The sequence below is a fragment of the Rhinoderma darwinii genome, chromosome 3 (assembly GCF_050947455.1).
Source record: "Rhinoderma darwinii isolate aRhiDar2 chromosome 3, aRhiDar2.hap1, whole genome shotgun sequence".
In the NCBI taxonomy this organism is placed as follows: domain Eukaryota; kingdom Metazoa; phylum Chordata; class Amphibia; order Anura; family Rhinodermatidae; genus Rhinoderma; species Rhinoderma darwinii.
Genome location: NC_134689.1, coordinates 155,233,939 through 155,306,027, shown reverse-complemented (window position 1 = coordinate 155,306,027; position 72,089 = coordinate 155,233,939). Strand labels below are relative to the sequence as shown.

Below are 72,089 nucleotides of genomic sequence, written 5' to 3'. Positions count from 1 at the left end.
TGAAGATCCTCATTATATTCATATCAAGCTGTGATGATGTACATTATTTATACAGTTAAAATGATGGGTTCCGATGCATTTGTGTTGTGATGTGTTGAATGCTTATTTAAAAAAAATATTCTATGAAGTCTGTATTTACATCTGTAATTGATATTCCTTCTAGTGGCTGATATTACGTCTACATGATGAACTATAAATATATACTATGGGTAAAATATGCCCCTATGCAATATGCGTGTATGTACTTCTGTACTTTATATGTGCCGTCCTGGTCTCCTCCCTCCGTTGCAATGTGGTGATGCGGGCACTCACTTCTTGGTGATGTCCGCCGCCCTGTAGCTTCGGGCTGATGAGATCATGGTAGCACTGTATTAACACACTCTGGTTGAGAGTATGATAAACCTGGCAACTCTGCCCTTTTCTAATATGGCTACATTTACTCGTGTGTCGCGTGTGCGCCGCTCTAGTCCCCACCCCTTGGCGCCGTTTGATGACGTATTTGCCTCTCTGCTGTTCCGGGGTGAAGGGATCATGGCGGCGCTGCACGTGCACATGAGAACTACTAATAAGGTACTCTAGGCTAATGTGATTTGTGTTTCACCTGTTTGTGGTATGAATGTGCCCTCTGATTGGAGTATGTGATAGCTTTCCCTGCTATATATACTCATGACTCCTCACTGACCATTACCCCTTGAAAAAGCTGACGGCGAAACGTACGTCGGGGTGTCTGGTTGTGGTTTGTGGTTGATCTATTGAGGGGCAGACATGCAAAATACGGGTTGGTATCTGATATGAATTTGATCTTGGTTCTTGGATTTTGGATCATTCCTTGACTTTTTCACCTGTACTCTTTATCCAGTGACTACATATTTATGTATCGATACTTTTTTAGATGTTTTTTGTACAGTGTTGTTAATACCTAGATATTATACTGCCCTATCACATGTATATGTAATGTGATGCCTTTTTTTGATTCCTCATACCACTTCCCAATTTTTTTAAGTGTTGTTTTACATCGTGTATAATGGTCTATGTAAGTATTTTCTAAATAATATATTCCAAAAAAATCAGTGTTTGTAGTGTACGTTTAGATTAACGAATATGAATTAATACCTATATAAACGGTTAAAAATATTTTATTAGTATAAATCTTAAAAATAGGGCTCTAATGGCCAACAATCTGAGTATAGGCGTTGGCAAAACAGATCATGGATTCCTAATAAAGTGTCTGAAATTAATCAGTAAATTTGGTAAACTCTTATATCAATGCGATACTAGACAGGTGTAGTAAATCACACTACTGGTCTATTTTCTATAGCGTTACAAAATCACCAAGCCTCATTGAGATGTCCTATATGCACTGGTAACGATCATGCAAAACTTTAGACATTCAAAGAGGACCCTAACAATTATAATAATGGTCTGTTAAACCACAGGTAAGCAAACGTCCCAACGCGTTTCTGTGCCCCTGTGAATACAGGGGAGCGTCCTCAGGGGTTTATATTGCTTGAATTATTCAATATTGCTCGTCAGCACATATTATACTGTTAGTTTTGTATTCTCCAGCGTGCACTGAGACACTGACAACTGGTCTAGCGCGCGCCGGAGAAACTCCAGAGCCTTATAGGGCTAGCCCAACCCACATCATCGACGTAATTTGGAACCTAAACCAATCAATGTATCAAACGTCACACTGATGCCCATCAACTGGAATGGCCCCCTGGTAACATTGCGTCCAATGAGAAAGATGCATTACGCATCGACAGTCGCTAGGGGAGCTTAAGGTGGCCTGGACATACATCGCTGAAGGAACAAGGTAAGAGAAATATGTGTGCTAAAGGAAGCAATGAAGTAGCAAGTAAACATAGAGGCTATAGGGAATAGGTTGATGATATGGGATGCAGCAGACCAGTATCACCCCCAATGATGGAATAAAAAAGCACAAGGAAATGCATACCAAGACAGGAATGGATCGTTCAATTAGCATTCCAAAGAGACCAATATGATACCACCAGTGCAGGGCCACAGATACGTACCGGTGTATACAACATGGTATTACAATACTATGTAAACACAGAGGCGTAGCTAGGTTCTCCAGCACCTGGGGCAAAGATTCCGTTTGGAGCCCCCCCCAACCTCTTTCCCGACATCTCCTTCCCCCTCGCCGTGTTTGTTTTCTCTACCAATCGACGTGTCATTTCTTTTCCACATTTCTTTTTATGTAACGCGAGCATAAAAAACATTTGTACATTTTACAAGCAATATAGTTCTATACACAACACCAGAACCAAGCTCAGTACATATATACAGCACCAGCACAAATACAGCTCAATTTAGTGCAACCCCTGCTGTATAGGTGTGTACGGTGTAAAACTACAGCTCCCAGCATGGCCCGAACAATGGTAAGGATATGCTGGGAGATGCTGTTTCACAAAAAATAAATCATATCATAATCGCACCACCCATCATCTCACTGCAGATCACACAGTGACTACAGTGATGATTAGAGGCAGAATAAACATTTACATTATGTGACTCACCGGTGACGTCTCAGATTCTAGTTCTTTTTCTCCATCCGGTCCAGACCTCTATGATGAATTCTCCTGGTCACAGCCCATTTCTGCAGTTTGCCGCTCACATGTCTTCAGCTTCTCACTTTTCCAACATTTCTGCACCTATAAATAAATATAAAGTTATCATTATACCCCACACTACGCCCCTAAATATAATAGCGCCATACACTGCACCTCTAATTATAATAGCACCATACACCAAGTCCCACACACACACTGTGCCCCATGTAGATAGTGCCTGCCATGGAGCCCCCTGTAGATAGTGCCTGCCATAGAGCCCCCTGTAGATAGTGCCCCTATATAGCCCACCCCTGTATATAGTGTCCCACAAATTACTCCCCCTATAGTGATCTACAGATAGCCCACCTCTGTATATAGCCCCATGTAGATATAGCCCAGCCCTGTATATAGTGCTCCATGTATAGCCCAACCCTGTATATAGCCCCCTGTAGATATAGCCCACCCCTGTATATAGTGCTCTACAGATAGCCCACCCTGTATATAGCCCCCTGTAGATATAGCCCACCCCTGTATATAGCCCCCCTGTAGATATAGCCTACCCCTGTATATAGTGCTCCACAGATAGCCCAACCCTGTATGTAGCCCCCCTGTAGATATAGCCCACCCCTGTATATAGCGCTCCACATATAGTCCACCCCTGTATATAGTGCTCCACATATAGTCCACCCCTGTATATAGTGTTTCACAGATAGCCCACCCCTGTATATAGCCCCCTGTACATATAGTCCACCCCTGTATAAAGTGCTCCACTAGATAGTCCACCCCTGTATATAGTGCTCCACAGATAGCCCACCCCTGTATATACTATATACAGGGGTGGGCTATCTGTGGAGCACCATATACAGGGGTGGACTATATGTACAGGGGGGCTATATACAGGGGTGGGCTTTCTGTGGAGCACTATAGGGGGAGCTATTTGTGGGATACTATATACAGAGGTGGGCTATATCTACAGGGGGACTATATACAGGGGTGGGCTATATCTACAGGGGGACTATATCTACAGGGGGACTATATCTATAGGGGGGCTATATCTACAGTGGGGCTATATCTACAGGGGGACTATATCTACAGGGGGACTATATCTACAGCGGGACTATATCTACAGGGGTGGGCTATATACAGGGGGACTATATCTACAGGGGGACTATATCTACAGCGGGACTATATCTACAGGCGGACTATATCTACAGGGGGACTATATATACAGGGGGACTATATCTACAGGGGTGGGCTATATCAATAGGGGTGGGCTATATCTACAGGGGTGGGCTATATCTACAGGGGTGGGCTATATCTACAGGGGGACTATATACAGGGGTGGGCTATATCTACAGGGGGGCTATATACAGGGGTGGGCTATATCTACAGGGGGCTATATACTATATGGTGCTCCATAGATAGCCTACCCCAGTATATAGCCCCCCTGTAGATAGACACCCCCCCCCCGTGTAGATAAACCCCGCCCGTAGATAAAGCCCCCCGTAGATAAAGCCCCCCCGTGTAGATAAAGTCCCCCCTTAGATAAAGCCCCTCCATGTAGATAAAGTCCCCCCCCGTAGATAAAGTCCCTCTTGTAGATACAGCTACACACTTTTATTACAATTTGAAAAAAAATAATTTTTTAACTCACCTTAATCCCGCTCCCACACCGTCCGGCAGCCATGGAGACCTGCTCTCTTCTGCGCAGGTCTCCTGGGGGTTGAATGCAGCATCTATGGAAGGCGCTGATTGGCTAGGCAGGATGACTTTCCCTGTCACTCAGCGCCTTTCATCGACGGAAGCTTCACTGGTACAAAAGGTACCAGTTGCTTCACTCGTGGAAAGGCACTGAATGGCCGGGCACGGAACGTGCCCGGTCATTCATTGCCTCTAATTGTACCTGTGTCCTATAGACACAGGTACAATTATAGTGCAGGAGGAGGTGGCGCTGGCGCCCAACCTCTAAGCTGCGCCCGGGGCACATGCCCCGCCTGCCCCCCCCTAGCTACGCCCCTGTGTAAACAACAAATGGGTCAATAATGAACCAATGAGAAGGGATGAAAAACGTGTAAAAAAAAACTCTGTGTGAACAGGGCCTTAGGTTGTGCAATTAATAGAGGATTTGCACGCTTTGTTATCTGTGTTTTTTCCATTGTATTTAGTGCTAATCTATTGCTCCCCTTCTGTGTGCCCACTGTACTAATATTATGAAACCAGACATATCACTGACTACTAGTTGCAGAAAAGTAGCTATACTAATGACCACTCGTTATAGGAACTTGAACATAATACTGACCTCTATTTATACAACAAAGTCCTTACAACTTATAGTACCTTTTTAGTTTTAATTTAGATGTACTTACTTTGATTTCATTTGACTTCATAGTGAAATGCTGACTGTCTCAACTTCCAATTGCCCTTTGGCTTTCATGTTCGCTCCTGCAACAGCAAGTTTATTAATTAATCAAATTTTACGTCAGTGTTTGTCACTTGTGCTATTAGATTATTGTGGTGTTTGCTTTGTTTTACCACCCTTTGGACATATCACCCTGCTGTACATTATATACTGGAGAACATGTTAGAAAGAAATTCTATTTGTGCTACAACAAATCCATTTAACCTCTTCCCGCTCCTGGACGAACTCTATTAGGTCATGGTAGCTGTATCGTTCGCGCTCCATGACCTAATAGTACTTCATGGGTGTAACGGCCATTTCAGCCGTCTTCCCGACACATGCAGGAGCTGTGACAGCTGCTGTCTTGTACAGCAGTTGCCGCAGCTCCTATAGCAGGGACCGATCGCGGTGTCCCCACTGATTAACTCCTTAAAAGCTGCGTTCAGTAGTGATCGCGGCTTTTTAGGGGTTAAGCTACAATAGCCGGCCTGCTACACGATAGCGGCCGGCAATGGTGACTATGGCAACCGGACACCTAACAATGGCGTCCGGCTATGCCATCCACGGAAGCCTAGTGGGTCCTGACAAAGTCAGGACCCACTATGCTTGCTGTCAGTGAGTAGCTGACAGCTCCAATACACTGCACTACGCATGTAGTGCAGTGTATTAGAATTGTGATCAGGGCCTCCTGCCCTCAAGTCCCCTAGTGGGACAAAGTAATAAAGTAAAAAAAAAGATGTGTAAATATAAGAAAATAAAAGTTTTAAGAGTGATAAAAGTAAAAATCCCCCTTTTCCCCTTATTAGTCCTTTATTATTAATAAAAATATATAAACAAACAAACAAATAAACTATACATAATTGGTATCGCCACGTCCGTAACGGCCTGAACTATAAAATTATTTCATTATTTAACCTGCGCGGTGAACGCCGTAAAAGAAAATAATAATAAACCGTACCAGAATCACAATTGTTTGGTCACTTCACCTCCCAAAAAATTGAATAAAAAGAGATCAAAAAGTTGCATGTACCTAAAAATGGTGCTGATCAAAACTACAGTTCGTTACTCAAAAAATAAATCCTCGCACGGCTTTCTTGATTGAAAAATAAAAAAATTCTGGCTCTTAGAATATGGTAACACAAAAAGTAAATGATTTTTTACAAAACGTATTTTATTGTGCAAACGCCATAAGACATTAAAAAAACTATAAACATATGGTATCGCCGTAATCGTATCGCCCCGCAGAATAAAGTGAATATGTCATTTATAGCGCACAGTGAACGCTGTAAAAAAAAAGAATGAAAAAACAATAGTAGAATTGCTGTTTTTTAGTCACCACGCCACTTAAAAATAGAATAAAAACTGATCAAAAAGCTGCATGCACCCCATGAAAACTACAATGAATTCCTCAAGGGGTCTAGTTTCCAAATAGGGTCACTTTTTGGGGGTTTCCACTGTTTTCGCACCACAAGACCTCTTCAAACCGGACATGGTGCCTAATAAAAAGGAGGCCTCAAAATCCACTAGGTACTCCTTTGCTTCGGAGGCCGGTGCTTCAGTCCATTACCGCACTAGGGCCACATGGATCATTTTTATACCAGCGTCCCACTCTTCAACTGCCTCGCTTCCAGAAGTCCTGCGGCATGCGGCACTGCCGGAAAAAATCTGAGAGGCCTCCCTAAGTCTCTGCTTGGGCAAACACGCAGAAAGGGTGAGAGCAGGGCACATTCTACACATATTGTGTATCAAGTACAAGACAAACACGCCCAGTTAAAAACACAATACACGCTCAGTTGGACATACGAAAAAAAACACACCCAGTTGTCTATTTCAAAGCTCATTTGCATATATATATATATATATATATAAAATAGCTCATAACTTGGCCAAAAATGAAAGTTTAAAAAAAAAAAAACGTTACTGTTATCTACATTGCAGCGCCGATCACATGCAATAGGCGATAGGGATTTGAGAATCTGGTGACAGAGCCTCTTTAAAGACAAAACCAGAAATGGATACAAGTATCCACTTCTATAAGTCTTTCTTTACTACTTTTCCTTTCTTTTTGACCAACTCCTGCATTTGGCTAAAAAAACAAACAAAAAAAAACTGCTTTAAAAACTGCATATAAACAGCAAGTATAAATCTAGCTTCACAGCAAGACACACGGATATTGCTTTAATTTATATTTATATAAAACATTTTACAAAACCATCTGATGAATACAGAACCATATTTAAATAGTAACTTGTGGAACAGATATTTATTAAGGGGCCTTTATGTATAAAGCTCTAATCTTAGCCTGTCAGTTATATCTGATTGAAACATTAAAATTCTGACTTTGAAATGAATATGTTTCCACCTAACGAATACTTGTGTAGAGAAATCATACTGTATACACATCTGCAGTACCAATGTATGTTGTGTAAATGTAGCACATAAATATTTTATTTTAAAACGATTGCATAATAACTTCTGATGTTAGTCACAAACAATATGTTCTGTTTGTTTCAAACGTGGAACTGATTTATGTAAGACATGAAAATACGTCTAAGTAGAACTCATTGTCTTAACAGTTGTCAAAATACGTATTTGTGCATTAAACAAGTCTTTTTTGTTATTATAATTATTTTTTTCCCCCCACAAATGATAATATTATGAAAAAATAGTAATATCCATGGATATCAAGACCAGGGTTATTTGTAATGAATGCTTCCTATATTAGAGAATTATTCATCCCAAATTTATACAGTGCCAAAATACACAGCTCTATACATGTCCTTGACTTTTTTTTCATATATTTTTTCTAGAAAAGGACCATGCTAACTGCAAACACTTCATTATATATTATCAAAATGAAACAAGCCTAAACCTAGACAATGGGGGGAATTTACCAACCTTTCTATACCAGTTTTCTGGGGTAGAAAAGTTGCAAAAGGACCCAAAAATCGCGTTTTGAAGTGGAAAAATGTGACTTTTGTGAATTTAACGTCTGGCTGGCGTAGATTTCATTCTGCTATAATTTTACACAGCAGTGAGTAGCCAATAACAATCTGACTCAATAGACCCTATCAAAAGGCTTTTCTGCATCTATAGATAGGAGGCAGGCAGGGAATTTATATTTTTGTGCATATGATATAAGAAGTAATTTTATTTGTAATATCGCAAGCCTCATGGCCCCTAACATATCCTACTTGATCATCATGAATGAGTGAGAAAAGATAGGGGAGAGTTACGATGCTATGATTTTGGTGAAAATCTTTATGTATACATTAATCAAAGATATGGGGTTAAAGTTAGGACATGAAGTGAGGTCTTTTCCGGGTTTGGGAGAGTAACGAAATATGCGCCTCCAAAGTGTGGGAAGCAAAAGGGCATGTGGGTGAAATAGTATTAACCGGTTCCCGACCGCCGGCTGTATATTTACGGCCGGCGTTCAGGGTCCTTAAAACCCGCCCCATATACTATTTACGGCACGGGTTTTAGCTTGCTGCCCGAGCGATCGATCAGCTGAATGTCGGGTCTCCGGCAGTCAGTGACTACCGGGGACCCTGAGGAGAAGATAGAACCAGCTTTCACTGCTTCTATTTTCTCTGATCTCTTCTAAACAGCGCTCATTGAGTATATGAATAGGGGCAGCGGCAGCTGGTCACATGATCACCGGGATGCCGTTAGTGGCAGACTGCTGCTGGGTCTAACTAGATCCAGCACAGCTCTATTAGTGACAATAGTCACTATAAGAGGGCTGATTTCCCCTGTAACTGGGACTGCCGTGCAGCCACAGTTACAGTGGAAAAACATGGTGTAAAAAAAGAAAGAAAAAAAAAATTAAGTCCCCAAAGTCATTTCTGACCTTTCAGAAACAGACCATAATAATAAAAAAATAAAAGCAAAATAAAGTGCAAAAAAAAATATAATAATACACATAAAATATCCACCACAAAAAAACGGCGCCCCCCCGCCAATCATTGTTGTAACGCTAGCCCTGAGCCAATTACCCTAAAATAAACATGTAATATAATAGAATTTACGGTAGACAATGACTATCACAAATAAAAGGTCTATTGTAGGGTAAAACTATGCTATTACCATTAAAAAATTGCTAAAATGTAAAAAAGCTTATTTTTTTACTATTATTTTCAAACTTTAAAGAGACTCTGTCACCACATTATAAGTGCCCTATCTCCTATATAAGGAGATGGGCGCTGTAATGTAGGTGACAGTAATGCTTTTTATTTAAAAAAACGATCTTTTTTCACAACGTTAGGAGCGATTTTAGTTTATGCTAATGAGCTTTTTTAATGCCCAAGTGGGCGTACTTTTACTTTCGACCAAGTGGGCGTTGTACAGAGGAGTGCATGACGCTGACCAATCGGCATCATGCACTCCTCTCCATTCATTCACACTGCGCTAGCGATATAGTTATATCACTATGTGCAGCCTCATACACAAGCCCTAACATTACTACAGTGTCCTGATAATGAATACACATGACCATCCAGCCTGGACGTCATGTGTACTCAGAATCCTGACACTTCTGAATCCTTTCTGTGAGATTTACAGCAACGGATACGAAATCTCGTACGCCCACTTGGGCATTAAGAAAGCTCATTAGCATAAACTAAAATCGCTCCTAACATTGTGAAAAAAGATCGGTTTTTTAAATAAAAAGCATTACTGTCACCTACATTACAGCGCCCATCTCCTTATATAGGAGATAGGGCACTTATAATGTGGTGACAGAGTCTCTTTAAGCCTAAAAATTCTAAAATAGCAAAAAGGATGTGTATTCAAATGATAAAAAAAGAAACCTATATTGTCTACGGAAAAAACATTGCAAAAATAACGTCGCTAGCCCAACAAATAAAAAACTTATAGTAGTTTAACTAACGCGTGCTAAAATGGGCTAAGTGGTGTCTGGTTCTGAAGGATCAAAATAGCCCGGTCCTGAACCAGTTAAATACTTTTGTCAGAAATGCAGTCATCTTCTCCCGATAGCTCATACAATTTGAATCCAGGTTTTAACCAAGCGCATAATCTTTAATTGATCATGCTATCTTTACATCCTTAGAAGTCTGTTCCAAAGTCGAGTATTCCACGGGACTGTTTCAGACATATAGTTATAATTTTTTTTCATCTAGGATATCATGCTTCTTTTATATAAGAAGAGTAGTATTGTTGGAAAGGGGTATTCCTAACTTAGACATTTATAGCATATCCACAGTATATGCCATGAATTTCTGGGACCAGCACCTACATCAAGAACGGGGGTCACCCAACCCCCATTTTGCCTCGATATAAGTGTGGGTGCTAGAGTTGGGACCCGCATTTATCAGACATTTATGGCATATACTGTGGATATAATGGGACAACCACATTTAAAAGCAAATCCATAGAAAAAGCTACATGTCCGATCTCGATATCTCGTGAAAGATTGGTCTATGAGGGATCGAAGGAGATCTCTTACATTCATTAGCTCAGCAAAAGTATGGAGTGACCGTGATCGTTTATACCTACATTCTAATTCCCATAATTGATCTGGAAATGGCAGCGCATCTTTCCATCTTCAGCCTGAAACCATGCTGTATGAGTATACCACGAAGGACACGTTTAGGCACTTCCCACTGTGGTAGAAGTGGAGTTAAATCTTTTTCATGTGTAGTCAAAAAGTTTGGAACAGATACCTTAATAGCAGTCAGACAAACTGTATCCTTGAGTAAATTCTAATTTATTTTTAAGCGTTGGAAACAAATGACAGAGTTAGGAAAAGTCAGCATCACATATACAGTAGCATGGTCCAACCACAGCATAGAACCGACAGAAGAGGAGGGCTGCTCAGTAAGGAAATGGTTGTTAAATAAGAAAGGATCTAATCTGCTCTATATGTTATGAAGCAGTGAGTAATAGGTATAATCACTTACCCTAGAATGTAAAACCCTCCACATATCTATCAGATGCATTGTGCAGTGTAAGGTTGGGGGTATTGGGGGTATTGTTCTCATCTGTGATTTAGATATGGAGCTCCTGCCTGAAGAGGCATCCAACTGTCGATAAAAAGCATAGTTGAAGTCGTCCCCAATGATGAGAAAGCTTTCAGCGAACTCCTCCAACTTCTGTAAAAAATCTAATCTAATCCTGATTAGGAAGGTAGAAAATTGCAAGAGTGAATATTTTGTCATGCATGAGAAGTTTAACAAAAAGAATTGTCCCTCCATGTCAGACTGCACCGCGAGAAATGTATGGGCTAAAGATTTATGGATACTGACACTGATGACCTTGGATTTAGATTGGGAGTTAGTGCTATGATACCATGAAGTATAATATTGATTTCTGAGAAGAGGAATATGTTCAACTTTAAAGTGCGTTTCTAGCAAGAAGAGGAGATAGACCCGTTCTTTATACATGTGATATAAAATTTGATAAAGTTTTCTTAGAAACATTCATAACCCTAACAATAAGGGAACACATCTTCAATTGAGCCATGTCACAAGAGGGCAAGAACGGAGGGAGAGAAAATAACAAAAAGAAAAGGGGGGGGGGTGTAGAGTAAGAAAAGAAAACAGAAGAATGAAAGTGAGTGTAATAGATGTAAGGAAGGTGCAGAATAAAGCACCTACTCCCTTATTACTAATCAGAGAGAGAAAAGAAGAATAAATGGAGATACACTGGATACTATCTAGTAAAGCCCTAAGTAGGAAAGTGTTTTGAGAGGCTGATGTGGACATTGTGCCCAAGAACTACTGCAGGATGTGTCCAATAGCAATGAAAGAAGGCAGCATATGGGAACAACCTGGTAAAAAATTAATACCAACATGCCTAAACTACGGTATGTGTTGGTGGAGCCCAATTCCTTAAAGGCTAACCAATCCGTATAAAATGTTGTTCCTCAACTGAATGGTTTGCTGTCTCCCTGGTGCCAGGGTTCGGCATGTGGTGGAAGGGGTGGATAAATTACTGGGAGGGGCTGGTGATGATCCAGCTGTCGTGGTCCATGTGGGTACCAACGACAGAATAAATGGTAGGTGGAGGAGCCTTAAGAATAATTCTAAAGAACTAGGCTACAAGCTGAAGGGAAGGACCTCCAAGGTTGTATTTTCAGGAATACTTCCTGTGCCATGCGCATCACAGGAAAGATAGCGGGAGCTCAGGGAGTTAAATGTATGACTTAGGTCTTGGTGTAGAGGAGAAGGCTTTGGGTTCCTAGAGCACTGGGCTGACTTTTCATTGTTGTACAAACTGTATTCTGCAGATGATTTGCACCTAAATGGAAGGGGGTCCGCTCTGCTGGGGGAGAGAATTCTAGCTGAGGTGGCGGAGTATTTAAACTAGGGGTGAGGAGGGAGTTCAATGTAGAAAATAAAGGGGTAGTCAGGTTAGAGAGGGGTCAGACTATATTGTTGGGAGGAGAAACAGACTGTGGGGAGAGGACTAGACAACAGGATAAGGAGATCCTTTTGTTACAAAACAGCAATGAAAATAAAAATAAAAATAGCCAAATAATGTCAAATCACATTTCTGTTACTGAAAGTGAAAAACTGAAAGGCAAGTTAAAGTGTATGTTCACAAATGCCAGAAGTCTAGCAAGCAAAATGGGGGAGCTGGAGGCCCTGATACTGGAAGAAAATATAGATATAGTTGGTGTTGCTGAAACATGGCTGGACTCTTCACATGACTGGGCTGTAAATCTACAGGGTTTTAAACTGTTTCGGAAAGACAGGACAAATAGGAACGGCGGTGGTGTATGTCTGTATGTGAGAAGTGATATGAAGGCGAGTGTGAAAGAGACATTAGAGGGTGAAGATTGTGAGGAGGTTGAAACCTTGTGGGTGGAACTAGAAAGGGAGGTAAACACTGAAAAAATTACTTTTGGTGTAATCTATAGACCCCCCAATATAACTGAGGAGATGGCAGGTCAGCTATATAAACAGATGGGGCGAGCTGCGCAGGCTGGTACTGTAGTAATAATGGGAGATTTTAATTACCGGGATATTAATTGGTGTCGTGGTTCGGCTTCAACTGCAAAGGGGAGACATTTCCTCAACCTGTTGCAGGAAAATTTTATGGGCCAGTTTGTGGAAGACCCGACTAGAGGTGAAGCTCTGTTGGATCTGGTCATTTCTAATAAAGCAGAGCTTGTTGGGAATGTCAATGTTTGTGAAAACCTTGGTACCAGTGATCACAATATAATTACATTTTACCTATACTGTAAAAAATAAAGACAGGCTGGGAGGGCAAAAACACTTAATTTTAAGAAGGCCAATTTCCCCAAGATGAGGGCTGCAATTCAGGACATAGACTGGGAAGAACTAATGTCAAATAATTGTACAAATGATAAATGGGAGATTTTCAAATCTACTTTGGGTAATTATAGTGCAAAATTTATTCCTATAGGTAACAAGTATAAAACGACTAAAATTAAACCCCACATGACTTACACCTTCTGTAAAAAGGGAAATACATGACAAAAAAAGGGCATTTGAAAAATACAAATCTGAGGGTACAGCTGTAGCCTTTTCAAATTATAAAGAGTGTAATAAAATCTGTAAAAATTTAATAAAATTAGCAAAAATACAAAATGAAAGGCAGGTGGCCAAGGATAGTAAAACAAATCTCAAAAATATCTTCAAGTATATAAATGCAAAAAAGCCAAGGTCTGAACATGTAGGACCCTTAGATAGTGGTAATGGGGAGTTGGTCACAGAGGATCAAGAGAAGGCAGAGTTACTAAATGGGTACTTTAGCTCTGTATATACAACAGAAGAAAGAGCAGCTGATATAGCCAGTGCCAGTCCTGTTAATATATCAGTTGATATACTGAATTGGATGAATGTAGATATGGTCTAAGCTAAATTAAATAAAATAAATGTACACAAGGCCCTGGGACCAGATGGGTTACACCCTAGAGTTCAGTCCCCCTCTTCATAATATTCAGAAATTCTCTAGTGACTGGTATAGTGCCAAGGGACTGGCGCAGGGCAAATGTGGTGCCTATTTTCAAAAAGGGCTGTAGGTCTTACCCTGGGAATTATAGACCAGTAAGCTTAACATCCATCGGGGGAAATGTTTGAAGGGCTATTGAAGGACTATATACAGGATTAGGTGACAAAAAATAGTTTTATAAGTGACAGCCAGCACAGTTTTACCAAGGACAGAAGTTGTCAAACTTACCTGATTTGTTTTTATGAAGAGGTGAGCAGAAGCCTAGACAGAGGGGCCGCTGTGGATATAGTGTTTTTGGACTGTGCAAAGGCATTTGACACTGTCCCTCATAGACGTCTAATGGGTAAATTAAGGACTATAGGTTTAGATAGTATAGTTTGTAATTGGATTGAGAATTGGCTCAAGGACCATATCCAGAACGTTGTGGTCAATGATTCCAACACCTGAATGGTCCCCGGTCATAAGTGGTGTACCCCAGGTTCAGTGCTGGGACCACTATTATTCAACTTATTTATTAATGATATAGAGGATGGGATTAATGGCACTATTTCTATTTTTCAGATGACACCAAGCTATGTAATATAGTCTATGGAAGCTGTTCGTGAATTGCAAGCAGATTTAAACAAACTAAGTACTTGGGCGTCCAGTTGGCAAATGAGGTTTAATGTACATAAATGTAAAGTTATGCACCTGGGTACCAACAACCTGCATGCATCATATGTCCTAGGGGAGCTACACTGGGGGATTCACTTGTTGAGAAGGATCTGGGTGTATTTGTAAATCGTAAACTAAATAACAGCTTGCAATGTCAATCAGCTGCTTTAAAGGCCAGCAAGATATTGTTGTATATTAAAAGAGGCATGGACTCGCGGGACAGGGATGTAATATTAGCACTTTACAAAGCATTAGTGAGGCCTCATCTAGAATATGCAGTTCAGTTCTGGGCTCCAGTTCATAGAAAGGATGCCCTGGAGTTGGGAAAAATACAAAGAAGAGCAACGAAGCAAATAAGGGGCATGGAGAATCTAAGTTATGAGGAAATATTAAAAGAATTAAACCTATTTAGCCTTGAAAAAAGATGACTAAGGTGGACATGATTAACTTATATAAATATATTAATGGCACATACAAAAAATATGGTGAAATCCTGTCCCATGTAAAACCCCCTCAAAAAACAAGGGGGAACTCCCTCCATCTGGAGAAAAAAAAGGTTCAACCTGCAGAGGCGACAAGCCTTCTTTACTGTGAGAACTGTGAATCTATGGAATAGTCTACCGCAGGAACAGTAGATGGCTTTAAAAAAGGCTAAGATAATTTCCTAGAACAAAAAAATATTACCTATGTGTAGAAATTTTTACCTTTCCTTTTCCCATCCCTTAGTTGAACTTGATGGACATGTGTCTTTTTTCAACCGTGCTAACTATGTAACTATGTAACTATGTATCTTGTACACTGACAATTGGACCAATGGAGAACGCCAAGTGCAAATAAGCGAATTAAGGTAATCGGTAGTCTCTGTGGTAGTGCAATAAAAATCCTTATATGATCTTTAAACAATAAGAACATATGCCCACAAAGTCAGTCCATAAAATCAGGGTATTCATCTAAAAGATAATTAAATCTCAGGTGTCTGTAGACAAGGGAACAATATAGATTGTCAGGTTTGTAGAATTTAGTATAACGCCCTTGAGCCGAACAAGTTGTATGATAAATGTTTTGATGCATCGTGCATCCCTAATATACAGGGGGGCTATATGTAGGGCACTATCTACAGCAGTGGCTATATGTGGGCACTATCTGCAGGGCTGGCTATATGTGGGACACTACAGGCGGCTGTATGTGGGGCACTATCTACAGGGGCTCTATAGGGGCACTATCTACAGGGGCTCTATGGGGGCACTATCTACAGGGGATCTATGTAGGGCACTATCTACAGGGGGCACTATCTACAGGGGGCACGGTATGTGTGGGACACAGTGTATGATGCTATTATAATTAGAGGTGCAGTGTATGGCGCTATTATAATCAGGGACACAGTGTATGGTGCTACTATAATCAGGGACAGTGTATTGTGCTATTATATTTAGGGGTACAGTGTCTGGCACCATGAGAACTTTATCTTTGTTTATAGGTTTATAGGTCTCCTGAGGAGGACTGCGACGGAACGCGCGGCGAGGTGGTCATACACGCTAGCAACTCCGTTACTTCTGTATTCACTGTGTCATGTAAGTAAGACTGCTTGCTGTCTGCATGTGTATTACCATTCTGATGTTGATATTATTATTTGGCTACTGCTACTTATGCATCATATTTATACCAACTTAATATAATATTTTCAATTGCATTTACCATACATCTTTTATTGTAAGAGTATGGATACATTCCTTAATGATACACGATTGTAAACATGTTCTGTCAATATTTAACATTTATTCATTGCGAGAAATAGGCAGTCATCATTGGATACATTGAAGCGTTGTATGCATATTTTGTTGATCGCATCTTTTTTTAACTCATTGTATGTTTTTCACTGTCTCTTTTTTTGTTAAATAAAGTATATTATATTTTTTTATCCATGGTTGTCATGCTCCTATATTGTTTCGATTTGGTTCTATTGATAGCTTTTCTGGGAGTTCCAGGCCGTTTTTCTATAAAAATTTACTTTATATAGCAATACTGACTTTGTTTATAGGTGCAGAAATGTTTTAAAAGTGAGAAGTTGAAGACATCTGAGTTGCAAACTGCAGAAAAGGGCTGTGGCCAGGAGAAGTCGTCACGGAGGTCTAGATCGGATGGAGAAGAAAAGAGAAAAAGAACAACTAGAATCTGAGATTGTCACCTGTGAGTCACTTAATGTAAATGTTTATTCTTCCTCTAATCAGCACTGTAGTCACTGTATGATCTGCAGCGAGATGATGGTGGTGTGATTTTTTTTTTGGTGAAATAGCATCTCCCAGCATAGCCTAACCATTGTGTGGGCCATGCTGGGAGCTGTATACAATTTATTACACACTTATATGGCAGGGGTGGCACTAAATTGAGCTGTATTTGTGCTGGTGTTGTATTTATGTGCTGAGCTTTGTTCTGGTGCTGTTTATATGTATTGAGCTTGGCTCTGGTAAGGTGTGTATATATATATATATTGAGCTTTGTTCTGGTGCTGTATATATGTACTGATCTTGTATATATGTACTGGGCTTGGTTCTGATGCCGTATATGCTCTGAGCTTTGTTCTGGTGCTGTATATATGTAATGAGCTTGGTTCTGGTGCTATATATATATATATATATATATATATATATATATAAAATGAGCTTGGTTCTGGTGTTGTATATATGCAATGAGCTTGGTTCTGGTGTTGTATATAGAACTATATTGCTTGTAAAATGTACAAATGGCTTTATGCTCGAGTTACATAAAACAAAAATGTGGGAAAAAATGACACCTCATTGATTGGTAGAGAAAAAAAACTTGGCGAGAGGGAAGGAGATGTCTGGAAAGAGGTTCGGGGGGGGGGGGGGGGGGAGGCGCCAAACGCAATCTTTGCCCCGAGTGTTGGAGAACCTAGCTATGCCTCTGACTGCATGCGATTGCTTCCAAGAAAATTATAGGACATAATGTCCTTGTTTGGTATTTGTTCTATTCAAATATTTAATTTAGCTGCAGTTTATGCTAGTTTGTTCCGTTTCAATTAAGTTGGGTTAATTATCTTGTATGTATTGTTTTAGTGATGATACCATAAAAAGTGATTGCCATAGGAAATATAAAGAAATGTCCAAACACTCATTTATTTAAGTATTTTTGGAATAACAGGGCTCTAGGTCTTAAATATATGAAAGTAAATTATACAAATAATTATTACAATTTTGTATTTAATTTAATATTCTAGAACATTCTATAAACTATTAGCAAAAAATGTAGATTTCACTATCATTTGCTGACATTGTGCACATATACTCTTGCTAAACACCAAATTTTAGTAATTAAATATATAATTACTTTTCAGAGGGGAAGCATTTATCAAAATCTGAACATCTTTTGCATCACAAAAACAATATAATTGTGATATTTATTATAGTCTTGCTTAGTGATGCATAAATTTTGCACTGAAATAGTCTTATGCTATTGATTAGTCTTGTTTTTTTTTTCATTACGTTCGCATTCATGCGATGGAAAAAATCCAAGGGATCCAAAAAATTCAAGAGAACTGCTCGTTACATATTTTGACACGCTACATATTTTTGACACAGATGTTCAGTTCATGTGCCGCCGATCTGCATGCGGATTAACCCTATTCAATACGGATATTCCACACGTCAAAAACAGCTGTCTTTGCACACGGAATGCGGGTAAAAAAAAGTAACATTTTACTTATTGACACAGATTTTAAAATCCGCACAGAAAATTTCCACCGAAATTAGTGTGAAAACATTGTGTGAACATACCCTTAAAAATTACTCTCTGATTATGTAAGCACCATAGCTTTTGTTATAACAGATCCCACTGACTTATTACAGGTATGTGAGGTTTCCAATTGCAAGAACAGTGCTGAACCAGCCGCAGCGGTCACATGCCATTCATACTGGCATCACTGGATGGCATGTCATTGCTGTTGCAATGCAAACAGAGACCAGTGGAGGATCATAGTGGATGGGCATTTAAAAGGGAAGTATGGGCTTTGTTATTTACAGCTTGACAACCTCTTGGGGTAGCATTTAGTTGTGACAGACACATTGATTTTAGCGGTGTGTCACTTATGTGTGAAGATGTACTCATTTGTAGTACTTACAGGTTTTTCATTGCAGCTCGATGCCAGAGCTGTGAGGCAGATGTATCATGAATCCTATGTATTCATGGGATACAGGCTACACTCACTGACAGGTCCCCTTTAATATTCTACAGTATTTCCTTTATTAAATGAGCACAATGTGTGGATCATATAGGTTAGTATATTTTTTTTAAATCTATATTAATATTTAATGGACAACTAAAATAAAACAAAAGTCTCTCTCGCTTTTAATTTTTATGGCCTAGTTCAGCAAAAAAACCTGTAGGGTTAAAATGCTCACTATACCCTTCTATAAATTCTTTGAGGGGTGTAGTTTGCCAAATTAAAAAAAAAACTGCAAAATCTGGGCCATTAATATTGAGTTGTTTTTCTCTGCTAAAACCTTCTGTGTTACAGAAAAAAATGGAATAAAATAAATTTTCTGCAAAAAAAATGAAATGTGAAATGCTTAAAGGGTTAAGAAACTTTCTAAATGCTATTTTGAATACTGTCAGGGGTGTCGTTTTTAAAATTGCGTGCTTTAAAGGGGTTTCTAATATATATATATAGACCTCTTGAATCCACTTCAGAATTTAACTGGTTCATAAAAAAAGTCTTTTGAAATTTTATTGAAAATGGGAGAAATTTATGCGTCTTGTAACGTCCTAGAAAAATAAAAGGATGTTCAAAAAAAGATGCCAACATAAAGTAGATATATCGGAAATGGTAAATAGCCACTATTTTGTGTGGAATTACCATCTGTCTTACAAGCGTATACATTTAAATTTGTAAAACTGCAAATTTTTCTACATTTTCTGTAAATTTTGCAATTTTTCACAAATAAACACTGAATGTATCAAATTTTACCACTAACATAAAGTGCAATGTGTCTAGAGAAAACATTCTCAGAATCATTTCTATTAATAAATGCATTCCAAAGTTATTTTCACATAAAGTAACAAATGTCAGATTTGAAAAATGGCCCTTAGGCCTTAAAGAGGCTCTGTCACCAGATTTTGCAACCCCTATCTGCTATTGCAGCAGATAGGCGCTGCAATGTAGATTACAGTAACGTTTTTATTTTTAAAAAACGAGCATTTTTGGCCAAGTTATGACCATTTTCGTATTTATGCAAATGAGGCTTGCAAAAGTACAACTGGGCGTGTTGAAAAGTAAAAGTACAACTGGGCGTGTATTATGTGCGTACATCGGGGCGTGTTTACTACTATTACTAGCTGGGCGTTGTGTATAGAAGTGTCATCCACTTCTCTTCACAACGCCCAGCTTCTGGAAGTGCAGATCTGTGACGTCACTCACAGGTCCTGGATCGTGTCGGCACCAGAGGCTACAGTTGATTCTGCAGCAGCATCAGCATTTGCAGGTAAGTAGCTACATCGACTTACCTGCAAACGCCGATGCTGCTGCAGAATCATCTGTAGCCTCTGGTGCCGACACGATGCAGGACCTGTGAGTGACGTCACAGTGCTGCACTGCCAGAAGCTGGGCGTTGTGAAGAGAAGTGGATGACACTTCTATACACAACGCCCAGCTAGTAAAAGTAGTAAACACGCCCCGATGTACGCACATAATACACGCCCAGTTGTACTTTTACTTTTCAACACGCCCAGTTGTACTTTTGCAAGCCTCATTTGCATAAATACGAAAATGGTCATAACTTGGCCAAAAATGCTCGTTTTTTAAAAATAAAAACGTTACTGTCATCTACATTGCAGCGCCTATCTGCTGCAATAGCAGATAGGGGCTGCAAAATCTGGTGACAGAGCCTCTTTAAGGCCCAAACTAGGCTGTCATTAAGGGGTTAACAAAAGCTACAATATAGTGCACAAATAATACCACAAGAACAGAAGACAAAAAACGTACTTGTATAATGCAAACTTTATAAAACTTTACAGTGTCCAAATAATGTCCAAATAATGCAATAAAATTAATAAATAATAAACCACAATCGTTCCCAAAGAACAGTGCTACATTATGTTCAAATAACAGTGCCATACAGGCCACACATTAGCAAGTTTTCAAAACTATGCTACAGTACTGCAGCAGGGACCTCAGTACCTAGAGTACCTACTATGAATTAACCCGTGGAGATGGTAGAGGCCCTATGGCATTTATCCCTCCTATAATCCAGGTCCGGCTGTCTATAATACAAAACAAATACCGGCTTGACTCTACGTGGTAAATTGTTAATATTTTTCGGGTGGCAATAGGGTCATCTGAGATATATTGAACAGTCAATTGGCTTCAATATTGGATTAGTTTAGTGTGAAGAGGTTGTTGGGGGTAATACTAGATGAACAGTTTCTGAAAAGCTTTTTGCTGGTCTTCATAGTTTGCTGACTGTTTTTATTTTCTGCTTGGGGTAGAAAACCATGAAATATAACAACTGCTATTTTTGTAAAACATTTGACTTTCAACAGAGATCTAAGTGATAAATACTTATATTACACTGGTAACACATTAGAGCAGCTTGTTACTAAAACTGTAAATTGTTTAAGCAAAAAAGTTTCTAAATTGAAAATGTGCAAAATGTAGAGAGTAACAGCTTGTTTCTCTTATATACAATTTCGACCTGTAGTACCCCATAATATCAAATTTAATAGATAAGAAAAATAATGTATAATAAACAGGTAAGTAAATTATGCCATATGGCAGTAGGTGTTCCCTACCCAGACTTTATGAGAGGGGACAACGTAAAAAGTCCTCCGTCATATTAGGGTACCTGGTGTATTTAAGTCCAGCATGTTGAAGTCAGTTTCTGGTTCTGTTCAGGTGATTTAAATTTTTCTACAGGGTTGTTAAAGCTTACCAGAACAAAAAAAATTCAAAAAGGATTGCTGGAGAACTTCATTGCTAGCGAAGTTTGGTATTAAAAGAGAACAGAAAACTATGTCAGTTTATAGGCCAAAGGAAACCCCCACTTGTATGAAATGCCCTGCTCCCTCAAGACCTTTGTTAGGGATATGAAACATAGAAACAAACATCACACAGGAAAGGTCAGGCAACTTTTGAAGCGTATGAGCAGGGGAGCAGGTTCAGGCTGGCTTCATAGCAGCACACCTTTCCATATTAATATGAAAGATCTCTGTGGATGATACTAAGAAGTCTTCTGAAATTAGACATTCAAAAAGTGCTCTCTAAGATTGTATCAGAAGCAGCAGTACAGTCCAATAGGCCAGAGAGGAGAGGCAATAAGGTTGTACCAAAGCTTGGATATGGAATGTCTCTGAGAGGACTCTCAACTTGACATTGAGTATTGGGCTCTTATTATCCGTGTGTTCCATTAAACAGATAAACTGGAAGGCCCGAAAGACCTTGTGGTCTATGGAGTGGACATTTGGGTCATCGGTTCTATTGCCTTCTGGGCCCTTGTAGACGGTTTACCAATTCCATTAAGTGGTTTAGATCTCCCTTAACTTATGAATTTACTGCTTAGCACATGGCCTGAATATGATGTGTTTGGGACTCTATTTCTTTTTATATGGGCATCTAAGTTCTCTTAAAATGGTAGGAGATTAAGGAGTTTATCAATTAGTCCATTTTCTAGGGACTGTACGAATTGTAAAACATCAGTGTTTTTGAGTTTATCATAGAGCAAGCAGAGGCAAATATTAAACAGGTTATTGACTGAGATTACCCGAGTCTAGTGTCCACTGTCACTAGAGAAATCTCTCACTGTAAATTCCCAATTGGGGAATTATGATCACTCCAGACCTCATGGTGTATGGGCTCAATAGCAGCTGCTACTCCCTCTCTGTATTAGAGCCATATTGGGAGGATGATGTAAGGGCAACAGAAAAGAATGGATACCTGTATGTTGTGGAAAGAAGACAGGAGTGTGTTTAGTTTAATAAACATTTTCAATAGTGGAACTGCTGAGAGACATGCTGAGAGGATGTCTCGCCACAACCCCTCCAATAATTTTTTATGTTTAAAAGCACAAACATCTTATTATACAATATATTCATTGAACTTCTTGCTCGTGGTCTAGATATTTGAAACCATAAAAAGACACAGAGGCAAGAAAATAATGGATATAAGAACTTCACAAGAACAAAATAATTTTGGTTCATGACATGTTTATTTCTTTTTAGTTCGCTGGGGAATAAATGGCGGTAAATTTCTAAAGTCACAGCTGTAACTAAATAGATACTATAACAATCAGCAAAGCTAATGAATAATCAATGATTTAGTCTAGTGTCTCTGTCAATGCAAAAGAAGTATAACATAAAACAACTATCTTTTATGCTGAAAATTCTGCAACAAGACAGCTTATTGTTTTATGGTTAGCTGTGTTCAATTAAATCCTACATCGGAGAGAGGAGGCTGGCTAAAGCAGAACCCAAGCAAATGAAATCTTTACACTCTTTGATGACCTTTAATGCAAAGTAAATTAATTATTTACAAAGGCAGAAGGCGGAGAAGAGAGCATTGTCATGCAGACGGTTAAATAAGAGACAGTTTAACTGCTCAGCTCTGTGATCATGATAGAGCTGTATCCTCAGCAGGATTAATGCAAATCACTAAAGAATAAATATATCACCTTTCAGGGCTGGAATACTGACTGCTCTAAAATGTAAGAATCTTTTTATTTTAATTATTATTTTGTATACAATCTGTAGTTCTTTCTAAACATTTGCCCTAAAAAATATCATGACTGCCAGCACATTTAAAGGCTATGTACACCTTTTCAAAACATTAAAAAACAAACACAAAAAAACCAAAAACAGTGTATCAGTGTGATTGGTGCAAATTTCGAATTACTTTTTATTAAAAAATAATTGTTACTTTTATCAGATACTGTATACAGAGCATATTGTATCCTGTATACAGAGCAGCTGTATCTTGCGCTGAGACCTGAATCTGTCAGGTCAGCGGGACTGACGGGTTCAGTGACAGTGGGTCCTGTGTGTCTCTGACACACAGGATCCACTTGTTATCGTTCACATCTAAGTTATTAATAACAGCTCGATTCTGCGTGTCCTCTTATTAAACTATATATTTGTATAAACAACCTTTTCAAAATAATAATAATAACATTAAATTTAAACATAACAATTCCCCAGACAATGAGATGTCAAGCCCAATATCCGTCAAGTGGACACCATCAGGGAGTAATAGTCTGTGGTTACCACCTTCCAGCTGCCTGTACCGTAACACAATGCCACCATGTGCCCTCACAATACGGGAGACCGTGGTAAGTAAACGTCACAAATATTCCACAGCCACACTGTTCCTAGCCCCATACCAGACAGCCCTAGGAATTAATTCCAACCACCCCAGAACTGCATTGCAGAAAAAAAAACTTAAAACCAGTCAATATCAGATTTTAGCAAAGCAATAAGCAAGTGTACACGGCACAGGTAATTTCCGCCTGCATGAATGATGGGAATTTGCAAATCCAGTAAAAATGACAATGGTCTTAGTTGAAGAACCAGCAAGCATCAATGGGATGACCGGTGGAGTGAGTAAAGGAACTAGAGGGGGCAATTGGAAAGGACCTAGACTGCAACATCATCATCCAAAGCCTCACATCGGTGTCCCACCCTATTTCCTGCTGCAGGACCAACCTTCTCCTAAACTCATCATCATCACTCATCATCACCACCATGCAGTTACATATAGTTACATATATAGTTTGTACGGTTGAAAAAAGACACATGTCCATCAAGTTCAACCAAGGGATGGGAAAAAGGAAGGTAAAAATTTCTACACATAGGAACTAATATTTTTTTGTTCTAGGAAATTATCTAAGCCTTTTTTAAAGCCATCTACTGTCCCTGCTGTGACCAGCTCCTGCGGTAGGCTATTCCATAGATTCACAGTTCTCACAGTAAAGAAGGCTTGTCGCCTTTTTCCAGATGGAGGGAGTGCCCCCTTATTTTTTGAGGGGGTTTAACATGGAACAGGATTTCACCATATTTTTTGTATGTGCCATTATTATATTTATATAGGTTAATCATGCCCCCCCCCCTCCTTTGTCTTTTTCAAGGCTAAATAGGTTTAGTTCTTTTAATTTTTCCTCATAACTTAGATTCTCCATGCCACTTATTAGCTTCGTTGATCTTCTTTGTATTTTTTCTAACTCCAGGGCATCCCTTCTATGAACTGGAGCCCTGAACTGAACTGCATATTCTAGATGAGGCCTCACTAATGCTTTGTAAAGTGGTAATATTACATCCCTGTCCCGCGAGTCCATGCCTCTTTAAATACACGACAATATCTTGCTGGCCCTTGAAGCAGCTGATTGACATTGCATGCTGTTATTTAGTTTATGATTTTCAAGTACACCCAGATCCTTCTCAACAAGTGACTCCCCCAGTGTAGCTCCCCCTAGGACATATGATGCATGCAGGTTGTTCATACCCAGGTGCATAACTTTACATTTATCTACATTAAACCTCATTTGCCAAGTGGATGCCCAAACACTCAGTTTGTTTAAATCCGCTTGCAATTCACGAACATCTTCCATAGACTGAACATTACTAAATAACTTGGTGTCATCTGCAAAAATAGAAATAGTGCCATTAATCCTATTCTCTATATCATTAATAAATAAGTTGAATAATAGTGGACCAAGCACAGAGTCCTGGGTTACACCACTTATAACCGGGGACCATTCAGAGTAGGAATCCTTGACCACGACTCTCTGGATACGGTCCTTGAGCCAATTCTCAATCCAATTACAAACAATACTTTCGAAACCTAAAGTCCTTAATTTACCCATTAGACGTCTATAAGACGTCTAGTAAAACTGTGCTGGCTGTCACTTCTAATACTATTTTTTGTCACATAATTCTGTATATAGTCCCTCAATAGCCCCTCAAACATTTTCCCCACAATGGATGTTAAGCTTACTGGTCTATAATTACCTGGGGAAGACCTAGAGCCCTTTTTGAAAATAGGCACCACATTTGCCCTGCGCCAGTCCCTTGACACTATACCAGTCACTAGAGAACCTCTAAATTTTATGAAGAGGGGGACAGAAATTACTGAACAAAGCTCTTTAAGAACTCTAGGGTGTAACCCATCTGGTACCGGGGCCTTGTGTACATTTATTTTGTTTAATTTAGCTTGGACCATCTCTACATTCATCCAATTCAGTATATCAACTGATATATTAACAGCACTGGCAGCGGCTACATCCAGTGGCGGATTATCATATGGGCGATTCGGGCGGCCGCCCGGGGCCCGAGGCTCCCAGGGGGCCCATGGCAGCCCGAACCGCACATCTTCCAAACCTATTCAGCGCGCTAGCGCTGCTAACTTCCGAAGATGAGGAGGGGAGGAGCAGGGAATTGGCCGGGAAAGGGGTAGGACACGCCTCCCTGACAAGTGCGCCATTGAGTAACAGAACAGCGACGGACGGCTGTTCTGTTACTCCAAAGCTGCAAGAGAAGAGAAGAGCCGGGCGGTCACCGGCGCTGAGGTTAGTTATCCTCCTACCCAACTGGTTCCCGACCGCTGGCTGTATTTTTACGGCCAGCGGTCAGGGATGGGTCCTTAAAACCCGAGCCATAGACTTTCTACGGCTCGGGTTTTAACTTGCTGCCTGCGCGATCGGGCAGCTGAATGTCGGGTCTCCGGCTGTCAGTGACTGCCGGGGACCCTGAGGAGAGGATAGAAGCAGCTTTCACTGCTTCTGTCTTCTCCGATGTCTTCTTACACAGCGTTCAATGAACGCTGTGTATAGGAATAGAGACAGCAGCAGCGGCGCTGTCTCTATTCCTCCCGGTGATCATGTGACTGGTCACATGATCACCGGGTGCCGTTAGTGACAGACTGTTGCTGGGTCTAACTAGACCCAGCACAGCCCTATTAGTGACAATAGTCACTATGAGAGGGCTGATTTCCCCTGTAACTGGGGCTGCTGTGCAGCCCCAGTTACAGTGGAAAAACCTGGTGTAAAATAAAGAAAAAATATATATAAAGTTCCCCAAAGGTCTTCTTTGACCTTTGGGGGACAGACCATAGTAATAAAAAAATAGTAAAGTAAAGTGCAAAAAAAAAAGAAATAATAAATACACATAAAATACCCACCCCAAAATAAAAACGTCCCCCCCCCCCCGCCAAACATTGTTGTAACGCTAGCGCTGACCCAATTACCCTAATATAGACATGTAATATATTAAAATTTACGGTAAACAATGACGATTACAAATAAAAGGTCTATTTTAGGGTAAAACTGTTATTACCCAAAAAAATAGCTGAAACGTAAAAAAGCTTATTTTTTTACTATTATTTTCAAACTTTATGAATAAAAATTCTAAAATAGCAATTGTCTACGGAAAAAACGTCGTAAAAATCACGTCGTTTTTTTTTTTTTTTATATAAAAATGTGTGTTTGGTGCAACTTTGTAATTACGTTTTATTAAAAAATATTTTCACTTTTTGAGATACAGCTGCTTTGTATCCTGTATCCGTCAGGTCAGCAGGACTGACGGGATCAGTGAAACGGGCCCTGCGCTAAATTCTAATCTTAGATGTGATAGATTTGAGGTGGATCCTGCGTGTCACTGATCCTGTCAGTCCTGCTGACCTGACGGATACAGGATACAAAGCAGCTGTATCTCAAAAAGTGAAAATATTTTTTAATGAAATCAATCAATCACACACATACTTATATATATATATATATATATATATATATATATATATATATATATAATTATAATATAAAGTTTTTAAATGTGTACATAACCTTGTGCCACTATATACAAGGGGGAGCGCTGTGTGCCACTATATACAAGGGGGAGCGCTGTGTGCCACTATATACAAGGGGGAGCGCTGTGTGCCACTATATACAAGGGGGAGCGCTGTGTGCCACTATATACAAGGGGGAGCGCTGTGTGCCACTATATACAAGAGGGGGGCTGTGTAGTGCTATCCACAGTGGTATGTGTGTGGCGCACTTTATAGGGGGGGCTTTTTGGTGCTATTTACAAGGGGGAGGGCTGTGTGGCGCTCTCTACAGGGGGGCTGTTTGGCACTATCTATAGGGGGCTGTGTGTAACGCTCTCTATGGGGGGGGATGTGTGATATATAGAGGGGGCTGTGTATGGCGATATCTATGGGGGTGTGTAATATCTACAGGGGCTGTGTGTGGCACTATGTACAGGGGGCTGTGTGTATGTGGTGTTTTACAGTGTGTGGTATTATTATATTCAGGCGCAGTGTTTGGTGCTATTATATTTAGGGGTACAGTATGTGGCACCATGATAACTTTATTTTCGTTTATAGGTGTGGAAATGTTGGAAAAGTGAGGAGACGTCTGAGTGGCAAATTCTGCAGAAATGAGTCATGGCCGGGAGAAGTCGTCATGAGCGCTGGACCGGATGGAGAAGAAAAGAGGAAAAAAACTACTAGAATCTGAGACGTCGTCACCTGTGAGTCACTAGATTTATAGAGAATCTGTCACCTCTCCTGACATTTTTATTATAGGAATCCTTGTATTTCACAAAAAGTCTTTCTGCAGTCCAGGACTGATAGACAATTCCCCTTGTCAGGAGGTTGTGTCCCTGCACAGTGTGATACTGTCAGTATGTAGGGACACCGCGCTGTGACAAGGGAAATCGTAACACTGTTAATGCTTGCCCAAAAAGGTAGTGTTAAAAATAGTTACGGCGCGGCAGGGCGGCGGTGAGGAAGGGGGGCCCAAGTTTGGGTAACAGCCCAGGGCCCATGGTCTACTTAATCCGCCACTGGCTACATCAGATGCTCTTCTGTTGTATATACAGAGCTGAAGAACTCATTTAGTAACTCTGCCTTCCCTTGATCCCCTGTGACCAACTCCCTATTACCGCTATCTAGGGGTCCTACATGTTCAGACCTTGGCTTTTTTGCATTTATATACATGAAGAATTTTTGGGGATTGGTTTTACTATCCTTGGCCACATGCCTTTCATTTTATATTTTTGATGATTTTATTACCTTTTTACAAATTTTATTAAGCTCTTTATAATTTACAAAGGCTACAGCTGTACCCTCAGATTTGTATTTTTCAAATGCCCTTTTTTTTGTCATGTATTTCCCTTTTAACAGAAGGTGTAAGCCATGTGGGGTTTAATTTTAGTCGTTTATACTTGTTACCTATAGGAATACATTTTGCACTATAATTACCCAAAGTAGATTTGAAAATCTCCCATTTATCATTTGTACAATTATTTGACATTAGTTCTTCCCAGTCTATATCCTGAATTTCAGTACTCAACCTGGGGAAATTGGCCTTCTTAAAATTATTTTTTTTTGCCCTCCCAGCCTGTGTTTGTTTTTTACAGTATATGTAAAATATAACTATATTATGATTACTGTTACCAAGGTTTTCACGAACATTGACATTCCCAACAAGCTCTGCATTATTAGAAATGACCAGATCCAACAGAGCTTCACCTCTAGTCGGGTCTTCCACAAACTGGCCCATAAAATCTTCCTGCACCAGGTTGAGGATTTGTCTCCTCTTTGCAGTTGAAGCCGAACCATGACACCAATTAATATCCCGGTAATTAAAATCTCCCATTATAACTACTGTACTCGCCTGTGCAGCCTGCTCCATCTGTTTATATAGCTGAACTTCCATCTCCTCAGTTATATTGGGGGGACTATAGATTACACCAAAAGTAATATTTTCAGTGTTTACCTCCCTTTGTAATTCCACCCCCAAGGTTTCAACCTCCTCACAATCTTCACCCTCTAATGTCTCTTTCACACTCACCTTCATATCACTTCTCATATACAGACATACACCACCACCTCTCCTATTCGCCGTCTTTCCGAAACAGTGTAACACCCTGTAGATTTACAGCCCAGTCGTGTGACACGACTTACAGCGTGATCTCGCGAGATTACGCTTTGCTCTGCTGTAAGTACCACAGAAACGATAGCGAAGTGTCGGGATTGTGAATAGACATCATGTTCTGACTGGAAGGAATGTCTATTCACTGTCTAAACACTTCAGTAACGTTAATGTGCCAGTATAAGACAGCACATACTGACCTAGCAGGATCCCTTTGCGCTGACTAAATGAATGGAGAAAAGTGTATGACGCTGATTTTTCAGCGTCGTACACTCCTCTGTACAACGCCCACTTGGTCTAAAGTAAAAACACGCCCAGTTGGGCATTAAGAAAATAATTTGCATAAAGCTAAAATCGCTAATAACGTGGTAAAAATAGATAGCTTTTCTAAATAAGAAGCACTGCTCTCACCTACATTATAGCGTCGATCTCTTTATGTAGGAGATAGGGCACTTATAATGTGATGACAGAGTCTTTTTAAACTGAATTATGTCGGCAGAAAATGCGCCAAATATATTGAGAGGTGTACACCTCTTAATATATTTGGCACACCTTTTGTTGTCATGCAACAGAAATGCAAATCTATGCCTGCTATGAGCAGGGATAGATTTGCACCATAGCTGACGCCAGTTTATGACGTAAAAATTATAATAAATCTGATGTTCCCGCCCCTTTGGATAAACCTCGACATGTGCGAGAAAGGAAAAAAGGTGCACGTTTAAGTGCAACTATGGCATGCACCACAATTTGCGTGTTCTTTTGTGGTCAGAAAACTGGCAAAAACCTTTTGCTACATTCCCCCCAATGCGTGTGTGCTGTAGTTAGGACAAAATGTGGAGTCATGCTAAACTTATATTTCAAACGACAGAATTTACTTAAAGAGGATCTGTCACCAGATTGCACAATACAAACTCCATACAATTTTTAATAGATCTTTTAGCATTTTATGAGACCAAGTGTATTCATAAGATAAACTCAATTTCTGCCCACCTACTTCTGACAAGTTCCTATCAGTGTCTCTATTCCCCCGCAAAATGCTAAAATGTCACGCAATCTCAGTACAAGCTGAAGTCCCCCTAGCTCTGCAGGAAAAGAAAGCGGCAGATGGAGTTAGAAGCTGTAATTCCATTTTAAAACTGCTGCTGGAAGACAGGTTCATTTACTGCAGAACCAGGGAAACTGCAGCAGGTACTGAGCATGTGCGAGATTTCAACATGTTGCAGGGGAAGAGGGACACTGATATTGAGTTTATCAGTTTTGGGTGGGAGGAGATTAAGATTACATCATGCATATACTTGGTCTCATGCAAATACTTGGACTCATAAAAAACAAATTTTAATACCAGGCAGGAACATTTTGAGAAAGGATTATACAGCCATTCTTACACAGATATTCAAAATATCAGTCTCATCAGGTCTAAGAGATCTATTAAATAATGTATGCAGTTTGTATTGGGAAATTTGATGTCAAATCTGTAGCTAGCAGTAGTTAATTCATAGATTAAAAAGTAACAAATCCTTCAAAGTAATATTGCCTAACTTGCAGTGGTCAGAAATTATTAAAGGAGGGATATGCCAAAAGTAAGCGGTGACATCTTTAACTTCCTTTATAATAATGCTGTCTGTCTTGAGTAATCTTTATGGATTATTTTGAAATTAAACTTGCTTCTGAAAATGGTAATTTAAAATATGCATGATCTTATGTAAATCCATTATAAAAGTATGCTCCGAAACTTCTAATTAACTCATTCCTTAAAACTTGTTTTGGTAAAAATCCAGTACAGCTAAGTAGTTATTAAAATACATAAAAACTGCAGCCACTGCAGTACTTAGCATTTCTCTGTCACATTAATTTCCTAGATTCATAGGAGAACTGATAAGAGGTGCCAATGGCCAAACTATTACCTTAACTTCTAAATTTTCTAGACATGAAACTATAATATAGATTTTATTAACTGTAATTAACTGTCTAAAATGCTGCAAACCTAGTTAACATTTTCTATATGTACCATTGAAAGAGGATTGTCACCTCTTCTGACATGTCTGGTTAGTAGATACTTGTATTCCCCATGAAATTACAATTCTGAATCATTTTTTCATAGAACTATGTGTTGTGCTGTTCCTCTGTTATTCCTCCTAGAAGTGCATGAACAAATTGACAACTGGGTGCTACCATTCCACACACCAAGGAGTGTGTGGAATTGTACTTCTATGGTGTTGGAGGTGTAACACCCTACCAAGGCTGCACCTGGGTATCCCACATAGGTGGACTTTGACTGTGACAAGCACCCCCTACAAAAGATGTACACTTAAAGTGTAGCAGTAGTTTTAAAAAAAAAAATCCCCATAAACCAATAGTTTAAACAAATATAAAAAACCTTTGTAATATATTATATTAGAGAAAAATGCCTTTTTTTCCCCACTTTTCAGGCTCTTCCCCCCCCCCTTTCTTGCTTCCTTATTGTTCACTCACTCTTAATTTACTGCTGAAATCTGCATTCATTGAGGTAGAAAGGAAGGCATCTCACTGAAGGATTAGTTTACAGGCTGCCCATAGAAGTCTATGGAGAGGAGAGTGGGGGAGCAGGTAGCAAGCTCAGTACATAAATACAGCACCCAAACCAAGCTCAGTGCATAATTGCAGCACCAGAACAAAGCTCAGTACATATATACAGCACCAGAACAAAGCTCAGTACATATATACAGCACCAGAACCAAGCTCAGTACATAAATGCAGCACCAGAACAAAGCCCTGTACATAAATACAACACCAGAACAAAGATCATTACATAAATACAGCACCAGAGTCAAGCTCAGTACAAATATACAGTATCAGAACAAAGCTAAGTATATATATATATATATATATATATATATATATACATATGTCTTTATGTATGTATGTACAGTATATATGTTCCACTGTGTGCGTTTCTATATATGTGGTTAATTTTTAATGTGTGGAGGGCAGCAATAGAGAGCCCCGCACAAGGTGCCATCCAACCTAAGGCAGCCCTGCCAGCATTACTCACTGCAAGGGCAGACACTGTGGATTTTGCTAGGCGGTACGCACCAGTTACCTTGCTCTGAACCGGCTGTTGTGAGTGATTCGGGCTCTGACGATTGAGAGGCCCTGTGCCTACTGTGAGTGATTACTGATCACTTCCAGAAAGAAAGAGCTCCTGTACTGTGGCAGGTGGAGATTGTGCATCCTTGTTAGAGAAAGAGAGTGGCCAGAGAAAGGCCACTTAGACCCTGCGTAACTTTCATGTCAGGAGATATTCTAAGTTCAATAGAGACTGGAACCGCCAAGTCCTGTGCTTCATTTGTCCAAAGAATGCTGTTCCAGAACTGGGCTGGCATCTTTAGATGTTGTATGGCAAAGTCTAATCTGGCCTTTCTATTTTTGAGGCTGATTAATGGTTTGCACCTTGTGGTGAACCCTCTGTATTTGCTCTCATGAAGTCTTCTCTTTATGGTAGACTTATATATTGATAGACCTACTTCCACGAGCGTGTTCCTCACTTGGGTAGATTTTGTAAAGGGGTTTATCTTCACCATGGAAAGGATTCTGCAATTCTCCACCACTGTTGTCTTCCGTAGATGTGCAGGCCTTTTGGAGTTCACAAGATCACCAGTGTGCTCTTTTTTTTCAAGAATTTACCAAACTGTTGATTTGGCCACGCCTAACATTTGTGCTATCTCTCTGATGGATTTCTTAATTTTTTGCAGCCTAACGATGGTCTGTTTCACTTGCATTGCAAGCTCCTTTGACCTCATGTTGTGGGTTCACAGCAACAGCTTCCAAATGCAAATGCCTCACCTGGAATCAACTCCAGACCTTTTACCTGCTTAATTGATGATGGATTAACAAGGGAATAGCCCATGTAGCGCATTAAATAGCTTTTGAGATAATTGTTCAATTGCCTTTGGTCCCATGAAAAAGAGGCAGCTACATATTAAAGAGCTGTAATTCCTAAACCCTTCCTCAAATCAGGATGTGAATACCCTCAAATTAAAGCTGAGAGTCTGCACTTTAAAAGGGTTTTCCGAGATATAATTACTATGTGTTAATGTTTGTAATTTATTCATGTAAATACATTTGTAGTATGCTTACATTTTCCAAATTGTCCCAGTTTCCAGATGATGCCGTGGGGTACTTGACGGGTGACGTCACTCTCTGGCCGCTGTGTTGATCTTCAATTCTCTTCCGGGTATACGACACGTCACTTGTGACGTGCCGTGTATGGGCTGTTCTGTTGCACAGCCCGTAACATCTGGAAACAGGGCCCATTTGGAAAATGTAAGTATATTACAAATGTATTTACATTTATAAATTACAAACATTAACACATAGTCATTTAATTTCGGAAAACCCCTTTAAACCCTTCCCGACATTTGACGTATCCATACGCCAAAGTCGGGTAGGGGAAGTATGGAGCGGGCTCACGCAGTGAGCTCGCTTCATACGATGACGGTGTCGGCTGTATGTTACAGCCAATACTTCAGAGTAACTAGCGGCATCGCGCTCGAGCGCGATCCCGCTAGTTTAACTTGTTAAATGCTGCGGTCAATACTGACCGCAGCATTTAAATCGTCAGAAAGAGGGGGGCGACCCCTCTAAGAGCTCATCGCGCCCCCCGCAACGTAATCGAGGGAGGGGCGATGGTTGCTATGGCTGCCTGGGGGCTTAGTGAACGCCCCCATGTCCTCCATCTTTGTACACCTATTAAGCCTTGCCTCCGGCAGGGCTTAGTAGGTGCCTGTCAGAATCACGATATACTGCAATACATTAGTATTGCAGTATATCGTACAAGCGATCTAATGATCGCTGGTTGAAATCCCCTAGGGGGACTAATAAAAAAAGTAAAAATGAGTTAAATTAAGTTTTTTTTGGTGTAAAAAAAAAATAAAAACTGAAAAGTTCAAAAAACCCCCCTTTTCCCATTTTCCCCCTAGAGCATAGTAAATAAATAAATAAATACACATAATTGGTATCGCCACGTCCGCAAAAGTCTGAACTATTACAATATATAATTATTTAACCCGCACGGTGAACGCCGTAAAAAAAAAATTGTAAACGCCAGAATGTCTATTTTTTGGTCACCTCATCTCCCACAAAAAATGAAATAAAAAGTGCTCAAACCGTCGCATGTACACCAAAATGGTATTATTAAAAACTACAGCTTATGCCGCAAAATATAAGCCCTCATACCACTTAATTGACGGAAAAATAAAAAAGTTGTGGCTCTCGGAATTTGGCGACGCAGAATAAATTTTCTTTTTTACACTTAGGTTTTTACATGTAAAAGTAGTAAAATTTCGAAAAACTACATATATTTGGTATCGCCGTAATCATATTGACCCACAGAATAAAGTTAACATGTTGTTTTAACTGCACAGTGAATTCCGTAAAAACGGCGCTCAAAAAGCCATGAAGGAATCGCTGTTTTTTTAATTTTCTACCCCACAAATAATTTTTTCCCTTTCCTAGTACATTATACGGCAAAATAAATGGTGCTACGAAAAACTACAACTCGTCCCGCAAAAATCAAGCCCTCATAGTACTATATCGACGGAAAAATAATGACGTTATGGCTTCTGGAATGTGGGGAGGAAAAAACGAAAATGAAAATCTGAAAGTTGTTTACGACGGGAAGGGGTTAAGCCCGTATTGATTATATAACCATATATTCAATATGTCTTGGTGAACAGCTAAAATGCCAAAACTTGTGTCACTGTCCAAATAATTTGGGACCTAACTGTAGCAGCTGATAAGCAATTGCACTCTCCCTGCAGGAAACAACCTTCTCCAGTAGTAGCAGGGAAATTAAGCACTGTTCACATCTGCGTCAGAGCGCCTGTCGTTTTGATTTGATGAGGAAAATAAATCTACATGCTGCATACCTTTTTATGTCAGAACAACGGACACCATGTTGGAACCCAAAATTTATGTTTACAGTATATATGGCAGTGTTATTCATGTGTATAGCATATGCAGCAGCATTATTTAGGCGTACAGTCTTTAGAGGCATTATTCATGTGTCCAGTATACAGCGACATTTATTCATGTGTATAGTATCCAGTATATAGCAGCATTATTCATGCGTACAATATTTAGTGGCGTTATTCATGTGTCTAATATATATGGCGTCATTATTCATGTGTATAGTATCCAGCAAAGAGCCACATTATTCATGTGTACAGTATATAGTGCCATTATTTATTTTTACAGTATATATGGCAGCATTATTCATGTGTGTAGTATATATGATAGTATTGTTAGTGTACATAGTATATGTCCCATTATTCATGTGTACAGTACATGGAGACATTCGTGTGTACATATATATGATGACAATGTTTGTGTATGGTATAGATGATGCCATTATTCATGTGTACACTATGACTGTATTGTTAGTGTGTACAGTATTTAGCACCATTTCAAAAGATATGATGAATTTGGGTAGTAAGGATTACTAAAATATTAATTTCATCCCCCTTATTAAACCTATGTCTCATTTTTGTTACTGCCCAAAATTAATTTCACAAATACATTAGGGACACATTATACAATCCTCAACATTGAAATTGCAGGAAAAGTTTTGGAATTGTGGAAATCACAGGATCAATAGACATGTTAATGATAAGCAAATGATAAAAAAATGGAAACAAAATATTCTAAACATCTTGATTTATTCAGTATCGATTATAAACGATACATGCATTTACACGCCATGGCATACTATCAATGAGGTTATAAATAGTTGTCTGAGGAATGTTATCCCACACTGAATGCACTTGGGCACGCAAATCATCAAGATTGGCTGCTGGCAGCTCCCTTTGCGATTGCCGACCATTGATGTCCCAGATGTGCTCGATGGGAGACAAGTCCGAAGATGCTGCAGGCCATGGTAGCACGTTTAGGCCATGCAGGCTGCTCACAGTAGCCAGAGTAACATGCCTGGCGTTGTCCTGTTGAAAAATGGATTCTGAGACACTTTGGAGTAATGGCCATACCACTGGTTCCACGACCAAATCAATGTAATGCTGAACTCTTAGTGTACCTGAAATGAAGACGAGAGGGGTCCGGCTACCGTACGTTATGCCACCTCACACCATAATCCTGGGAGTTGGACTGGTGTGACCTTACCTTGTGAAGGCCTCTTTATGGTGTTGCCCACGTGGTCTCCGGACTAATCTCCAGCTCTCATTGCATCCGAGACAACAGCAGGACTCATCGCTGAAGAGGATAGACCTCCATTCCTGCCTCCATTTCCATCTTGCTGTGCACCATGATAGCCTTTGAGAGCTGTGGCTTGTCATCAATGGAATACCGCTGCCTTTAGGGAATCGCTCGTATAGCAATTCTATAAACTTGCACTCTGGGGAATTGCTCAAATAGTGATCCCATTACAGCATAAAGATAAAGGAATTGGTCTTGACGTAAGTAGAATTAACCCCTTAGTGACCAACAATACGCCTTTTAACGTTCGTCACTAAGGGGCCTGAGGCTAGGCTGACGCCTTTTCACGTGAGCCTAGTCTAAGTCCTGCACGGGTCTCCCGAGCAGGCTGGAGCCGGGGCTCAGCTGTCTGATGACAGCTGAACTCCTGCTCCAACACCCGCGATCGAAGTTTACTTCGATCGCGGCCGTTTAACCCGTTACATGCCGCCGTCAATAGCGACCGCGGCATTTAACTTTGTTTACAGAGGGAGTGAGCTCCCTCTGTCACCCATCGGCGGCCCGCGAATGTAATCGCGGGTCTCCGATGGGTTGTCATGGCAGCCGGGGGCTTGATAAAAGCCCCCAGGTCTGCCCTGGACATATGCCTGTTAGGACGCGCCGGAGGCACGTCCTAACAGATTGCCTGTCAGATTTACACTGACAGGCAATAATGCTCTGGTATACAAAGTATACCAAACCATTATACAGCGATCTGAAGATCGCACAGTAAAGTCCCCTAATGGGACTAATAAAATAAGTCATCAATGTGAAATAAAGATTATTAATAAAAAGTACAGTAAAAAAATAAATAAAACCATTTTTTTCCATAAAAAGTGGTTTTATTAAGTAAAAGTGTAAAAAACAAATAAAAGTACACATATATGGTATCGCCGCGACCGTAATGACTCCATTAATAAAGTTAATATTTTAATTAAACCGCAAGGTGAACACCGTAAAAAAAACCGCAAAAAACAATGGCGAAATTGCAATTTTTTTCCATTGCCCCCCAAAAAAGTCATAATAAAAATGAATCAATAAGTGCCATGCACCCCAAAACAGTACCAATCAAAACTACGTCTCGTCCAGCAGAAAACAAGCCCAAAAAATCACTACATTGATGGAAAAATAAAAAAGTTACGGCTCTTGGAAAGCAACGATGCAAAAACAAATAATTTTAGTTCAAAAGTGTTTTTATTGTGCAAAAGTCGTAAAACATAAAAAAAACTCTACATATGTGGTATCGACGTAATCATATCGACCCATAGAATAAAGGTAACATGTTATTTACGCCGCACAGTGAACGGCGTCAATTTAAAAACGCATAGAACAATGGTGGAATTTCAGTTTTTTTTATAATCCCCCCAAAAAAAGTTAATAAAAGTTAATAAAAAAATTATATGTACCCTAAAATGGTGCTATTAAAAAGTACAACTAATCCCGCAAAAAAACATGTCCTCATACAGCTATGTAGACGAAAAAATAAAAAAGTTATAGCTCTTTGAATGCGACTATAGAAAAACGAATAAAATAGCTTGGTCATTAGGGACTAAAATGGACTGGTCACTAAGGGGTTAAAATAGAAGATCTCTGGCAACAAAACAAAAATAGTGAACAACACTTTATCTCAACATATGACGGACATTCGAAGATGATAAAAGCCACAATCTAAAAATATTGGGAAATGTTAAAACATTATACAAATTATGGTTTTATTTTTAGAGAAAAAACAAAATCTGTATACCGTAAGGGTAAATCCCTATCTAACCAACTGATATGCGCAGATAGTAAAAAGAAGAAAATATCTAAACAAACTTTTCTGAACACCCCAAAAAACTGAACTTTTTCATGTCTGCCATATCAAAATTGTAGTTCTATTATAAAAGGTAGCACAATAAATCATCTGACAAGAGGCATTGAAATTAACATAAAAGGTTACTTTAACTACAACTGTAAAAACGTGATTTATATGTTAAAATGCCCATGTGGTAAAGTGTAGGTAGGACAAATTACACGGCTAATTAAAATAGTTCTGAACGAACATCGTTCAACTGTAAGGACATATGAACAAAAAATCAACGCGCAAAAAATTCATGAAAAGGATAAACAAACATTAAAACAATCAAAACAATGTAAGAAATACGGCGAAACCACTGTTGCTAAACATTTCTATTAAATCAAACACAAAGTAGTTGACTTAAAATGGTGCATCCTCGAAGAAATTGAGGGTGCCGATGATGAACAGGTTAAAATCCGGCTTCTCCAAAGAGAAGTGTATTGGTTCTACACCTTAGAATCCACTAGCCCTAAAGGCCTGAATGAAATTTGTAATTTCAATGTTTTTTGGTAATATGCTCCTATACCCTCTAATATTGTCAGTTCTCTCTAGTTAACCCCTTAATAACCAGCCTATTTTAGACGTTAATGACCAAGCCATCTTTTAAGTTTTTCCATCGTCGACATAGCTGTATAAGGTCTTGTTTTTTCCGGGACAAGTTGTAATTTTTAATAGCACCATTTTGGGGTACATAGAATTTATTGATTAACTTCTATTCACTTTTTTTGGGGGGGAATAGAAAAAAACCAGCAATTTTGCCACACTTTTTTGCGTCCTAAATTTACGCCGTTTACTGTGTGGTATAAATAACACAACATAACTTTATTCAGTGGGTTGTTGCGATTGCAACGATACCACATTTGTATAGTTTTTGTATGTTTTACTACTTTAACACAGTAAAAATACTCTTTTTTCAAAATTATTTGTTTTTGTGTTTCCATATTTGGAGAGCCGTAACGTTTTTATTTTTTAGCCGATGTAATTGTATGAGGGCTTTTTTTCGCGGGACGACTTGTAGTTTTTATTGGTACCATTTTGGAGTAGATGCTACTTTTTGATCACTTTTTATCACATTTTTTTAAAGTCAGGATTCACAGAAAACAGCAATTTTTCAGTCGTTTTTTATTTAATTTTTTACGGCGTTCACCGTGCGGGTTAAGGAATGTAATAGCTTTATAGTCGGGGTCGTTACGGATGCGGCGATACCAATTATGTGTGACTTTTTTACTTTATTTTGTTTTTTTAATTGTAAAGCAGTATGTAAGGGGAAAAAGTGGGGTTTTCCTTTTTTTTCAAATTTTTTTTAATTAACTTTATTAAACTTGTTTTTTACTAGTCCCACTAGGGGACATTAATATGCGATTCTCCGATCGCTATTATAATACACTGCATTACTTCTGTATTGCAGTGTATTACTGCCTGTCCGTGTAAAACGGACAGGCATCTGCTAGGTCATGCCTGCGGCATGATCCATCAGGCATTCATTACAGGCAGACCTGGGGGCCTTTATTAGGCCCCCGGCTGCCATTGGAGACACAGACACTCGGCGATCGTATCGCCGGGTGTCGGTGGGAGAGAGAGGGAGCTCCCTCCCTCTCTCCAAAACCACTCAGATGCAGTGCACGCTATTGTGCACAGCATTTGAGGGGTTAAACGGGTGAGATCGATACTAACATCGATCTCACCCGGTCGAGCAGGGACGCCCCCAGCCCTCAGCTACCTCTGGCAGCTGAGAGCAGGGAGATTTGACAGCTCCCTGCTCTGTTTACTTATTCCGATGCAGCGACGTAAAAAGTCTATTGCAACCGTTAGTGACCGACGTAAAAACACTATGGGCCGGTCACTAACGGGTTAAACATCTTGCAGGATTGTTGCATAAATAAGCTGTTTACTCGCAATTTAACACAATAAATTGTTATCCTTTTTATGGAAACAGGCGCTTCTAATCAAAATATACAGCAGCATTATTTGCACTGAAATAATGTGTTATAGGCCATTATACTGCTGTTTTCCATCTGAATGTTTTATTATGCATCTCAATTGTATATTTCAATTCTATTTTTTATTTGTATTTTTAGAAGTGATATAACATGTACGACTATTTAAACTGGTGGTGGGAAACACTACGCATGCTTGAGAAAGGGGACGGACCCCCCGAAGCTGTGCATCGGTGTAGCAAGATGCCAATTTTTCCTCCTCGTGGAGACTCTGCAAAATAAACCATAAACCTACTGGAAAGAATCAATCAGGATACCTCATGGACTCTGATACTTTGGATGATATTTAAATTGTTTTGCATTCATCTGATATAAAATTAATCTTTTGATAAAGAAACGAGAATTTTTTGCAAAGAAACTTCTATTTATAGATAGTCTATACTGCCATTGTGAGACATAGGAGGCGTCTCACCGAACACACTTTAACCCAGGTGTTTATTGCTCTTCATTGAGTAAGATCACTTATAGCTGCTATCACATGTAAAAACCGCCAGGCCAAAAACCGCGTTGCAAAAGCATGGTAAAACCAAATGCGGTTCTTGCAGTGATTTTTAATGTGGTTTATATTGCGCTGCACATATAAAAGTACCCATGCCATGCAATTTGACTGCATTTGCATTAGACTTTTTGGTGGCATGGTAAAAAAAAAACGCAAAAAGACGTTTTGTGTAGCGTTTTTTGTTGGTTTTACTGAAATGTGTAAAATAAATGTTTCACCTGTAAAAATCCCATGCCTGAAAGCCGCATCAACAAACTATAGTAAATCTTCACAAATAGGCTTCTACCTGGCTATACACGTTGTGTCTCATGACTTACACACTATCCCTCCATGTTTCACACACTTGCACCCCATTATCCATTTATTTCTATTGAGGCACTTCACTCATTACTGCCCCCTATTTTTCACTTATAGTATTACACTTGCACACACACTATTCATTTATTATTTCTTACTACACATCCCATGCACCACACACACCACTCCCCTCAAGATTAGTGTGAGTGGCTATTATTATTTAAAGCACCTGCTCACTCTCCTTCATCAGCGTTTCTGACCTGGCTGTGTCCATTTGTAAGTATGGCCTTTTTCGGTGTTTTTGTATATGTCCCCTTGTTTTTATCTGTTTTGTCTGTTCATCAGGAACATTCAGTTCCAGTTAAGGAGTTAGGGACTCGCAAGTCTGGGGATCCTTGTCGTGGATTGCGAGCTTGCGTCCTTTTGGCCAAAATGATCACTAATACCCCAGGTATTTTTCATTATTACGTATATTCGCTTCTCTTGGACACAGCCGGGTCTTTGATGCTGGGAGAGCATGGTGTGTTGTTGTTTGGCATAGCAAGCAGGGTAGCCCGCTCTATGAACTATCAAGGCGTCACAAATAGGCTTCTACCTGGCTATACACGTTGTGCCTCATGACGTACACACTATCCCTCCATGTTTCACACACTTGCACCCCATTATCCATTTATTTCTATTGAGGCACTTCACTCATTACTGCCCCCTATTTTTCACTTATAGTATTACACTTGCACACACACTATTCATTTATTATTTCTTACTACACATCCCATACACCACTCCCCTCAAGATTAGTGGGAGTGGCTATTATTATTTAAAGCACCTGCTCACTCTCCTTCATCAGCGTTTCTGACCTGGCTGTGTCCATTTGTAAGTATGGCCTTTTTCGGTGTTTTTGTATATGTCCCCTTGTTTTTATCTGTTTTGTCTGTTCATCAGGAACATTCAGTTCCAGTTAAGGAGTTAGGGACTCGCAAGTCTGGGGATCCTTGTCGTGGATTGCGAGTTTGCGTCCTTTTGGCCAAAATGATCACTAATACCCCAGGTATTTTTCATTATTACGTATATTCGCTTCTCTTGGACACAGCCGGGTCTTTGATGCTGGGAGAGCATGGTGTGTTGTTGTTTGGCATAGCAAGCAGTGTAGCCCGCTCTATGAACTATCAAGGCGTCACAAATAGGCTTCTACCTGGCTATACACGTTGTGCCTCATGACGTACACACTATCCCTCCATGTTTCACATACTTACACCCCATTATCCATTTATTTCTATTGAGGCACTTCACTCATTATTGCCCCCTATTTTTCACTTATAGTATTACACTTGCACACACACTATTCATTTATTATTTCTTACTACACATCCCATGCACCACACACACCACTCCCCTCAAGATTAGTGGGAGTGGCTATTATTATTTAAAGCACCTGCTCACTCTCCTTCATCAGCGTTTCTGACCTGGCTGTGTCCATTTGTAAGTATGGCCTTTTTCGGTGTTTTTGTACTAAATCTTGGTAGAACCCTAAGGCTAGGTTCACACTACATATTTTCAGACGTAAACGAGGCGTATTATGCCTCGTTTTACGTCTGAAAATAGGGCTACAATACGTTGGCAAACATCTGCCCATTCATTTGAATGGGTTTGCCGACGTACTGTGCCGACGACCTGTCATTTACGCGTCGTCGTTTGACAGCTGTCAAACGACGACGCATAAATTGAGTGCCTCAGCAAAGAAGTGTAGGACACTTCTTTGCAACGTAATTTGAGGCGTTCTTCATTGAAGTCAATGAAGTGCAGCTCAAGATTACGGGCGTCAAAGACGCCTCGCAAAATGCGAGGACGAGCAATTACGTCTGAAACGACACGGCTGTTTTCTCCTGAAAACAGTCTGTCTTTTCAGACGTAAAAGACAGTTCTCGTGTGCACATACCCTTAGGGTAAATTTACATGGGACTTTTTCACTGCACGTATGGTTTTACCTTGATTTGTGTTTTATTTAAGCTGCATTTACATAAGACATTTTTGGCCGCGCAGTAATGCTGCATTTTCGACCATCGTCGTGAAGGCATACAAGGTTTTACCACGAATTGTTGACATTTGCGATGGGGTTTTCACCCGTGTAGTTTTTACAGGTGAAACACAATTATTTTACAGTTTCACCTGTAAAACCTGCACAGGTGAAAAACTCATCACAAACCATAGAAATTCACGGTAAAACCACGTGCGTTTTTGCTGCGGTTTTTACTACGCTGCTAAAAAATATCTCATGGTGCTATGTTTACACAACGTGTCGCTTATTCTGCTTCCTGATTTTGAAGGCAAATATTTAAATACAAGCTGTTTTGGACAAAGTTTTTGGTCTTTCCATCTGCTATTTACTATTTAATACATGTGGATGAGGTTTTAAAAACCCAGACCACACGTAGCGGAAAATAACCACAGCATGCTCACTCTTTTGTGGAAATGCCACGGATAGCAATTTGCAATGCATAGGGTAAGATCTGTCAATATCCCCATGTAACATCTGTGGCTTTCAATGAATTTTGCTGCAAATCCACGGCGGAAAAAGTCTGGTACTTACCTTAACCAGCTAAAAAATAGATTAACCCCTTCCCGACATGTGCCGTTTACATACGGCAGAGGTCAGGTAGAGGAGTATGGAGTGGGCTCACGGGCTAAGCCCACTCCATAGAACGAGCATGTCGGCTTTGTGTAACCGACACTTCAGTGTTTCGAGCGGGATGCAGTTAGTTTAACCCCTTAGATGCCACGGTCAATAGCAACTGTGGCATCTAAGCTGTAAGAAACAGGGGATGGCCCCCTCTGTGGTTGCATCACCATGCGAGATGAGCACGGGGTACCAATGTTAGGCATGGCAGCCTTGGAGCCTAATAAAGACCCCCCAGTTCTGCCATCTTTGCACTCCTATTAAGTCAGAATCACAATATACTGAAATACATTAGTATTGCAGTATATTGTTCAAATGATCACTTTTTCAAGTTTCCTAGGGGTACTAATAAAAATTTTAAACACAGTTAAGTAAAGTTTTTTATATACATTAAAAAAAATATTACAAGTTTTAAAAACTCCAATTTTTCACCCAAACACAATGAAAATTTTTTTTTTAACATAACTGCTATCGCCCCATCCATAAATGTCACTGTTTATTTGTCACCTCATCTCCCACAAAATATGAAATAAAGAAAGTGATCAAAAAAAAGTCTCATGCACCTATAATGGTAATAAAAACGACAGCTTGTCCCGCAAAAAATAAGCCCTCATACTAAATTGACGGAAAAGTAAAAAAGTTATGGCTCTCAGAATATGGCAACACAAAAAAACTATATCAATTTGGCATCGCCATAATCGTATTGACCCATAAATTAAAGTCAACATGTCGTTTTTATCACATGGTATACGCCATAAAAACAAAACTCAAAAAACAATGGAGGAATCACTGTTTTTTTACCATTTCACCCCAACATTTTTTTTGCTAGTTTCCAAATACATTGCATGGTCTAATAAATGGTGCAGTGAAAAACTACAACTCATCCTGAAAAACAAGTCCTCATACAGCTATATCGACGGAAAAATAAAGGGAGGGAGGGAAAAATCTAAAATAAAAATCCGAAAAATGACTGTGGAGGGAAGGGGTTAAAAAAAAAAGTAAGAAAATAACTTCTATACTTGATCTGTTTCTATTCACCTAGGTTGTAAATGTGTGCATCTGTGTTCTGTAAATGACAGACTGGAGTCTGAAAGATTAAGATTAAGGGCACATGTAAACTAGTATTTCTGAACTCTGTATTCCCATTGTTTTTATTTTACTTTGCGATAAACATGATTGGAACCCAGAAGTATGAAAAAGGAAAAGACTTTGAGAAAATATTTCTTCTTGAGGGGATTCAATCCCAGTTTTGGAAAAATCCAGACATGGATCTAAGGTTTTAATCTGGATAAAATCAATGCAGAAGAGGATGTGGGGGAAGAACAGCACAAGAAGGGAAGTGAAATAACCTGTGGGAGAATAAACGCACTTTTAAAACATCATGTAAAGGCAGCGTGGCTGAGTTATAATTCAATCACAAGAAGAAAGCGGTGGATTCCATAAGGTCTAGGAAAGACAAGCAGCAGCAGAGCCTCAGAGTGTTAACCATAAGGCCCAGTTCTCAAAGTTTTTTATCAGCGCAAAAAAACATCCGAAACCGCCTCTCATCTATTGCAATGGTTGGGGGAGGCGTTTTTTTCCGTGGCGGTTTTTAGCTGTACGTAGTAAAAAAAAAAGCGGCATGCTCTTTCTTCCTCAATGGCCATGGACGAAAAAAGGCGCGAAAATCACAGCAAGAAGTTGCAGGCAGGACAAAATCTTGCAGAAAAACTCCACGTGAACAGGGCCTTAGGATTCCACAGGGCAATTTTCTGTTGCTGGTAAATTAAGATAACCGTCTGTGTTTTGTTTGGCAAACCTGAGTAGTCAAGCAAAGGGAGTCAGTAGTCTAGTAAAGGCTAGGTTCACACGACACTTTGGAATTACGTTTGGCTTGACCATCTTCTATTTTTTAACTTAATTTTCCACGTTTATTTCTGACTAGGGGACTTGAAGCTTCGCTCTATTAATTACTTGCATAATGCCTTGGAATACTTAGTCTTGGGGTACCGATGGGCTGACAAAGTGAGCTCCCTCTCTCTATTAAACTCTTTGTTTCCTGCAGTTATATAACCATATATATGGCTGGGATCAGCAACAATAACTAAGCAGGTTTTTCTTACAATTGTATACCAGTCTGTGTGATGTTTGAGGGGTTTCTTGCATGCACAGCCCATTTCAAATGCCCCCACGGGATCTCGGTGGGATTTAGATCCAGGCTTTGATTTAGCCATTCAAGAACCACCCATTTTTTTCTTCCGTTCAGCCATTCTTTGGCAGATTTCAGGACAATTTAGGGTCATTATCATATTGCAAGGTCCACTTTTGGCTGAACTTCAATTTTGATATATGGTCTTCCATTATCCTCAAGCACCCTCTAGTAAAATTAAGACTTCATAGTGGATTCTATTATTGTGAGCTGCCAAGACTCTGATGCAGCAAAGCAGCCCCAAATCATATTATTTCCAGCACCACTCTTTACAGTTGGTTTCAAGCTTTTATGGTTAAGGGAAGTTTTAGATTTTCACCAAACATGGTACTGTGACCAATTAAGGCCTCTTTTAAATCACGGGGATCTATTCTACTGTACATCTATTTGGATAAAATGGAGAATCGGATCAATGGAGAGGGGAAGCATTTTTTAATTCTTCCTTAGAGATACCTATCAGTTGATCTAAAAAGACGTACAGGAGAATGGGTTTCCAACCATGAATTTGGTCTCGGTATCAGAAGACATGTTTGGCAATGTGAAAGAGGTCTACCTCCACCTCTGACCTTGTCTGTCCATTGTTCCAGAAGTACTAGTATTTGCCTAAGTGTTTATGGGGTGATTAAGTGCTTTACATGGGGTGTCCTTATTTTTTCACATGGTTGTAGATAGATGAATAGATAACATCAGCTGCACTTTTGTAAATGTCATACTATTTTTTGCTCTAACTTAGCTGAACTGAAAGAATAGAGAATGGAGCAGATATCAAGCAGTAAAATAATTGAAACAAGGATATTTTTGAGAAGGGGAGGCTGGATCCCATAGCAAAAATTCTATTGGGGCTTTCCTCCTAGGGCTGATTCACGCCATTCCATCCTCCATCTTGGGACAGAAGGATCTGTACAACTCTGCAATTATTTGCATTAGTTCAAATTCATGGGACTTCTTTATGAGAATAATATCTATTCCGCATGGGGTCTGGGTATTACAACTGTAAGGCGGACCCTAGAGTATAGCCGTATTATGTAATATGAAATGGGCCTTAACCTCCAACTGTTGTGCAAGATCATTTTGTCTTTGAAGAAAATATGTCCTCTATGATTGTTTACAGAGCACTGGAAAACAAACACTTCCTCCCTAAGGCCTCATGCACACGACCGTAATGGTTTTGTGGGCCGCAAAACCACTGATCTGTCGCTGTCCATTTTTCGGCAAAACAACTTTTGTTGTGCATATCGTGTGTCATCACGATTCACGGAGCCGCAACTAAAAAAATGTATGTCGCCAGTTTAGTCTAACCACAAATCCATGCCCAGCATGGATCCGTGAAAACTACGGTCGTGTGCATGGGGCCATAGAATGAATGGGTCCCCAATTTATCCGCACGGTTATGTGCATGAGGCCTAAAGAGCAGGTTTCTTATAAAACTCAGTTCAGAATTAGTGATGATTCTTGTCTTCCAGCAAAATTTAGAGTAACTAGACCTGCACCAGAGCAGTAAACCGATATTCAGATGTAGCAGGTATGTATTATATTAACAGATCACTTTACTAAAAGGACAGTAAGGAATTATTCTAAATGTCAGTCTGCTCTGCATCATCTGATTTATTGATAAGCATCATGTTGTTTCTGTATCTACAGAAACAGCAGGGTTATAGGATTTAAAGCAGATCATTGTAAAGATCTGGTCTGTGACAGTAGATATAAACAGACAAAGTGGAGGGAACATAGCTTATTAATCTGAATGCCTGAGAAAATGTTTTAAGGAATTCTGTATTTCCCATGAACAATTATTACAGTAACAAATCACAAACTTGGTTGTATTGGATTTGTCAAGGACACAACTATCAGCTTGACAGGTGTTTCTGTTTACAGAAAGGAATTTTATTGTTACTATTTTGTAATACAAATTGATCCATTTTACGTTCATGTTGAGAACCTCACATTTTTCACAATTATTGACCTGTAGATTCTTTATGTTTTCTCTTCACTATGTTTTTCTTGTAGTCAATAGAGGACTATGAAGTTCTCTACACACAATGGGGCGATTTAATAATACTGGGGCAGCAGTGGAAAAGTGGACGAAAATGTTCAGATTTGAGTTGCACTCATTTATTCCAGAAAAGGTGGCGCAGGGGCTTCACAAATATGGCAGGCGGTTAATAATGACCACGGTATCCACGGTTTGACATTAGACAGAGGGGGGGTCCCCTCTGTAATTCAATCACCCCCCCCCCAGTTGACGCGATCTTGGGGTGATGATGATCCTGGCAGCCTGGGCACCTAAGGAGGACATTTGTCTGGTAAGGATAGGTCTCTTATAACACACAGGGGGAGTAAATGTATCATAATTTTATTGAACAACAGGATTGTTCATGCTGAACTTATCTCCCTGTTCGTCCTGTCCAAGGCCATCAACCCCGTGCTGCTGCGTTTGCCTTGGCTCCGTCTGCACACCCCCGTCCTGGATTCGAACTCTGGAGAGGTTCTCCAGTGGTGTCCGAATCGTCTTGACCACTGTCTGGGTCATATCCAGTCGCCACAGCATGCTCCTCTTCTGCCATTGACAGGGTTGCCTTCTTGTTTCTCCATGTTCTCCGATGTCTTCAATAAAAAGGAGGCTGAGACCTTGCCGCCACACCATGTCTCCTTGCTGAAGCCCGTGGTTCTGAACCACTACTCCAGGACTCCTAGTTACGCAGTGGTTCCTGGCGGCTCATGTGGGACTTTCAAAGTAAAGGAGATTCTGGCCACCAAGAAGGTGGCAGGAAGGACATTTTATTTAGTGGATTGGAGTGGGTTCGGCCCAGAAGAGTGGTCTTGGGAGCCAGAGGAGAACATCGATGCTCCTGTCCTTGTGAGGAAGTTTCTCTCCCGCTCTGGTCCCAAGAAGAGGGGGCGTAAGAGGGGGGATACTGTAACGTCTATGGCCACGGCCCGTCGTTCTGACTTAAACCTCGACGGCCGTGGCCATGGACATCATACCTGTGTGCAGCGTCGTCCTCCTGTGAGGCACCGGCACTCACTTCCGGACATCAAGACTGTCTCCGGAGGGCATGTGCGCCCGTGCGTGCACGATCTTAAAGGGCCAGTGCGCGCATATTGCAGGAAGTCTGCAACCTAGCCCAGGATGCCCTGGGCTATAAAAAGGGCTCTGCCCTCTTTCTCTTTGCCAGAGCGTTGTTTGTTACCTGAAGTTTGTCATGCTAATGGTCTCCCAGTGTCTTCCAGTTTCCCAGTGTACCTTGTTCCTGTATGTGCCGTGCTGTGCTGTTGCCGTGTTGTGCTGCGGTCCACGCCTGTTTTGCTACGCCTCACCTGACGTCTTCCCGCCGCCTGGTCCCAGACATGCCTGCCTTGCTACTGTCTACGTTGCCTCATGTATCTTCACTGAACTATTGAACTCTGTACTTTACCTGTTTGGCCAGCTGCCATCCCGCTACACGGTACGGCCCAGGGGGTCCACGCCCCGCATCGGGACAAATGCTACTATATAAAGCTTCCACATCCAGGCTGGCTATCCATGTGTCGGGGGTCACAGAGATTCCCTGCAATTTTTGGACTGTATCTTTCCTTCAAAAAGGATGGTAGGGTCCACACAAATGGTTTGATGATTTTATCATTATATACGCTTATCTGTTCGGTTAAATTATTATTCCCCGATACTATTGGTCTGCCTGGTGGTGGAATCTAATTTTAATGCAATTTAGGTAATGTGAAAATGAGTAAAATGTGTGTCATGCCCATGGCCATGGGCCGTTAGGCTCGCTCACCTCCTGACGCCCGCAGCCATGGAACTGTGAACGCTGGTCCCCATCTCCTCCTCAGGAGATGCCAGCGTTCACTTCCGCTTCTTCCGGCTGGGTACCGTAATTAGTACAAAATTAGCCCATGAGCACCCTGGACTATAAGAGGGGACAAGCCCTTTTCTGCCTTGTCTGAGCCTTGTTGTCATTACCCTAGTTTGTCTATGCAAATGGTCTCCTATTTCCAGTTCCCAGTGTTTCCCGTTCCTGCTACCTGTAACCTGTATCCCGTACAGGTCAAGTGCCGTGCAAAGCTGAAGTCGTGCTTTGCTGAGTACCACACCTGTCCTGCTACTCCACGCCTGGCGCCTGCCTGCTGCCTAGTCCCAGCCGAGCCTGTCTTGCTACTGACTGAGCTACCACAGGTACACTATACGAACTATAGACTGTGACCTGTGTCCTGTTGGCCAGCTGCCATACCGTCAAGGCGGTACGGCCCAGTGGGTCCACGTACCCAACGTGACAATGTGTTTATGTGGTTAACTGTGGGAATGTGGGAAATCTCTTTTCAATGTTATTGCATGGCTGACGTATGAGGTTATTTTAGAGTGTGTAAAAAAAAAAATAGAACAGTGAATTTAAATACAAGGTTGTGTAAATGCTTCTGGCTTTTTGGCATACCCTGTGTCTGGGGTTAAATAATTAGAGTTAGCTGTGTAAAGTCAAGTTCTAGATTCATAAATACGGCAGAGTCTTAATGTCTTCCAGCAAAGCATGGTTCTGAGCAGGAGGGGGAGTTGTGTGAAAGATGGTGGGGGGGGGGGAGCAGGAATGTGAAATGCTGCTCTCTCTCAAGTGAAATATTACAAGCACATTCTGCATAAATGATAGATTACAAAGTTACAAAGTGTGGACTGCTGGAAATGTAGCGCCAGGGATGAGGTGTCTTCACCAGTGCTGGCGCTCTTGCATTTTCAAGTATTATTCCATCTAAATTGCTTCCGTTGGGTCCAAAAGTAAGAGAATTAAAATACAGATATTAAAAATCTGACCCACCCCATGATTATTTAGAGATTAATAAAGAGTGAGACACAGGCTTTTGAAAAATTTATGTACACCCACACATGGCTTGTTGCATTGCAGTGGTTGGCTTGGCAGACGCTTTGCAATCTGCTTCACTAGATGAACAATTACAGTTGTTATTTTTGCTTTTACACATGCAGACAGGCAATACAGTATGCTGCAGTATTGCAGGACTGGACCCCGGACGCTGCTAGAACCCACTTGTTGCAGTATGTTGATGACTTACTTATGGCCTGTGAGTCAGAATAAGACCCCATGCACACGTCAGTGCTCATAATAACGGTCCATGATTACGGGCACGGCCAGCCACCGACGGCCACGAACAATCGTGCGCATTTGTGGAACGTACTCCAATTATAAAGTATAGGAGAATGGTCTGTAAAATAAAAAAATAGGACATGTCAATTACGCACGAAATCTACGGTGGTGTGCATGGGGACTAAGACTGCCTAAATGTAATCTTGAAAATGTATGTTGTTTTTGGCAGCAAACGGCTGCAAGGTATCTAAAGATAAGATGCAAATTTTGTCAGGAGAAAAACACTTTTCTAGGCCTTGCATATTCCAGGGGGCCAAACATTTGTCCCAGTCATTCCCGGACAACTTTTTTTGGACTGGTGGGATGCTGTAGGGAGAGGATGCAGCCCCTGACACCATGTCCAGACCAAATACCTGTCTGTAGCCCGCCTCACCGAGTTATGAGGTTGCCTTGTTTAGTTTGTTTTGAACCCTGCTAAAATACTTCCACAGGGTCCAAGAGGGGAGAGTAGTGACAAAACTGATCAGATACATATCAGTGTGACCACACAATTGTGTTGAATTAATGAGCCAGTGAGACAGAGCTAGGTTTACAAAATGTGTACGTGACCCCCCGGTAAATAACCCAGATTTTGAGTTTTTTTGTAGAAGATGATGCACAAAGTAAATTGCACAGAGACCACCCCCACCTTCTCGTTCTACTCAAGAAGAATATGTTCTCGTATGCAAAGACCTGTATCTTCCCTACTTCAAAGAATATAGCCAAGAAAATTCTCAATGAAGTTGTGTGTAAGTGACGGGAACAGATTTTATCCCAAGTATTGAACTGGTGTTTGCACAATGACTAAGATATCAGCAGTTCTCTAGATGCTATCCGAAAGTTAGCATTTATTGTGTAATAACGGTACTCATAAAGTCACAGTAAGGTAGAAAAAACTGCAACACACTGGTAAAAAGAGGAGTCTTTATTTCACCTTAAAAAACAACATTTCGACCCCAGTGAGGGTCTTTTTCAAGCATTAAAAAAACCAAAGTGCAAATGTGCAGTTTATATAGAGGAAATGACATCATGACACTAATTGCAAATGTCAGTACAGGTGTAACATCATCATGGACAAAACACACAATACATCAAAAAAGGTACAATACAAAGCATTACATATAATATAGACTATACCCTAGTGGATAGATGACCTGACCATCTAAAAAGAGCTGTCAAATGTTTGTTAATGTTCGATTTTTCATATATCGGCGTTCAGCCCTACTGCCCATGCGCAGGATTCAGTGCACATCATGGCAGCGTTCCCGTTGCCTGACAGCCGCGATCATGTGACCGCAAGCAGCGTCATCGAGTGCTGATCACATGTCCAGACTCTCCAAGTACATAGTAAGTCGTGATTTAACTATTCATCTGCCATACTTGCTTCTTGATGTAGCATAAAACCATGCATGGATGTCATCCTGAAGGAATATCACATTAATATATTAATTTAATAGTTTTAATCTTTCATTTGATATATTCTCTTATCTGAAATTTTAGCCCATAGTGTAGAATAGCTAGTAATTAATGTCCATTTTTGGCCCATAGTAAAGAATAGCCAACACTATACCCATTCATAGTGTCCCACAGCCTATCCATAGAGCAAACCATAAGGTAAAAATTGCACAAATATTTTTTTTTTAGACCAGTCACCCCTAATATAAGTACAGAAAGTAGAAAGTATCTCATTGACTATAGACCCAAATATAAATTGTACTATGGTTCAAGGTCCCAGGGAACAATATAATCTACAGATTAAACATATACATACCACCAGAGGGTATATAGAAAAGAGCAATTTATTATAGTAGATGACATCAAGAAAATATGCATGGCATAGAAGCAATAGAAATTTGAAAATATATTTTTTCTATCATATTGGTCCGGAATTCCATCTCCACAGGGTTTACAAGATCCCAATAGGTGCAAACAATCTAAAAAGAGAAAAAAATGAATTTTTATTTATTAAAAAAAAGAATCATAAAAACATCATAACAAATCTGTACGATTGTTAGGTACACACACTTAGGCTGGGTTCACACGAGCACATTAACGTCCGTAATGGACGGACGTATTTCGGCCGGAAGTCCCGGACCGAACTCAGTGCAGGGAGCCGGGCTCCTAGCATCGTAGTTATGTACGACGCTAGGAGTCCCTGCCTCTCCGTGGAACTACTGTCCCGTACTGAAAACATGATTACAGTACGGGACAGTTGTCCTGCAGAGAGGCAGGGACTCCTAGCATCGTACATAACTATGATGCTAGGAGCCCGGCTCCCTGCACTGTGTTCGGTCCGGGACTTCCGGCCGAAATACGTCCGTCAATTACGGACGTAATTAGTGTGTGTGCACATACCCTTAGATTTAAAACCAAACCTACAGCAACATGGTATAATCACGCATTCCAACATAGAGCTAGAGGAGAGAGACAATTTTAAATTCTCGATTAAGGCCTTTTGGCTCCAAACAATCAAGCTCATAGATCCAGCAAAGCTCCAACCTTTTCAACATGGCTTCCCTATCCCCTCTCCTACGTAACTCAGGGATCCCATCGACAATTCTAAATCTTAATTGAGAGACATTATGTCGATATTTATCAAAATGTTGTGGAATGGGTAAATCCAACTTTATAGTATAGTATATTTATGTTGGCTAAGCCTATTCCTGCAATGTAGAAGGTAGATGACAAAATCGGATCTACATGTAAAATACTGTTTTATTATGTATTGTTTGCCTGTACAAGGGTGTACAAAACTATTCCCCTTCTGCATGCTGTTGCAATTGCAGCAGCCCAGACAGGGGAAGCATCCTGTCTTACCGTGTCCAGAAGTTTTCTGGCCCAAAGAATCAGTCTTGACCAAACGGTCTTTTACATTTTTAGATCTTCTAAATGACATTAGTGGAGGACAATTAACCTCCAGGATATCAGGAAATGTTTGTGGAAGGATAGCCCAATTTTTCTTAACAATATTACCCAACTTTTTGCTAACATTGGAGTAAGTAGAAACAACTTGACTGCCTTCACCGATTGAGAAAAAATGTCCCCTATTTGAATGCTCCCTGTGAATGCTCTCTGGGACTGTGATGTGCTGCTGATCTCTTTCAATTGGGTACTCAAGAAGTGTTATGGGAATATTAAATACTGAGGTTAAGTTTCATATAAAGTTCTGGATCAGCGTGCTTTAGAATTGGACTATTGGAGGCATGTGTCAGAAAAAAGGTGTAGCAGCGTGTTATAAATATGTAAATCATAACTTCGCAGTGGAAGTAGATTCCCATTTTTGTTGTGAAAGGAAAATTTTAGAAAATAAAATTCAGATCAGAAACTATACATGGATCTGGTCTGTGTGTGCACAATATTATTTTGTTTTGCTGAGGATTGAACCTGCTATTTGACAACGAAATTGTGTGAAGTATATATAAAAAGAAGAAAAATCAGTTTGCATATATCACATTTAGTATACTGCTCAATGTTGATGTTTAACTTAAAGTTGTCATTTTTTAATATGTTCCTTGAATTGAATTACCTGATTAAGATCGATTAATGATTATGCTGCAAAAAGATTCTAAGGTAATGGGGCCTTTACCCCTTAATGATCAGCCTATTTTAAACCTTAATGACCAAGCCATTTTTTACGTTTTTCCATCGTCGCATTCCAAGAGCTATTACTTTTTTATTTTTGCGTCAAAACAGCTGTATAAGGTCTTGTTTTTTGCGGGACAAGTTGTTTTTTTTAATAGCACCATTTTGGGGTACATATAATTTATTGGTTAACTTTTATTACGTTTTTTTGGGGGGAATAGAGAAAAAAAAGAAATTTTCCCACACTTTTTTGCATCTTAAATCTACGCCGTTTACCGTGTGGAATAAATAACACAACAACTTTATTCAGCGGGTTGTTACGATTGCAACGATACCAATTTGTATAGTTTTTATATGTTTTACTACTTTTACACAGTGAAAACACTTTTTTTTCAAAATTATTTGTTTTTGTGTCTCCATATTTGAAGAGCAATAACTTTTTTAATTTTTTGCCGATGCAATTGTTTGAGGGCTTTTTTTTTGCGGGACGACTTGTAGTTTTTATCGGTACTATTTTGGAGTAGATGCGACTTGTTGATCACTTTTTATCACATTATTTTTAAGCCTGGATTCAAAGAAAACAGCAATTTTTGCATGTTTTTTTATTTTATTTTTTAAGACGTTCACCGTGCGGGTTAAATAATGTAATAAGAAGTTTATAGTTGGGGTCGTTACGAACGCGGCGATACCAAATATGTGTAACTTTTTTACTTTATTTTGTTTGTTAATAATAAAGCAGTTTGTAAGGGGGAAAAGTGGGTTTTTCATTTTCACTTTTTTTTTTCACTTTTTATTATACTGTATTTGTAAAGGATCTGCCAGGCACAGCTTTTGTGTCAACGCCCATAGGTAATCAGTCTGCACCTGCTTCTATGTCTGTGGGACTGACTCCATCTTCCACCACTCAGGATGGCAGGCTTAGGAGTGGGAGAGCCTATCACGGCCTGGCCAGACGGAGCTAGCTCCCGCCCTCTGTCTATTTATACCTGCCTTTCCTGTTCCTCCTTGCTTGTGATTCTTCTCGTTTGGTTTCCTGGCCCTGCTGCAGCTTCTGAACTATTTTACCCTGCTTCATATTGACCCTGGCTTACTGACTACTCTCCTGCTCTGCGTTTGGTACCTCGTACACTTCTGGTTTGACTCGGCTTGTTCACTACTCTCCTGCACTGCGTTTGGTACCTCGTACACTCCTGGTTTGACTCGGCTCGTTCACCACTCTTGTTGCTCACAGTGTTGCCGTGGGCAACTGCCCCATTTCCCTTAGCTTCTTTGTACGCTTGTCTGTTTGTCTGTCGTGCACTTACTGAGCGTAGGGACCGTCGCCCAGTTTTACCCCGTCGCCTAGGGCGGGTCGTTGCAAGTAGGCAGGGACTGAGTGGCGGGTAGATTAGGGCTCACTTGTCTGTTTCCCTACCCCCATCATTACAGTATTTTTTACTTTTTTACTAGTCCCACTAGGGGACTTCACTATGCGATTATCCGATTGCATTTATAATACACTGCAATACTTCTGTATTGCAGTGTATTATGCCTGTCCATGTAAAACGGACAGGCATCTGCTAGGTCATGCCTCTAGCAGGCATTTACTACAGGCAGACCTGGGGGCCTTTATTAGGCCCCCGGCTGCCATCAGAGACAGAGACACTCGGCGATCTTATCGCTGGGTGTCAGTGGAATGAGAGGGAGCTCCCTCCTTATCTCCAAAACCACTCACATGCGGTGCTCGCTATTGAGCGCCGCATCTGAGGGGTTAAACTGGTGAGATCGATACTAATATTGATCTCACCCGGTCGAGCAGGGATGCCCCCAGCCCTCAGCTACCTCTTGCAGCTGAGAGCAGGGAGATTTAACGGCTCCCTGCTCTGTTTATTTATTCCGATGCAGCGCCGTAAAAAGGCTATTTCATCGGAATAAAGCCTGTTAGTGGCCGCCGTAATAACACTATGGGGCGGACACTAACGCGTTAAGCCTAGGAGCCACATGGGATCACGGCGCCCTTATTATTAGTTAAGTAGTATGCTTCTGTGTTTCCTGCTCTACCCCTCTCCCCCTTTTATGGGCGTTTCTTGGTCCTTCCCTTTTCTCTGAGTTTATTGGCCTAGGTTGTTACCAGGAAAAACTCTGGATTCTCCTGAAATCTGCGTGAGGCAAGCTGTGGATCACCTTGATTGGCCAGCAGCAGTTTTCGGCAGGAAGGTTTCTTCTAAAAAAAAACTGAGCTTTGGCTGAAGAGGTGTCAGTCTGACTAGAAGAGGATCCGAGCAGCACCCCACCCTCCTGTCCACACAACAAGTTGCAGTCTTTTTTATTGGGTTGTCATCCATTTAAATATGGGTGGACTGGGTCTATTAATAATAAAAATGCATTTGAATAGGACTATTTGGCTTGAGTCTTCTGACTAAGCCCTTTGGTTTATGAGTTTAATTATTTGCTATTTATGTTTGTTTGGTAAACCTTAACCCCTTAAGGACGCATCCACTTTTCTCATGATATATTGTACTTTATGTTCGTGAAAAAATTTGGTCGATAAATTCAATTTTTTTTGTGAAAAACACCAAAATGTCGAGAAAATTAGCAAAAATTTGCATATTTCTCAATTCAAATGTATCTGCTTGTAAAACAGATAGTTATACCACACAAAATAGTGAATAGTTAACATTTCCCATATGTCTACTTTATGTTTGCATCATTTTTTGATCATCCTCTTATTTTTCTAGGACGTTAGAAGGCTTATAAGTTTAGCAGCAATTTCTCACATTTTCAAGCAAATTTCAAAAGCCTATTTTTTTAGGGAACAATTCAGATCTGAAGTAGCTTTGAGGGCCTTATATATTAGGAAACCCCACAAATCACCCCATTTTAAAAACTGCACCCATTAAAGTATTCAAAACAGTATTTAGAACGTTTCTTAACCCTTTATGCGTTTCACAGGAATTAAAGCAAAGTGGAAGGGAAATTTGCAAATGTATTTATTTTTTTGCAGATATTCCATTTTAATCCATTTTTCCTGTAATACTGAAGGTTTTTTTTTTACTAGAAAAACACAACTGAATATTTATTGCCCTGATTCTGCAGTTTTTAGAAATATCCCACATGTGGCCCTAGTGTGCTAAGGGCCTGAAACAAAGGCCCCAGAAGCAAAGGAGCACCTTGTTGATTTTTCAGCCTTCCTTTTCTTAATTCATCTAGGGGTGTAGTGAGCATTTTGACCCCCCCAGGTGTTTTATAGATTTCATTAGAATTGGGTAGTGAAAATGAAAAATTACATTATTTTCCAATAAGATGTAGATTTACCTCATCATTTTTAATTTTTTCAATAAATGAGGAAAAGCACTCCAACATCTGTAAAGCAACTTTTCCAGAGTACGGAAATACCAAACATGTGGTCATAAACTGCTCTTTGGGCAAGCGGCAGGACTCAGAAGGAGCGCCATTTAGCTTTTGGAGTACAGATTTTGCTGGATTGATTTCTCTGCACCATGTCGCATTTGTAAAGCTCCTAAGTCGCCACTACAGTGGAAACGCCCCAAAAGTGACTCCATTTGGGAAACTACACCCCTAGAGGAACTCAACTAGGGGTGTAGTGAGCATTTTGACTCCCCAGGTGTTTCATATATTTTATTAGAACTGGGCAGTAAAAATGAAAAATTACATTTTTTTCCACTAAGATGTAGCTTTAGGTCAAAATTTTTCATTTTCTCATCAAATAAAGGAGAAAAAGCACCATAACATTTGTAAAGCAACTTCTCCGGAGTACAGAAATACCCCATATGTGGTAATAAATTACTGTATGAATACACATCAGGGCTCAGAAGGGAAGGAGCGCCATTTGGCCTTTGGAGAGCAGATTTTGCTGGATTGGTTTTTCCTCACCATGTCGCTTTTGCAAAGCCCCTTAGGTACCAGTACAGTGGAAACTCCCCAAAAGTGACTCCATTTGGCAAACTACACCCATTGAGGAATTCATCTAGGGGTGTAGTGAGAATTTTGACCCCACAGGTGTCTCGCAGATTTTATTAGAAATGGGCAGTGAAAACGAAAAATTACATTATTTTCCAATAAGACGCAGCATTAGTTAAAAAATTTTCATTTTCTCAACAAATAAAGGATAAAAAGCACCATAACATTTGTAAAGCAACTTCTTCAGAGTAGGGAAATACCCCACACATGGTCATAAACGGCTATTTGGACACACAGCAAGGCTCTAAAGGGAAGGAGAGCCATTTAATATTTGGAGTGGAGATTCGTTTTTTGATACCAAGTTGCATTGAGCTATAGAACCAGTACAGAGGTACACTCGAAAAATTACCCCATTTTGGAAACTAGATCCCTCAAAGAATTTATCTAGGGGTGTAGTGAGCATTTTGACTCCAAAAGTGTTTTGCAAAAATGAGTACACAATAGATGTTGCAGATTGAAAATTGCCGTTTTCCACAGATATGCAATTTCAGTGCCCAATGTGTTGTGCCCAGCTTGTACCACCGTAGACACACATCCCATAAATTGTTAAGCAGGTTCTCCAGAATACAGTAATACCCCATATACGGTCATAAATTGCCGTTTGGGCACACTGCCGGGCTCAGTTGGACTACCATTTGGCTTTTGAAGCGAAGATTTTGCTTGGTGTTTTACTGGTATTTCAGCTTATAATGTGGGGGCATATGTAAGCTGGGCGGAGTACAACAGGGTGTATGTAAGCTGGGCGAAGTACATAAGGGTATATGTAAGCTGGGCAGAGTACATCAGGGCATAATAGGATGATGTAATAATGGGGTGAATGCATAATCCATGGATTGGTGTGGTACGCTGTGAACCATTCCTTTATGCACAGGCCAGGTTTATTGGGTATTATACAAAATATCTGCGCTATTGCCTAATCTTTGACTTCTTCACTAGCCCTATAAGCAGCACAAGGCCCTAAAGTTTCATCATCTCTGCTGCATCTACAGGGTCCACCTGTGGGGTCCAGCAAATGATGATGTGGGGTATTTAGTGAAATTCTACTGGACCTAAAAAATTTGTCTTTTTATTACATTTTTTCTGAGACAAGATGACCAAAAAATAAAATGCTGTCATGGTTTTTTTATTACATTTTTTTACAGTGTTCATCGGGCGGTAAAAATAATGTGATATTTTTACAGATCAGGCCATTCCGAACGCGGCGATACCTATTATGTATAGTTTTTTTTCATGTTTTCAAATTTTTTCTAATTATAAAGGAGTTGATCAGGGAAAAAGGGCGATTGTTGTTTTTATTAGTTAAAACTTTTATTTATTTATTTTTCTTTCACATTTTTTTTTACTTTTTTCACTTTTTTTATTACACTTACCTGGGGACTTGAAGATCTGGTCTTCTGATCCCCGGTACAATGCACTGCACTACTTATTTAGTTCAGTGTATTGTAGCTGTCATTCTTCATCTGACAGTTAGCCTATTACGTCATGCCTCGGGCAGCACCTAATAGGCTTCCGTACCTGGGCAACCAGGAAGCCTAGCAACAGCTTCCTGGTTGCCATAGCAACCATCGCCACCCACGATCCATCGCGGGGAGGGCAGGGGGGTACAGAGGGAGCCCCCTCCCTCTGTCAACCACTTCAATGCGGCGGACACCATTGACAGCCGCATTGAAGAGGTTAAACGGCAGTGATCGGCGGTAACTGCCATCGCCGCTGTTGCAGCGGGACGTCAGCTGTGTATTACAGCTGACAGCCACTGAAGATGAAGCGCGCACAGCCATCTTTATCTACAGGGCGTGACTGTACGCCCTTGTGCGGGAACGCACTTTGAATCTGGACGTACAGTCACGCCCAAAACCGGAAAGGGGTTAATAAATACTGCGGCCTTATTTATTCCAAGTGATCTCTTGTGTTTTTATTTATTTATGTTTATTATTATTATTTTGGTTTATTATGTGAGTGGCGCCTGTGATCCCATGTTCTCCACAGAAAGTGTCCAACTGGGAGCAGAAGGCGTGAAAAACAGATTCTAACAGAATGTGGATGTATAAGGAAGGTAGATCGGTAGCACCCAAGGCACACTTGATGGCACTTGTATTGAGAGTATGTGGCCTCACATATGCCTCCAACACTGCAAAGATAGGATTGGTAAGATCTAATTGGTATGTCCCGGGTTTTACAAATGTTGCTGCTAAATTCTGTTAGAGCTGTCTGATTTGCCTACAGAACAGTCCTGGCAGACTAGTGCCAACCTTCCCTGCACACCTATCTCCCACGGAGATACCTTGAGAGGCCTTCTCAGGGAATACAAATTGTTTCCAGCTTCCTAAAGTTAGGATTGTGTATAAGTGTGTTAATTTGTTCTCAGAGTGGGTAAAAAATTGTTTGAGACACTCTTCAGATAAAATATATACCGTATTTTTCAGACTATAAGATGCACCTGACTATAAGACGCACCCAGGTTTTAGACAACAGAAAAATAGGAAAAAATTTCCAAAGAAAAAACTATTGGTTAAAAATAATTATTTCTTCGGTTTCTCGCGAGATCATGCTTGCTGTAATTAACTCCCACATAAACGTTACCGAAGTGTCAGGAATGTTAATAGACATCGCGTCCAGGCTGGAGGTGATGTCTATTCACTCTCAGGACACTTCAGTAATGTTAATGTGTGAGTAAGTGACAGCACATGTGCTGAGTATATGAATGGAGAGAAGTGCATGACGCTGATTGTTCAGTGTCATACACTTCTCTACAACACCCACTTGGTCAAAAAGTAAAAACTCGCCCAGTTGTCTATTAAAAAAGTCATTAGCATAAATCTCAAATCTCGTAACTCCGTCAAAATTGATAGTTTTTCTAAATAAAAAACACTGCTGTGATCTACATTACAGCGCCGATCACATTATGTAAAAGATAGGGCACTTATAATGTGGTGACAGAGCCTCTTTAAGCCAGAATGTTGCACTACATGTAATTGTATGACTGGCACTTCATGGAAGCCTTATCTGTGTTCAATTGTAATGCTAAGCAGCTTCCCCGTTATGCATGATAGGTGTTTAAGTGGATGCTCCGCAGTATTTTATATTTAGATGCTACTCAGTATTTTATGTGTGAGCTCTCTCAGATAACATTGTGTGCATCCTGATAAGAACTGCCGTTTTAACCTGCCCTTTTATCGGTAAATATGCCCTTTTTCAGTGATTTATTGTAAATTTGATATAATAATTGGATATTAGCTGCATCACAGTCAGGCTAGCAAGTAGTGAAGCAATTATGCAGGTGGCTTACCCTATGTCCCCTTCTGTTTGGATTCATTATTTTGTTAAATGTTATGTTATGAATTCTTGTATACTTATCTTTACTGTAACTTTGTATATTTTTCACACATCGAAGCTCATGAATACTGCTAAAAATATAAAATAAAACATTGTGAATATAAGATTTAGTATTGCTTTCTTTAAGCAACTGATTATAATTTAAATATAATGGTGGTTTCTCTTGGCTCAAATACCCACAAAATCTCTCTCAGACCGGAGCAGGCAAAACTAAATTGGGTATGATCCAACAAATACCCTAAATAGCATATATAAAGTACAGTGAAGTTTACCGCTCAGACGGCACTGGTAACAGTCCAATATCATTCAGTATAGACACTCTCTCCCAGAAAAATGCAGTGGACAGTCCGCAATCCAATGAGGGTGTGGATGGTAATTCTTATCCTTGTAGTTCCACCAAGCTCCTTATCGTCTCCCTCCACATTCAAAGAACTCCTGGTAGGAAAAGGATCTTATGTCTCTAATAGATGGAAAAAGGAAGACACATAGTGCAACACCCTCTGAAAAAGATTGCTCCACGCCAAGTTTAATCCATACTCACAGAAGTAACAAGAAATAAAAGCATCAAGGTAAGTAAAAATCTTTAAAATTTCTAGGCGGCACGCCAAACACTCTCGCCCGACCCTGGGTTTCGCCCTTCCGGCTTCCTCTGGGGCATGTGTGACGTGTCTAATTAACAGGTTTATATAGCCGCATATCATTTAAATTTACATAAATTTACATACATAAAAAATGGTTAAAAAAAAAACAAAAAACATATACACCCACAATGATCTCTGCAATATATAGAGATAATCTGATCTTACCATCATAATCGTATACATATATATACACTTTTATTATTTTTATATAAATGCCTAATCTCTTTAAAAAGTAAACATGCCCCAGAGGAAGCCGGAAGGGCGAAACCCAGGGTCGGGCGAGAGTGTTTGGCGTGCCGCCTAGAAATTTTAAAGATTTTTACTTACCTTGATGCTTTTATTTCTTGTTACTTCTGTGAGTATGGATTAAACTTGGCGTGGAGCAATCTTTTTCAGAGGGTGTTGCACTATGTGTCTTCCTTTTTCCATCTATTAGAGACATAAGATCCTTTTCCTACCAGGAGTTCTTTGAATGTGGAGGGAGACGATAAGGAGCTTGGTGGAACTACAAGGATAAGAATTACCATCCACACCCTCATTGGATTGCGGACTGTCCACTGCATTTTTCTGGGAGAGAGTGTCTATACTGAATGATATTGGACTGTTACCAGTGCCGTCTGAGCGGTAAACTTCACTGTACTTTATATATGATTATAATTTAAGTTGTGTTCTACAGTACATCTCATACAAACACTTGTTCTTGATTAGTCATATTTAATTACATTTATAGTGCTATTGTAATTATAGTCATTCTAACAATGATCTAACATATTGAAATTAGACAAGCAGCCATGGAAAAACAATTGCGTGTCTATCTATAATATGAATTCAAACTTGTTAAATAATGTGGCACAGTGCCAATCTATGGTGCATGAGATTGGCTGGAAGATTAGTGTCCGCATTTCACTGTTAAGTCATCAGTAATTGGCCACAGTTTACAGCGAATTAGCGGATCTCATTGCGGGCAAATGGGATTTGGTGGGATTTCAAGTACAGTACAGTGCAGTGCTCAAAAAAAACAAAAAACCTCTGTCAGCCTGTCAGAATAAGTTACTCTTTTGGACAAGTGAATGTGGCTCCACTGTATTTTTCCGGTACACTGTGGGTTCTGTACAGAATCCTGAAGAAGTTCCTGTCCTTTTACATAAAAAGCGATTTATCAGTTTCCATCAGCTCTCTCTCTCTCTCTCTCTCTCTCTCTCTCTCTCTCTTTTATTTGGAAGGACTTGCTTTACCCATATATCTGTAAATATTAGCTGTAGGTGCTTGTTTTTTTTTTTTTATCTTCATATATTTTGTTATTTTTGGTTAACATTTTGGAGACCTTAGATCCCAATACTAGCTTTCCATATAGGTATGATCTCAAATTACAATATTTTTACGTTACAATAGTCGCACCGGAGACCCATGGCTGCACCTAGCCTTTCTGCTGTCTTAGACAAACTGTGAACAGGACATCCACACATAGAAAAATGATATTTCTGTTTACACATTGTAGAAATCTGTTAAATACAAGTGTATAGAATTTATAAAAATCCAGATCACATAAAACATAAATTCTGTAGTGTATTACTTACCTGCAGATATCTTCCCGCACTCACTGTATTACACTCATCCATTATAGACCTATATGTACACATTCAGGAACAAAGGCATTCACAGTCCATTAGCCCCATTCCCCCACTGCGCCATAAATGTACGTTGCAGGGATGGCATGGGTTCACCGTGCTACAACAGCTGGGATCGGAGCAAGCTCCAATTCTGGACGTTTAACACCTTATATGCCAGAGTCAATAGCGACTGCGGCACCTAAGAGGTTTTACAAAGGCAGGGGTCTACCTCTGTAAACCCATCAGTGCAATTGAGGGGATGCGTTGAAATGTCATGTCAGCCAGGGGCCTAACAAAATTTCCCAGGTCTGCCATGAACATGAGCCTATCTGGCCCCGCCGGAGGCGCACTCACTAATAAAAAAAATAATACTGACAGGCATGATACACTGCAGTGGATAAGCAGTGCAATGTATTATGTAAGTATTATGTAAGTAAGTTCCAAGTAAAAAATATATATATATGTTTTCCCTTTACAAAATTGTTTATTAGTGAAAAAATAAAAAACCTATATAAAATTGGTATTTCCACATTGGTAACTACCTGAACTCTAATATTATAATTTTATTTATCCCGCATGTTAAACGTGGTAAAAATTTTTTTACAAAATAATGTCAAAATTACTGTTTTTTGTTCATTCCAAGTCATTAAGGCCCAAACTAGGCCACGTCCTTAAGGGGTTAAAGAATGAGTTGGGAGACGGTGGAAAGTTGGGAAAAGTTTACCACTCACTTTTCCACAAGAACCAACCTTAATAAATAAATGCGGTACCAAAACAAAACAGTCCACCAAGGGTTACATTCTTTAGATGTCTCTATCATTAAACTCTGCAGAAAGAAAATTGCCCGGTGCCATAAGACTCTAGGATCATTACTGACACCCCAGAAGCCACACTCCTTATGCAAATTAGAACATAGATTGAATCCAATATTTTTGGGTCAATAATATAAATACATTTCAGACTGCATAAAAGTACTGAATAGAGACTGCGCCAGGTCACACTGCCTTAAAAATAATTTAACCCTTATTTTCACAGCAGAAAAAAAAAATCAGCAAAATCAGTGGCATGCTACATATTTTTGCGGATTCTGCAAAGAAGAATTGGCAGATAAGCCCTATGTACATTAGCCCTATTGAATAGGGCTATTTTTTGTGCAGATCTTCGGCACATCAAATTGCAAATCCTTGGCAGATATCTGAGTGTCAGCCTTGAATTTCTGCCACGGATCTTGTAGTAAATATGTGTCGAATTTGCATATGGCAATTCTGACACGTGTGAACATACCTTAAAGTCTGAGCAACCCCAAATAAATGCAAAGATGCAAAGACTATCCCCCCCCCCCAATAATGAGTAAGTCAATCAACTAATTGCAAGACAAATGGGTGGTGAATAATATACTTTTTGACATATTACCTGACATGATGGTTGGGAAACCAGAGTTTTCCTTCTCTCTCGGGGCCCCTTCTACAGTTTTGTGCCTGTAGTTGAATTTATGTAGAGGAAAACCACATCTCCTGCTCAGACAATGGCCCCCTACTCCCTCCAGGCTCCTTTTTCAACTTGTATACTCCAGTAGCTCAATCCCAATAGGAGAAAATGGTTTCCTAGGAAGGATTTACAAGGCAGGATGTTCTAGGAAATGATCAGGATGAACAATGTTTCTAGTGTTATTTTATGTATTTTTTTTTATCTGTCCTTGAGTTAGCAGTCGTCTAATGCATTATGTAATTACATTCTGTTGCGTTGTTCCTATGTAATATACTATATCCCGTATTCACTAAGACTGGCATATTTTACACCAATCTAAGTAAATTACAGAGTTGGAGTGATTTATGCGGTAGCCAGCTGTAGTCACTCTGGTCAGGCTCTTTCTGTACTGCAGTTTGTGCTGGCGTGCTCTGTCCTCTTCAGGCTCTGCTGACTGGCTGCACCTCTGCTGTGACATCATCTCCCAGGAATATAATCTAGTGGGGGGCACATAAACAATGGTACACACTTAGCGTACCTCTGGATATAAAAGAAAATGATTTGAATTGTTTGCAAAAAATTGTTTTTTTAAATCATTGTGTTAGGGTATATTGTAGGGTTGCCAACCTCCACTTCTGGACAACTGAGCTAAAATTCACGGAAAGACCAAAATTTTTACAGACACATTACAAAATCATTGCCTGTGCACTGTGCAGTATTCTAGAAGTAACTCACCAGTCACAGCTCCGCTTGTAGCTTTCCCCCGCTAACTTAGGTGATGTTTTCTCTGATTAGAGTCGTTCACTTTCCCCTTTTTTCTCCATCCGGCCCAGACCGCTGTGACGACTTATTCAAGCCATGACTCTTCTCTGCAGAATTTGACACACAGACATGTTGGTTTTTCGCTTTTCCAGCATCGCCAACACCTATACCCCATCCTCTAAACAAACTCGTATTCCACAGTGAACCCAGATGGTAATAATGATCCCTCAGTGCTCGACACAATAAAAGTATCCCCTCAGTAACTGAGCCCCCTGCAGATAACATCATACACAGCCCCCCTTGTAGATAGCGCCACACGGCTCCCCCTTGTATATAACAGTGTATATAAGGAGCAGCAGGGTGTATAAGGTGCAGCAAGGTATATAGGGGCAGCAGGGTATATAAGGGACAGCAGAGTATATAAGGGGCAGCAGGATATATAAGGGGCAGCAGGATATATAGGGAGAATCAGGGTATATAGTAGGAGCAGGGTATATAGGAGCAGCAGTGTATATAGGAGGCAGCAGGGTATATAAGGGGCAGCAGGGTATATAAGGGGCAGCAGTTATATAATGGGCAGCAGGGTATATAGGGGCAGCAGGTTATATAGGGGCATCAGGGTATATAGGGGCTGCAAGGTATATAGGGGCATCAGGGTATATAGGGGCAGCAAGTTATATAGAGGCAGCAAGGTATATAGTGGCAGTAGGGTACATAAGGGGCAGCAGGGTATATAGGAGGCAGCAGTGTATATAGGGTCAGCAGGATATATAGGGGGCAGCAGGGTATATAAGAGGCATCAGGTTATATAGGGGCAGCAAGGAATATAGGGGACAGCAAGGTATATAGGGGTAGCAAGGTATATAGGGGCAGCAGGGTATATAAGGGGCATTAGTGTATATAGGGGCAGCAAGGTATATAGGGGGAGCAGAGTATATCGGGACAGCAAGGTATATAGGGCAGCAGGGTATATAAGGGGCAGCAGGGTATATAGGAGGCAGCAGCGTATATAAGGGTCAGCAGGGTATATAGGGGCAGCAGGGTATATAGGAAGTGGCAGGTTATATAAGGAGAAGCAGGGTATGTAGGGGCAGCAGGTTAAATAGGGAGCAGCAGGGTATATAAGAGGCAGCAGGGTATATAGGGGCAGCAGGGTATATAGGGGTCATCAGGGTATATAGGGGCAGCAGGGTATATAAGGGGCAGCAGGGTATATAGGAGGCAGCAGGGTATATAAGTGACAGCAGAGTATATAATGGGCAGCAGGATATATAGGAGGTGGCAGGTTATATAAGGGGCAGCAGGGTATATAAGGGGCAGCAGGGTATATAACAGGCAGCAGGGTATATAAGGGGCAGCAGGATATATAGGGGCAGCAGGGTATATAGGGGCAGCACGGTATATAAGGGGCAGCAGGGTATATAGGAGGCAGCAGTGTATATAGGGTCAGCAGGATATATAGGGGGCAGCAGGGTATATAAGAGGCATCAGGTTATATAGGGGCAGCAAGGAATATAGGGGACAGCAAGGTATATAGGGGTAGCAAGGTATATAGGGGCAGCAGGGTATATAAGGGGCATTAGTGTATATAGGGGCAGCAAGGTATATAGGGGGAGCAGAGTATATCGGGACAGCAAGGTATATAGGGCAGCAGGGTATATAAGGGGCAGCAGGGTATATAGGAGGCAGCAGCGTATATAAGGGTCAGCAGGGTATATAGGGGCAGCAGGGTATATAGGAAGTGGCAGGTTATATAAGGAGAAGCAGGGTATGTAGGGGCAGCAGGTTAAATAGGGAGCAGCAGGGTATATAAGAGGCAGCAGGGTATATAGGGGCAGCAGGGTATATAGGGGTCATCAGGGTATATAGGGGCAGCAGGGTATATAAGGGGCAGCAGGGTATATAGGAGGCAGCAGGGTATATAAGTGACAGCAGAGTATATAATGGGCAGCAGGATATATAGGAGGTGGCAGGTTATATAAGGGGCAGCAGGGTATATAAGGGGCAGCAGGGTATATAACAGGCAGCAGGGTATATAAGGGGCAGCAGGATATATAGGGGCAGCAGGGTATATAGGGGCAGCACGGTATATAAGGGGCAGCAGGGTATATAAGGGGAAGAAGGATATATAGGAGGCAGCATGGTATATAGGGGCAGCAGGGTATATACGGGCAGCACAGATATCTTAATTTTATCTGTTCTACTTTAATATTGAACACACACTTTTACAAAGGGACATAAACACATGCAGACACATATACACACGCACATACTGTAACATATACACATACAAACACAGAGACACATACTGTAACATATACACATACAAACACAGAGACACATACTGTATACACATACTGTATACGGACTGTCTGTAAATTTACGGATGGTTGGCAACCCTGGTATATTGATGTTAAACTGCTGGCTCCTGCGCTTAGACCGGACCCCTTAAATAAATCAGACCTCAGACCAGACCTCCTAAATGAATCAGACCTTAGACCAGACCACTAAATAAATTAGTCCCCAGACCCTTTGAATAAATTAGACTTCATACTTTACCTCCAAATGAATCAAATCTCAGACCAGACCCCAAAATACAGACGACCATAACATAATACAGATCCCAGACCAGACCCCCTGAATAATTTCAGACCCAATTTCACTTTTAAACATAGATGTTAAAATATTTGCAAACTTCTTGCAAATAGGTTGGCCAAGATTGCTGTGTACTCAGTGGCGAACATACCATTGGTGCAACCTGCGGAGCCGCACAGGGACCTAGTAGTTAAGGGGTCCCACTGTCACCTTAAAACAGCCTTCTTCTTTGTGGTGTATCGCATGTAAATTCCTGAGAAGGTGAATTTTATGGCTAACAATTACTAATGGATTGTTAGAGAGACATAAGGGGGTGATTTATGATGAGATATTGGACACCATTTACTGTTCTTGCCCAGAGGCCCTCAGCTGTCTGTGTCTGCCCCTAGCCACCTGAATCTAAATGGATTTGTCCTGGGAATAGGGATTTCTCTGCTCAGTTATTGAGAGATTCAGGATTGGTTCCAACTTTATCAAATGGGTTTGTAAAAATAACCACATATGGAAAATCATCTACTGTCTTCCCTTTTTATCTCCTTCTTAGTGCTCCTTCCTGTTAGGGAGCAGCAGGGTATGTAGGGGCAGCAGGGTAAATAGGGAGCAGCAGGGTATATAAGAGGCAGCAGGGTATATAGGGGGCAGCAGGGTATATAGGGGTCATCAGGGTATATAGGGGCAGCAGGGTATATAAGGGGCAGCAGGGTATATGGGAGGCAGCAGGGTATATAAGGGACCTAGTAGTTAAGGGGTCCCACTGTCACCTTAAAACAGCCTTCTTCTTTGTGGTGTATCGCATGTAAATTCCTGAGAAGGTGAATTTTATGGCTAACAATTACTAATGGATTGTTAGAGAGACATAAGGGGTGATTTATGATGAGATATTGGACACCATTTACTGTTCTTGCCCAGAGGCCCTCAGCTGTCTGTGTCTGCCCCTAGCCACCTGAATCTAAATAGATTTGTCCTGGGAATAGGGATTTCTCTGCTCAGTTATTGAGAGATTCAGGATTGGTTCCAACTTTATCAAATGGGTTTGTAAAAATAACCACATATGGAAAATCATCTACTGTCTTCCCTTTTTATTTCCTTCATAGTGCTCCTTCCTGTTAGGGAGCAGCAGGGTATGTAGGGGCAGCAGGGTAAATAGGGAGCAGCAGGGTATATAAGAGGCAGCAGGGTACTGTCTTCCCTTTTTATCTCCTTCTTAGTGCTCCTTCCTGTTAGGGACAGCGCCGTTTGTGCTCTTACTCACCGTTCTAGCCCCGTCCTCTTGCGTCCTCCTGGTGGTTGCGCTTCGTTGATAGGCAACCGGCATGCGTCACCTGCATCACTGGCAAGATTTTATTTGATCTTGGTGGCCTATTCAAGCCTGCATTTGTCCCTGACTGTGTCATTCTGTCTCTATTGCACGACCACAACCTGCACCAGCAAACCAATGATAAACTCACTCCCAGCTTCTGAGCTCTGTTGCTTTACAGCTGTTTCTGATGAACGTATCAAGGCCTAGACCTATTTAAGGCTAGGGCTACACAGCGACTTTGACTGCGACATAGGTTGTATGAAGGGCCGTAGCTAAAGGCTCATGGGCCCCGATGCAAGAATTCTTACTGGGCCCCCCCCCCCCCGCAAACTTCTCATGGCCGACGGTCCACAGCTTTCAGCTGCATCGCTGGGTCTCCTAAGTGACCCAACAATGCAGCACTAGCAGCCGGGGGCGTCACTATGGCTGGGTTCACCCTATTTACGGACGTAATTCGGGCGTTTTAGCATTGAATTACGGCTCAAAAGCATTGGCAAACATCTGCCCATTCATTTGAATGGGTCTTACGATGTTCTGTGCCGACGGTAATTTTTTTTTACGCGCCGCTGTCAAAAGGCGGCGCGTAAAAAAGACGCCCGCGTCAAAAAAGTGCCTGTCACTTCTTCAGACGTAAATGGAGCCGTTTTCCATGGAAAAACAGGTCAAATTACGTCCGTAATGGACGCAGCGAAAGGCGCCTGCACATGCCATTACGGCTGAAATTACAGTGCTGTTTTCTCCTGAAAACAGCACCGTAATTTCAGGCGTAACATACGCAGCCGTGTGAGCATACCCTCAGGGCTTAAAATGTCAGCGGAAATAGCCCCAATACATATGTGTCCGCCCCAAAAAAAGTGTGTGTATAGGAAACAGCATAGCATATCTATAGCACTACGACCCTATAAACTATGGATAGGATTAGATACAGTGGCTCAGCAGACAGTATCACGCATGATAGGATTAGATACAGTGGCTCAGAAGGCAGTATCACACATGATAGGATTAGATACAGTGGCCCAGCAGACAGTATCACACATGATAGGATTAGATACAGTGGCTGAGCAGACAGTATCACACATGATAGGATTAGATACACAGCTCAGCAGACAGTATCACACATGATAGGATTAGATACAGTGGCTCAGCAGACAGTACCACACATGATAGGATTAGATACAGTGGCTCAGAAGGCAGTATCACACATGATAGGATTAGATACAGTGGCTCAGCAGACAGTATCACACATGATAGGATTAGATACACAGCTCAGCAGACAGTATCACACAAGATACGATTAGATACAGGGCCCAGCAGGCAGTATCACACGATTGGATTAGATACACAGCTCAGCAGACAGTATCACACATGATTGAATTAGATACACAGCTCAGCAGACAGTATCACACATGATTGGATTAGATACAGGGCCCAGCTCGTTGACATTACGTCTCCAGCGCTGGACCCAGGATAGGTAAGAATAATAATTTTGCTTCTTTATGTGTTACTGA

General features: G+C 40.5%; 1 long non-coding RNA gene across 1 annotated transcript; it reads right to left on the bottom strand.

Annotated features, from left to right (window-relative positions):
* Positions 1 to 52,257: 52,257 nt before the first annotated feature.
* Positions 52,258 to 66,295, bottom strand: LOC142747891 (uncharacterized). Its single transcript, XR_012882083.1, has 3 exons — positions 65,871 to 66,295; positions 53,103 to 53,265; positions 52,258 to 52,752 (listed from the first exon to the last, which is right to left on the bottom strand). It is a non-coding gene; the product is annotated as an uncharacterized LOC142747891 (long non-coding RNA).
* Between the last annotated feature and the right edge of the window lie 5,794 nt (positions 66,296 to 72,089).